This window comes from Pinus tabuliformis, chromosome 6, assembly GCF_031772625.1.
Source record: "Pinus tabuliformis cultivar Carrire ecotype Pingquan chromosome 6, CPIR1, whole genome shotgun sequence".
NCBI classification, from domain to species: domain Eukaryota; kingdom Viridiplantae; phylum Streptophyta; class Pinopsida; order Pinales; family Pinaceae; genus Pinus; species Pinus tabuliformis.
The window spans coordinates 1,571,240,600-1,571,312,688 of NC_142292.1; the positions used below are offsets into that span (position 1 = coordinate 1,571,240,600).

The window sequence follows — 72,089 nt, forward strand, 5'->3', positions numbered from 1 at the left end:
ATCTTTTACCTCTCTGAACACCACATCTCGGCTTTACAAAACCTTCCTTGTTGTTGGGTTCCAAAGCTTATAACCCTTTAAACTATCCTTATACGCAATAAAGATGCACTTTTCATATTTACTATCCAACTTGGTTCATTTCTCCTTTGGAACATGTACATATGCATCACATCCAAATACCCTCAGATGTGAAAGAGAGGGTTTCTTACCAGTCCATACCTCTTGTGGAGTCTTATCCTCCAACACTAATGAAGGTAATCTGTTGACCAGGTAACATGCAGTATCCACCGCCTCTACCCAGAATTCCTGTCCTAACCTGGCACCACTGAGCATGCTTCTTGCTCTTTCCATCAACGTCTTGTTCATTCTTTCTGCAACTCCATTTTGCTGAGGTGTATATGGAGTAGTCTTCTACCGTGCTATACCACACTTCTTACAGAATACTTCAAATTCCTTACTGCAAAACTCTCCACCATTATCTGTCCTCAACACCTTTATCTTCTTCTCTGTCTGGTTTTCTACCAGAGCCTTAAATTCTTTAAACTTGTCAAAGACTTCAGATTTCTTCTTAAGAAAATATATCCATGCATTCCTTGAGAAGTCATCTATAAATTATACATAGTACATAGACTTACCCAGTGATGGAACCTTCGCAGGTCCAAACACATCATTGTGTACAAGTTCTAATATTTGTTTCGCCCTCTTACTACCAGAGGGGAAACTCACCCGATTCTGCTTCCCATAGACACAATTTTCTCAGAAATAAAAATCCAAAGAGCTATTACTCATACCTTCTACCATACCTTTACCATGAAGTATTCGAAAGCCTTTCTCTCCAATATGTCCAAACTTTTGATGCAACAACATAGTCTTCTCTCTAGAGACCACTAGATTTTCTGCTCTACTTTCAGAAACTACAGAACTGTTGCACCCATCAACAACCATGCTACCTTGCAGCTTGTACAGAGTTCCAATCCGAACTCCCTGCATCAATACCAGTGCTCCCTGAATCATCTTGCAGGTATCCTTCTCGAACACTGTTTTTACACCTGTATCATCCATCTTGCTTACAGAAATTAGATTTCTAGCCAATGCAGGAATATGCAGAACACCCGGAAGTGTTCTAACCCTTCCACCTTGCAACTCCAACTTTACCTTTCTGTGACCAATGATTTTAGCCTTCCTGTCATCCCCCAAGAAGACATCATCACCATCATATTTCTCATACTCGCAGAACCACTCTCTATGGGGAGTGAAGTGAAAGGATGCACCTGAGTCAATCAACCATGCCCCATGATCTACATGTGTACTTGAAGAAGCCAAGTACACATCCCCACCTTCATCTAAGGTGGTTTTCACCTCTGCAGAAGGAGCATCATCAGATCCCTTTCCTTTATCAGGAGCTTTAGATTTATAGTTCCTTTTGTAGTGCCCTTCTTTTCCGCATTTCCAGCACACCACCTTTACAGGTTTTCCTAGAGATTTATATCTCCCTCTAGATTTAGATCTCTCACTCGATGACTTATTTTTGTTTCTGTTCTGGGACCGTCCTCGTACAAACAAGGCATCACCATTCTGGCTCTGCATATTTTTCTATCTCATCTCCCCCATCAGCAAGGCTAAGACTATTTCATCAAATTACAAGGCAGTTGCATTGCTACCTATTGCAATAACCAGACTATCCCACAAATTTGGTAGAGAACACAACAAACTGATGCACTTATCTTCATATAAAATTTTAATATCAACAGATGCTAACTGACTTACCACAGTATTAAATGTGTTCAGATGCTTTGTCACCGAGTCTCCATCTTTCATCCTCAGGTTATACAGCTTTTTCCGCAGGAACAGTTTATTCACGAGAGACTTAGATTGGTACAAAGTCCTTAACTTGTCCCACAAAGCCTTTGCCGCAGCTTCCCCTGATACATTCAACAATACTGAATCTGAGACACACAATCGTATTGTGCTCTTTTCCTTCTGATCCAACTTCTTCCATTCTTTATCGGATACTCTCGTTGGTTTAGTACCCGGATCTACTGTGATCCACTTATCTTTATCCACCAATAGATCCTCCATATTGAGTTTCCACAACTCAAAACTCTGACCATTAAATTTCTCGATCTCTATCTTTCCACTGCTCGCCATCTTCTTTCACCACCAGAATCGATCTTGTAGATCTCCCACTGAACAGGTTCTACCACAGGCCCGAGCGAAACCCCTTGGTAACAAAGGCGTCCCCTTGAAGCCAAAACAGCTCTGATACCAAATGTAGGTTTTAACCCCTTACAAAAATTACTAGCTTACGAATTCTAAAACACAAAAGATAAACAATGCGAGAGCATAACACATATACACATAATTTTCCCCTAGATCTGAAAACCGGGACTACCAGCTTGATTTTTCATTATGTTCCTTTCAATGTTACAATACATATTTATACATGCCGAAGCATCCAATACCATGGATCGAAAACCATCGTGTATAATACCATGGACCGAAAACCGTCGCGTCCAAAAACATGTGCAAAAGTCATGCACAAAACCATAGGTGGGTCTGCCCATCCTAACATAGGGTCCAAAACGAAAATTTTCCTGGGCGCTGCCCCGGACCCCATAAAGTGGGGTTTCGGGTACGCCTCAAACCCCCTGTGACCTCCCCCCCTCTCCCTGCTACACAATCGACGCAACGAAAGGGGGCTCAACCCCCCCTCTAACCCCCCAGTTAACTACGTGGGCTAGTCGTGGAAAGAATATAACACAACCCAACACATTAGTCAACTAAATTTTTTCTTTGGAAAATGGATGTGTGAAAACTGCCGAAGAAAAGGTGTGCGGAATATCGAGTCAAAAATTAGTATTGTGCGAAAGAAAGCTGTGTGAAAGAACTATGCAAAGGGAGAGTGCATGTGAAAGTACGGAACATAGCAGTAGAACACTTCAAAATGCGCAAACACAAATCAAGCTTTCATTGTGGAGGAATATGGTTTTCATTGTATGGGATTTAGGTGCTATGTAATGCCTAGAGTATAAGAAAATGTGAACCCCACATGCAACACACTTGTATTTGTGAGCACAATTTACAAATTAAAAAACAAATTTCAGCTAAGGGTAGATGATAAGTGTTCAATTCACAAATACAATCCAAATTTGCATAAATAACCTAACAAAATTTTAACAAGTAAAGTGTCCATAGTTGCATCTGTCAACTATTTTGTTATCCCGGAAATAGATATACGTGAACTGCGAAAGAAATGGTATGTGACATATCAAGTCAAAAACTAATATTGTGCAGAAAAAAAAGTGTGCAAAAAAACTATAAAGAAAGAAAGTGAAAGAAAGAAGTACGGAACATAATTGCAGAACAATTCAGAATGCCCAGATACCACTCAAGTTTTCGTTGTGGTAATAACTACAATGCAACGTCTATAAGAAAATTTAGGTCCCGTAAAAGGAAACATAGCTTTAAACTATTAATTAACAAAAGATACCGGAACTATGCTAAATTGCAGCTATTTTACTTGTGTTATCCTATGGAAAAGGGTTTATTTTTTATGTTTTTTTTCCAAAATAATATTCACCAATTTTTATTTTTCGTAAAATTGATTAACCAGAATTTTATAGTATAAAATTATTCTATCGTAAAATTTGCCAAAACTAAATTATTAGAAATTTGAATATAGTCACAAAAATGTAGCCAAAAATTTTATAATTTATATTTTAGGCTTAATAAAAATTCGCCAAAATTTCTAATTTCAAGTTAAATTTCTATTTTTAAAATTTTCAATATATATTACTCATATATATCTTTTTCACAATTGATCAATAAACATTTATGATATATAAAATGAGATACATGAATGGTCTAGTAATCTGTCTCTGCCTATCTGTCCTTTGGTCACCTAACGATTCTATTTTTTCGCTTCGCCACCCTGCAAGCTCTATATCGAGGATCTTTGCCATCCATGGAATAGCATCTTTTTAAATATTTTGCTCCACGGAATAGCATCTTTTCCAAGAAAACTTATAAAATTTTCATTTTAAATCTCTCTCTTATCAACAAAAGCATAAAACAATCAAAATAATATTTGAAAAAAGTTATAAAACATATCTTAAGAAAATCCTGTTCCTCTCTTCTAGCAAAGAAAACATAAAACGATCAAAATAATATTTGCAAAAAAAGTTATAAAATTGTATTTTAAGAAAATCCCTGGCACAACAGTTGATTGATAAAATTTAAATAAAAATTCACTGAGTGAAATACTGTGATGACCCCGGAAAATGTAAATGTGGAATTTTACTATGGTAAAAGATAGTGCAGCAGTTTGTTGTTTTTATTTTACAAAAAAAACACAAAACTCTAATATATTACTTTATTGAAAATTTTCAATATATTTCTTGGAATGCTGGCAGCCTCTTAGAGGAGGTTTTTAAAGAAAGAAAGTCAGTTATGATAACTGATTGAAACCACCCTCCCAAACAGGAAAAGTCCTGGGAGTGGGGGGGAGGAATTCTGTGCTGTTGGGACAGACAGAAGGATTTTTCCAGGAAAAAGGAAAAAGAGGAAAAATACAAGAAACTGGTTAAGTCTGGTGAGGACCAGATAACCAGGCACAAGGTGCATATATCTTGTTGAGGGCTGTAGGCCTGCAAGATAGCTCGGGGGGAGAATCCAGTCTTATAGATGGATCTCAAGGTTGGGTGGTAAGAGAAAATTTGGAATGCAGGTGAACTTACTGAAGTGCCTATTTACAACACTGGCGAACCAGGTACGAGTTCATTATGCCGAGAAATTAATTAAGTAGTGAATGCTGACTATACAGTGGGATTTACAGTAGTTGAGGAATAAACTTTGTGACCATATCTTTTATTGCTATCATGCTGTTTAAAATAGTTAAACCAGGTGGATAGATCTATTTAAAATGACAGAATATTTATTGATAGACATTTTAAAGAAATAACCGGAGTGACAGGGGTAGCCCCAAGGAAGAAAACACATAATGGGATAAACGGTCTAGATTACCGTAGTATGTAACTAGCTGCTAGTATGCCGGAAACAAGCGACAGAGACATCTTAAGTCCCTGTGCAAGGATCTGCCGGACTGTAAATCTTCCTATTGAACTCCAACAGAAATGAGATAAGCGAATCTTAGAAACACAAGAGACTGTTGAATCTCAGAATTCAGCATATTATTTAGAAAATAAAACATGAATGCAACAGAAATGGTGAAACCATACGATATACCAAATACAAACTGTCGTCGTTAAGAGTAATGTTCAAGCTTATAACTAATGGAGGAATCAAACAAACACCGATAACCGGAAACAGCATCATATGTAATCATGTTAGGGTTTATATAATCTCGGAGGGCATGCAACCGTGATTGTGAACACGACTGCGTGAGAACCCACCGGAGAAACCGTATAACAATAGCAAAATAACTTTCTAAAGTGGATATAACTCAACTCTAAAACTGAAAGATACATCGCGCTACAGCACGTTGGAAAATTAACTAAGGCATGGTTAAACAGAGCTGAAAAACACCATTTAAGCAATATCTATTCTTTATGGCACAGTTAACAGAACTGATAACATTCTAAAGTAAACTTGTTCCATGGCATTGCTAAACAGAACCGATATCATCATTTAAATTAAAAACTGATAACATGAATATTAGTGAACTCGAAAAGAACCCTGACGTCACAGAGACGGGCAAGCCTTAACCATATTCGAAGGGTGCGTTATAAAATTAACGAGCAATGACCATAGCGACCAATAACATAATGTGCAAACACAGAATGCAAAGATTTGAATGTAGTTCTGGTAGTATAAACTTTGAAAAACAAAACATTTTATATCATCGAATCAAAATATGTAGATTTGCCCAGATTGGGGAAAATGTTAACCAGTAAGTTTGGCCTAATGGCCAGCCCAATTACAGTCTGCACAAATTTATATACACGGAGGCATTAAAGCCCAAAATCCCGAAAGGGCAAGATTGCCCAAACCCAAATCAACAACCGAACGAGATTTAACAAAGAAGATCTGTCGTGTCTCATATCTCACCAGAGCAGGTCGAAGATATATACCCTGAGATTGAGAAATGCATACAAGCCGTGAGGATCCCCTCAGGATATACCTCATCAGGACCGTAACGAGAGGAAAACAAATATTAGAAAATAGACTGCAATAATCACAAGTTATTGATACATTGTGGTCGGAGGAGCCTTAGAACCCAAGCACCCAGCAACAAGTGTCGATCTCTTACCTGGAAGGTGCCGAGAGAGCCGAGGCGCCAGTGCTAACAGTCCGCCGTCGGTAAAGGGGCTCGAAACAAGCACCATCTGCATACACATCCACAGCAACGAAAAACCCCAATCAGTATGAGCATTCAGACCGGTGAACAACCATAACCCTGAGCGCAAACATCAGAGATAAAAAGTGGAAGAATTATACCAGCAGGCGGAAAAGCATTACCTGTGCGAGCTCTCGATGGGCAAACCCACGGCCTCGGTGCTGTCAACTGAATTCCAGGGCGACACTGGTGGAATCGAACCGGTGCCTGAGTAATCAGAGAGGAGTCGAGCGGCCTTCATAGAACAAATGAACCCCAGGCTCGTTCCCATGGGCTTAAGTATAAACCCAAAACCCTTGAACTTACCCCAGCCCTCCGATCTGAAGGATAAATCTCCACCGTCGATGCAGCGCGGGAAGCCAGAGCGGGAAGGCCGAGAGGGCGGAACCCAATGTGTCACATGGCCAAGCGGGTGAGCCATGCCACCCGCCGAAACGTGGACGATGGACATAAATGCAACTAATGACTCGACGCCGGCAGAGGCTGCGGGTCGGACCAAAATCACCGTTGCCGATTTAATGCACGTCATGTACAGACAAGTCGATGAGCCATAGGGACGTATGTCAATATCATAAGTCCAAAACCATAATCAACATATTTCTGTGCAGCACATAAATTAACTTGTAGTAAGGTATAGGGGGGGGGGGGGGGGGGTCGTATGTTATTATATAGTTACCGTTCATATCAATTTAAATATTTTTTATTTACGTATATATATGTATGTTGGGTGTGACAAATTGGTATCAGAGCCCAGTTTCAACACTGTGGCCTCAGGAACGACATGTTCCACTGTGTAAAAAAAAAAAAAAATTATCCCAAACATATGTAAAGAGAGATGATAAACCAACTAACTGTTGTTTCTGCCTATTTTAGGGGTGAGATACAGGAACACAACAGCTGATAGCCAACTAAAAAAAAAACAGTGAAATGCAGGGAGCCGGCAGCGCCCCTCGGGAAAACCCAGAGCTATGGGTACAGCTTGGCGAGGAAACACGTAGTACAAATCTCGCAATACTGGAGACTGTTCAGGAGTTGAAGAATGAGATGGCGCGGTTACGAGAGGACAACGCGCGTTTGACGGTGGAACAAGAGAGAATTCTGAAGAGTTTGTCGGATAGGCAGAACCCACCCTTAGCTAATCCCAGTGCAGAACAGCAGAGGATGACAGAAGAACAAAACTATCAAACTGGACCTGAAAATTCAGAGGGTAAGGAGGACCATTCTGATAATGTACTTGAACAGCAAACTTCAAAACGTCAGAGGATGGAGCTGCAGGGAGAATTTCGGAAAATTAAACCCCCACATTTCGATGGGGAACAGGAAGAAGCGGCTGAAGCATGGTTAATTAACATGAACAAATATTTTCAGTTGTACGAGTATGACCATAACCTGAAGGCGCGACTGGCTATTTTCCAGTTGCAAGGTAAAGCAACCCTGTGGTGGGAGGAAATCAAGATTGTCAAGGGGGTAAGTGAATGGACCATCACATGGGAGAAGTTTCAGAAATACTTCAAAGAGAGATATCTGACCGAGTGCTTTTACGATGAAAAAGCGAGAGAATTCCATGATTTACGGCTGGGACAGCAGACTATGGATGAATTTATTAACCGTTTTACTTCTCTGCTTCGTTATGTACCTTATATTAAGGAGGAAAAAGCCAAGGTGCAAAGGTTTGTGAGCAGCTTACCTCTATATATAAGAGAAAGGATCGAGTTTGACAATCCTAGAACAATGGATGAAGCTATCCGCAAAGCTAGAATCTGTTACCAACAGAATAAACAGAAGGGTGATGCTCCAAATAAAAGATGGAATGAAAGAAGGGGTAGTCGGACTGTCGGAAATAGTAAAGGAAGTCGCAGCAATGGTGGTAAGGGAGCTGGCAAAGGATTGAACAGCAGAACTGTAGCAAGAGGTGCACCCCGGGCTAGGCCAACAAGTGAGACCAGAGTAAGTGAACAGCCTGTTAGGCCGGAGGGTGAAGGAATGGCTAGACCTCCAGTTCAATGCTGGGGCTGTGGAGGACCCCACTATGTCAAGAACTACCCACAGCGGAAGGGTACGGACCAGATATCCCATATTCATGAAGCATCGACCGTTGGGGATGTGGCACGTAGTGTACCAAGGATTAACGCAGCCCTGGAAGATCGTCAAGCGGAATACCAGCCGATTATGGTGGAATTTGAAGGTAAGATTTCAAATCTTTCTATAGCTGTTCTCATTGATCCAGGAGCTACTTTAAGTTATATTAGCCCAAAGATAGAAGAACAGTGTAAGTTACAATCTGAAAAATTCATAAATCCATGGCTGGTACAATTAGCTACGGGAGCCAAGAGACGGGTCTTGGCAAAAATAAATAATTTCTCTTTAACCGTAGCAGGACAGCCAATAGTAGTAGATCTGAATGTACTACCGTTGGGTTCATATGACATCCTGATTGGGATGGATTGGCTAGAGAAACACTGGTCATTAGTAAACTGCAAGACAAAAACCATCTACTATAAGGATGACCTTGGGGAGCAGCAAGAACTGCAAGGGATCAAGCACCCCGTGCAGATCCGACCCATTACAGCATCCCAGCTAGCTAAATGCATCAAAAAGAAATGTCAGATTTATGCCATTCAGGTGGGCTACGCAAATCAAAAGGATAAAACAGCTACGCTGGACAACATTCCAGTAGTACAAGAATTCGCAGATGTTTTTCCGGAGGAGATACCGGGGTTGCCACCTAAAAGAGATGTAGACTTTACCATCGAATTGACCCCGGGGGCAGCACCAGTGTCGCGGGCACCTTACCGAATGAGCGTACCAGAATTAACAGAATTAAAAATGCAACTGCAAGAGCTGCTAGACAAAAATTACATACACCCCAGCGTATCACCATGGGGAGCCCCAGTGTTATTTGTCAAAAAGAAAGATGGAACTCTTCGGATGTGTATCGACTATCGTCAGCTGAATAAGCTCACGATAAAAAATAAATATCCTTTGCCTCGGATTGATGAACTTTTCGATCAAGTGAAGGGGGCAACGGTGTTCTCTAAGATCGATTTGCGATCTGGTTATCACCAGATTAGAATCAAAGAGGAAGATATCGCTAAGACAGCTTTCAGAACACGGTATGGACATTACGAGTTTGTGGTGATACCTTTTGGTTTGGCCAATGCACTTGCTACCTTTATGTGTTTGATGAACAGTGTGTTTCACAGGTTCTTGGATAAATTTGTGTTGATATTTATTGATGATATTCTGATCTACTCCCGATCGAGGGAGGAGCATGAGGAACATCTTAGAGTGGTACTACAAACTCTGCGGGAGCATTAGTTATATGCTAAGTTTAGTAAGTGTGATTTCTTCTGGAAAGAGATACAATACTTAGGCCATATAATCACCAAGGAGGGGATTGCAGTGGACCCTGAAAAAATAAGGACTATAATGGAATGGCCCATACCAAAGGATGTGGAAGATATTAGGTCCTTTATGGAGCTAGTTGGTTATTATAGAAGGTTCGTGGAGGGTTTTTCAAGGGTAGCATACCCTATCACCTCCTTACAAAAGAAAGGGAAGGTATTCAAATGGACCCCGGAGTGCCAGCGGAGCTTTGAGCAGCTTAAACATTTACTCACCACCGCACCCATTCTGAGTATAGCTGATCCTAATAAGGATTACGTGGTATGTACTGACGCAAGTAAAGAGGGTGTGGGCGGAGTACTGATGCAGGAAGGAAGAGTAATCGCATATGAATCAAGAAAACTAAAGGAACATGAGCAGAAATACTCTGCCTACGACTTGGAGTTGGCAGCCATTATTCACGCACTCAAGATGTGGCGACATTACCTCTTGGGAAGGAAATTTCTATTGTTAACAGACCATCATAGTCTAACAAAATATTTCAGCCAACCCACCTTAAATACGAGGCAAGTCCGCTGGGCAGATTTTCTAAGTGGTTTCGATTTTGAAATTAAACACTTAAAAGGGAAGGAGAACCGTGTAGCTGATGCGTTGAGTTGAAAGGTGCAGTGCTTGTGCAAAATTTCGGTCAGTAAATGGCAGAATACCTTATTTGAAGGGATAAAAATAGCAGTTGATCAAGATGTTGATTATCAGCAAATTAAACAGCAGGTACAGCAACTTTTTGGTAGGGAAACACAGCAGGGATATGAATTAGATGATGCCGGAATGTTGTACTTTAATAAGAGGTTGTATGTACCTAACAAAGATGGTCTTAGAAATCTGATTCTGGATGAATTTCACATCAGCCACTATACCGGGCACCCAGGATACCAAAAAATGGTCACTGCACTTCGAAAAGAATACTATTGGCCCGGAATGAAAAAGAATGTAGCTGAATACTTGGCACGGTGCCTGGAGTGTCAACAGATTAAGGCAGAGCATTTACATCCAGCAGGGCTGCTACAACCCCTACCCATTCCAGAATGGAAATGGGAAACTATTTCCATGGATTTTATAACTGGGTTACCTCGGACAAAGAAAAACAATGATTCCATTATGGTAGTGGTAGATAAGTTGAGTAAGGCAGCACACTTCATACCTGTGCAGTCCACGTATAAGGCTGTACAAATTGCTCATATTTTCATGCAAAATGTGTTCAAACTACATGGACTCCCGAAGATAATAATATCTGATCGTGATGTTAAGTTCACATCAACTTTTTGGAGAACATTGTTTGCTGAACTGGGAACACAGCTGAACTTCAGCATAGCCTATCATCCCCAGCCCGATGGCCAAACGGAACGAGTGAACCAGGTGGTGGAGGACATGTTGAGAGCATGTGTAATGCTGAAACCAACTCAATGGGAAGAATATCTTCACCTGGTTGAATTCGCATATAATAATGGGTATCACACGTCAACACAGCTGAGTCCCTTTGAGGTCTTGTATGGGCGGAAATGCCGCACACCCTCAAGCTGGGGTGGACCTGAGGATAGATTAAAATTTGGCCCAGAAATGCTCAAGGAAATGGAAGACATGGTGAAAAAGGTGTGTAGCAATTTAAAGGCTGCCCAGGACAGACAAAAAAGTTTTGCAGACCGGAAGAGAAGATTTAAAGAATTTCAGGTCGGAGACCATGTTTTTGTAAGAATTCAAGCCAGAAGGAGTACCTTGCAGTGGAGTGGGTGTGCCAAACTTGCTCCTCGCTATTTTGGACCTTTTCAAATCTTGGAAAGAGTGGGGCCAGTAGCTTACCAACTCGCCCTGCCAAGTCATATTAAGATCCACAATGTTTTCCACGTTTCTGTACTAAAAAAATACGTCTACGATCCTAAACATGTGATCAAATGGCAGGATGTACGGGTAAGAATTAATCTGGTTGTTCTAGCTAAGCTTTGACCTCAGACAGAAAAGTAACTAAAATTGTTGTTGGTTGCAGGTCAAACCACTGAACATCCTCGACCGAAGAGAAGTGCGGCTGCGGAAGCGGGTTATTACCCAAGCTAAAGTGCAGTGGCAGCACTATGAGCCTGATGAGGCCACTTGGGAGGATGAGGAACTCCTTAAAGAAGCTTACCCGAACTTGTTTAGAGGAAACAGACATCGGGACGATGTCCGATCACAGGAGGGGGAGATGTGATGACCCCGGAAAATGTAAATGTGGAATTTTACTATGGTAAAAGATAGTGTGGCAGTTTGTTGTTTTTATTTTACAAAAAAAACACAAAACTCTAATATATTACTTTATTGAAAATTTTAAATATATTTCTTGGAATGCTGGCAGCCTCTTAGAGGAGGTTTTTAAAGAAAGAAAGTCAATTATGATAACTGATTGAAACCACCCTCCCAAATAGGAAAAGTCCTGGGAGTTGGGGGGGAGGAATTCTGTGCTGTTGGGACAGACAGAAGGATTTTTCCAGGAAAAAGGAAAAAGAGGAAAAATACAAGAAACTGGTTAAGTCTGGTGAGGACCAGATAACCAGGCACAAGGTGCATATATCTTGTTGAGGGCTGTAGGGCTGTTGGGTGGTAAGAGCAAATTTGGAATGCAGGTGAACTTACTGAAGTTCCTATTTGCAACACTGGCGAACCAAGTACGAGTTCATTATGCCGAGAAATTAATTAAGTAGTGAATGCTGACTATACATAGGGATTTACAGTAGTTGAGGAACAAACTTTGTGACCATATCTTTTATTTCTATCATGCTGTTTAAAATAGTTAAACCAGGTGGATAGATCTATTTAAAATGACTGAATATTTATTGATAGACATTTTAAAGAAATAACCGGAGTGACAGGGGTAGCCCCAAGGAAGAAAACACATAATGGGATAAACGGTCTAGATTACCGTAGTATGTAACTAGCTGCTAGTATGCCGGAAACAAGCGACAGAGACATTTTAAGTCCCTGTGCAAGGATCTGCCGGACTGTAAATCTTCCTATTGAACTCCAACAGAAATGAGATAAGCGAATCTTAGAAACACAAGAGACTGTTGAATCTCAGAATTCAGCATATTATTTAGAAAATAAAACATGAATGCAACAGAAATGGTGAAACCATACAATATACCAAATACAAACTGTCGTCGTTAAGAGTAATGTTCAAGCTTATAACTAATGGAGGAATCAAACAAACACCGATAACCGGAAATAGCATCAAATGTAATCATGTTAGGGTTTATATAATCTCGGAGGGCATGCAACCGTGACTGTGAACACGGCTGCGTGAGAACCCACCGGAGAAACCGTATAACAACAGCAAAGTAACTTTCTAAAGTGGATATAACTCAACTCTAAAACTGAAAGATACATCGTGCTACAGCACATTGGAAAAATAACTAAGGCATGGTTAAACAGAGCTGAAAAACACCATTTAAGCAATATCTGTTCTTTATGGCACAGTTAACAGAACTGATAACATTCTAAAGTAAACTTGTTCCATGGCATTGCTAAACAGAACCGATATCATCATTTAAATTAAAAACTGTTAACATAAATATTAGTGAACTCGAAAAGAACCCTGCCGTCACAGAGACGGGCAAGCCTTAACCATATTCGAAGGGTGCGTTATAACATTAACGAGCAATGACCATAGCGACCAATAACATAATGTGCAAACACAGAATGCAAAGATTTGAATGTAGTTCTGGTAGTATAAACTTTGAAAAACAAAACATTTTATATAATCGAATCAAAATATGTAGATTTGCCCAGATTGGGGAAAACGTTAACCAGTAAGTTTGGCCTAATGGCCAGCCCAATTACAGTCTGCACAAATTTATATACACAGAGGCATTAAAGCCCAAAATCCCGAAAGGGCAAGATTGCCCGAACCCAAATCAACAGCCGAACGAGATTTAACACAGAAGATCTGTCGTGTCTCATATCTCACCAGAGCAGGTCGAAGATATAAACCCTGAGATTGAGAAATGCATACAAGCCGTGAGGATCCCCTCAGGATATACCTCATCAGGACCGTAACGAGAGGAAAACAAATATTAGAAAATAGACTGCAATAATCACAAGTTATTGATACACTGTGGTCGGAGGAGCCTTAGAACCCAAGCACCCAGCAACAAGTGTCGATCTCTTATCTGGAAGGTGCCGAGAGAGCCGAGACGCCAGTGCTAACAGTCCGCCGTCGGTAAAGGGGCTCGAAACAAGCACCATCTGCGTACACATCCACAGCAACGAAAAACCCCAATCAGTATGTGCATTCAGACCGGTGAACAACCATAACCATGAACGCAAACATCAGAGGTAAAAAGAGGAAGAATTATACCAGCAGGCGGAAAAGCATTACCTGTGCGAGCTCTCGATGGGCAAACCCACGGCCTCGGTGCTATCAACTGAATTCCAAGGCGACACTGGTGGAATCGAACCGGTGCCTGAGTAATCAGAGAGGAGTCGAGCGGCCTTCATGCAACAAATGAACCCCAGGCTCGTTCCCATGGGCTTAAGTATAAACCCAAAACCCTTGAACTTACCCCAGCCCTCCGATCTGAAGGATAAATCTCCACCGTCGATGCAGCGCGGGAAGCCAGAGCGGGAAGGCCGAGAGGGCGGAACCCGATGTGTCACATGGCCAAGCAGGTGAGCCATGCCACCCGCCGAAACGTGGACGATGGACATAAATGCAACTAATGACTCGACGCCGGCAGAAGCTGCGGGTCGGACCAAAATCACCGTTGCCGATTTAATGCACGTCATGTATAGACAAGTCGATGAACCATAGGGACGTATGTCAATATCATAAGTCCAAAACCATAATCAACATATTTCTGTGCAGCGCATAAATTAACTTGTAGTAAGGTATAGGGGGGGGTCGTATGTTATTATATAGTTACCGTTCATATCAATTTAAATATTTTTTATTTACGTATATATATGTATGTTGGGTGTGACAAATACATTATCATGATTTTTTATTTAATTTATTTTCTTGTATTATAGAATTTTTGTTTTTTAATATATTATCATAATTTTTTATTTTAATTATTTTTTTCTTAGTAAATTTAAATTTAAATTTTTTATTTAAAAAGTTTTTTTAAATATTATAAAAAGTACATAACTATTTATAATAGACATTTAGTTTTTTATTATTTTAATAATTTATAATTAATTATTTATCAAATTTCTTGTCACTATTTTATTTATAAAATTTCCATTTCTAAAGTTTGTAAAATTCCTCGCTAAAAAGATTGCATAAATATTTTTTAAATTTCTCCAATAAAAGTATGAATTTATAAATCTATAAATTTTAATTTCTTATTTGACATATATGCTTATCATTAAAGCACACCATATATATACATGAATTTATAAATCTATAAATTTTAATTTCTTATTTGACATATATGCTTATCATTAAAGCACACCATATATATATACATGAATTTTTTGATGATTTAAAATGATAAAATACACCATCAAAAATGTTAAGCATGTAATACTTATTTTTTGGAATTATTTGTTTTAAGACAATTTTTTCTTTGTATTTGAATTTCTTTTCATTTATTGGAGTCAATCTCTTTTAAAAAATTTATCATATTAATTTATATTTTGAAATTATAATATTTTAAAATAGTTGCATCAAAATTTTTAAAATTACATTTATAATATATATTTATTTATATTATTTTAAAAACAAGTTTTATAAATTTTATTTTGAAAATTTGAAATATAATATTTTTATTTAAAATTATTTGATTTCATAAATATATAAAATTATATATATATATATATATATATATTAGAAAAAAACATTTAAAAAAAAAATTATGTTTTCTCCCATATTTTCTCACCTTTCTTTTTCCTATAATTTAAATATATATTACATATAATATATTTTCCTTCAAATATATTTTTAAAATTATAATTTTCATGTTAAATTTTGCTTTATGGATATATAAACTTTTGGAATGTTTCATATTGCTTACGAATTATGGATACAATGAATGTTCCGTAGTTCCTCGATTCAATGGGCAACAGGTGGGCCACAGGGAGGTGGTTCTACCGTAGCTTTTACATCTCATACTCGAGTCAGTGAAACCTTGATGACAAATTTTTAGGGATATTGTTCTCCATAGGGGAGGGACGCCATTACCTGTGCACCCTCCCCTCCACCTGGCCTACGAGCACGTGGACACCACGTGACGTTGTACGACACGCGTCCAGCGTGGACTGCCACATGTTGTGCAGCGTGTCAGGCCATAAAACTGCGTTTGCCGACCTTCCGCCCGCTCATTTCCGCCTATTTGCCGCGATGTGTGGTTTGCCTGTGGGTTTTCTGTTCGGGTCCGGTGTTTGTTCGAAGCCCTCCGCCGACGATGGCGCGAGACAGCTCCATTACCTGCGCATGATGTCCACCATGGTTGAGTTGATGTCCACCATTGTTTTCTTGCACGAATCCATGGTTGGAACAGGGTTTCTGTTGTTCTTGTGGTTTTCTACCTGCATTTGTTGTTCAGTCTGGACCACCGGTGGTTTAGGGTTTCCTAGGTGGTTGTTTAATTTGTGTTATTTGTTGTTTGGGGAGGAGCCAGTACCAATTTCAGCCAGTTCGAGGTTGAAGGTGGCATTTACAGGTAATTGCAGGTTTTGGTGGTTTTTGTGTGGTTTTTTTGGTTTTTTTTTTCTCCATTTGCTAATTTCCCACTTGTTGCAGGTGTGGCAGGTGTGGCGAGTGCTGGAGAAGGTCCGATGAAGGTGTGGCGAGCTCTGGACTTGGACATGGCTTCTATCCGGTAGGATTTTAATCCTACCAGCCATTTCTGATGTGTTTTTCAACACCTCACCTTGTTTATTGGAATTTTTGTTAAATTTGCAGACAGGTTTTGGGTTTTGTAGGTTAGGGGTTTTGTTTTGAGGGTACCAGCCATTTCTGATGTGTTTTTCAACACCTCACCTTGTGTTTTTCAACACCTCACCTTGTTTATTGGAATTTTTGTTAAATTTGCAGACAGGTTTTGGGTTTTGTTTTGAGGGTTTAGGGTTTTGCAGGTTAGGGTTTTAGGGTTTTGTTTGCAGGGATAAAGTGCACTAGTTTATTAACCATTTCCTTACTGTTCTTTTTGGGTTGAACATTGTGAGATAAGGGCAATTGGTTGCCTTCTTAAAAGTTCTTATTTGTTGCGTAGAAACCAGTGAAACAATGAAACAGGGTTTGACACAGTGAAACCAAGTTCTTATTGCACGTGTTTAGAGACATTATTTTACCTTATTCTGTTATCTGAGAAAGGAAATGTAGGGTGCGCCACTGTGTTGGTTAGTGAGTTTATGTTTTGAGCTATTTTTGTGTATTAACTTCTTTCTGTATTCAATAGAAGATGGATGTGTTTAAGAGTTAAGATATTTTACAGAAGTATGTGCTTGTAGGTAAGCTTACTTAGATCTAGGTTATTCTTTCAAAGTTGAAAAACTGCTTATAGTGGTCTGAAAATTAATATCCTTGAGCTGGTTTATTGAATCTTCCATTTTGTTAAAGATAGAAGATGTTAATTGTTTCCAAATAATTTATTTTTACCTGCAGTGCTGAGTACATTGCCAACTCTGACACTCTGACTAAGTTCACAAACACTGCAGACAATAATATTTACTTGTTTTTTCCATTTCTTCATGTATTGTGACTGCTCGTATTGATTGATAGCCATCTCACAACAATGGACTGAGCATAATGAAGAAATTTATTGTTGGAAAGTGCGCTGGTTTCTTAACCATTTCCTTAATGTTCTTTTTGGGTTGAACATTGTGAGATCAGGGCAATTGGTTTCCTTCTTAAAAGTTCTTATTCGTTGCGTAGACAATATTCTTGTCTGGATGGCATAGCAATGCTGCAGATTCATATAGCAATGAGATGCTTTAAATGTGTGTCTTGGGTTTGGGCAACAATCCTTGCATAGAAATGGCACATTACTAATCTGCAGTGTAAGGGAGGTGCAATTATGTAGGAGTGTAGAGGGTGCATACTTGTGTTAACATGCATATGCGAATCTTAGTATCTTTTATGTGTTTCCACCTTCAGTTAATTCCATTCTGCAGGTTGTTCAGATTTAGCAATTCCGTTTTGTCTTTTGTTATTGTTCAGTTTGGATTTAAGTTTAGTTCAGTTTTGAGGGTGCATGCATGGTCCGTTTTTCAAATAGCATACATCCTTAGGCTGTCCAAGGTGCTTTTATGGGAGTTTTCTATTTCTAGATGAGAGCTTAGTTCTATAGGAGGCACCAGCAGATTTTCCTAATGTGTAGTTATCCATGGAGCTAGGGTGTACTAGGTGTTCTGAGTAGGGTTAGGGTTTGACACAGTGAAACCAAGTTCTTATTGCACGTGTTTAGAGACATTATTTAACCTTATTCTGTTATCTGAGAAAGGAAATATAGGGTGCGCCACTGTGTTGGTTAGTGAGTTTTGGTTTTGAGCTATTGCTGTGTATTAACTTCTTTCTGTATTCAATAGAAGATGGATGTGTTTGAGAGTTAAGATATTTTACAGAAGTATGTGCTTGTAGGTAAGCTTACTTAGATCTAGGTTATTCTTTCAAAGTTGAAAAACTGCTTACAGTGGCCTGCTTTCTATGATCCTTGTTGACTGCAATGAATAATTAGATCTGAAGCATATTGCTACTGTGACTTAATAAATACCATAAGACAATAATAATAAGCCTAAGACCATTTCACATTGACCATAAGAGGCTAATAAAGTCATATGTTTTTCTGTTGGTGACTTTCCAAGTGTTTTTCTAAGGTATGGTATATGTTTTCTGATATCTGAAATATGCTTTTCGAGATCTGGTGTACTTGTTTCAGTAGGAAGAAATCAATTTGCTAAGGTTTAATATCCATAAGAAATCACTTTGAAGCTAATGGTGAAGTATTAAGTAATTTATTTTGTGAAATATTGTTCATCTTTGCAGTGGAAAAAGAATCCCCAAGACATAATATGAATTGACATAACAATTTCAAAAGGGGAATAAGTATCTAAGTTATCATTGTAGCATCTTTTGTGGACTGATATCATCTCCCTTAAATATTTCAGAGATTGGTGTATTTTTTGAGCCATTGGTTTCAGGGCTAACTATTATGTTTGCATCCATTGGGTGGCAGACTTCATTGGTTTCTCTTTTTGTCTTTCTTATTTGAGCATTGCATGTTTGCATCTCATCTCATTGGAAAACATTACATTGACATTCTGATTTGTATTTTTCATATAACACAACATGTCCTAGCTACTCTTCGGGAATATTAACTCTTGCATAATATATCCTTCCTATACTTATCATCGTTCCTTACAAAATTGTTGCATTATTAAAGTAGAGAAGGAATCTTATAGAAGTCAGATCTAAAATTAACATAAAGGTGACTTTTGTGCATGGCTTTTAGTTTCTAAATTAGCTACTTTCAGTGGAGGGTTGCTAACATTTACTTTTCCTTCCACACCATTGTCTTGGAGATAGGCTTGTGGATGTGAATGAACTTAGTAAGCATGTTGATTAATGATTTTGAGATTGTGTGGATGTGGATGATTGCTTCAGCTTTCCTCATCATTTGAAAAAATTGATAGATCCCAGGCAGTTCAGTAGGTATTTGTCCTCTTTAATCTAACTTTTGTCGGGGCGGAGGTAAAATATAGTAAGGGACCTAGCAGGATATGAGACATGGAACCTAAATGGATGGTTTCTTCTTGTTGATGGTTACTTCCTCATTATCTAAAAGAACTGCTAGATCCAAAGCATTTCAGGCATCGTCCTACTCTCAGGCATCATCACCCCTAGCTTCCTTTTCAATTTCCCTTGATGTTGTTTCAATGGACCATGCCACTATACAGGTGTATGAAGGATCACATCGAAATATCCTCCCTCTCATTCTCTTAGCTCTAGATGTTGTAGGTAAGCTTACTTAGATCTAGGTTATTCTTTCAAAGTTGAAAAACTGCTTACAGTGGCCTGCTTTCTATGATCCTTGTTGACTGCAATGAATAATTAGATCTGAAGCATATTGCTACTGTGACTTAATAAATACCATAAGACAATAATAATCAGCCTAAGACCATTGCACATTGACCATAAGAGGATAATAAAGTCATATGTTTTTCTGTTGGTGACTTTCCAAGTGTTTTTTTAAGGTCTGGTATATGTTTTCTGATACCTGAAATATGCTTTTCGAGATCTGGTGTACTTGTTTCAGTAGGAAGAAATCAATTTTCTAAGGTTTAATATCCATAAGAAATCACTTATCAGTCTTGGGAGCATCATTTTGAAGCTAATGGTGAAGTATTAAGTGATTTATTTTGTGAAATATTGTTCATCTTTGCAGTGGAAAAAGAAGCCCCAAGACACAATATGAATTGACATAACAATTTCAAAAGGGGAATAAGTATCTAAGCTATCATTGTAGCATCTTTTGTGGACTGATATCATCTCTCTTAAATATTTGAGAGGTTGGTGTATTTTTTGAGCCATTGGTTTTAGGTCTAACTATTATGTTTGCATCCATTGGGTGGCAGACTTCATTGGTTTCTCTTTTTGTCTTTCTAGGTACTAGAATTTCTTCCACTGTAATAAATAGTCTTTCAATGTTAATAATCAATTTTTTATAAACATTTGTGCTTAGCTCGCAAATAAAACTGCTTTACAACCAACCAAGCTGTTGTTGGCTTTTCAATGTAGTGAATGCATAGAACCATAATGTTGTTAGCGTTTCAAAGCAATAAAACAACCTAGGTTGTAAGCCAGAATGTTTCTGTGACAAGAAAAAGACACAATCCATCCAAAATCCACATCATAATGTGGTTACAACCAAAAACATATGACACCCCTATTCTTTAGGACCCTGAGAATCTTGTAAGATTTCTACATTATAATAGACTATAGATGTTCCTTCTAAAATGGATTTTGGCTACAATGTATCACACATTATGAAATAAAACAACCTAGGTTGTAAGCCAAAATGTTTCTGTGACAAGAAAAAGATACAATCCATCCAAAATCCACATCATAATGTGGTTACAACCAAAAACATATGACACCCCTATTCTTTATGTCCATGAGAATCTTGAGTGCCAAAATTCCCCGAGTTACCTTCTTGAACCAGGTAGGTTGGCCTACCTGTCAAGGGTTGATTAGGAAATGGTTGATTGCTGCCATATGATTGACTCCAATTTGCAGCTTCCAACCATGGAGGTATTGAGTACCCATACCTCACATTTGCACTACTGACCCCTGCATTAAGGGGAGGTGTGTAATGAGCATACATAGAATTGACACCTACTATGGTAGGAATAAGGCAAGTGGGTAAACCCTCAGTTTGATAGTGAGGCACTTGAATGTTTATGAGATCTTGGAATAATGGTGTATTATCTGCAATGGAGTCCAATGAGTTTGAAATAATCCTAGTTTCATCAGCTATTCTTGTATCATTGTCAACCATATTGATCATCCCTTGTCCCTTTTCAAGCATTTATTGTGCCTTTCGTTTTACTTTTCCTGTCTTGCCATTTTCTTTTGTTGGTCCTTAACTTGCCTTGCTTTATCTCTTTCAATCCTTTCATCTGCTCGACATTGTGCTGCAACAATCCTTGCTGCCTTCTTCTCCTTGACTAGATCCTTCTTTTTGTATTTTAATTCTTGCATTTCAAATTTCTTTTTTTCAGACTCAACTAACAGTTTTATATAGTCCTCTGAGGTGAGTAACTATGAGCTTTGGCCTAGACAAAGACTACTTAGTACACCTTGCTTTTTTTTCATTGATACTCTCTCTACTGGTAGCTTTAGGAACCATCCAAGTGTCTTCTCCACCCCTCCCACCTGCATGCCATTGCTTGGTACTTCCCTTTCAGTATCTGTTGGAACTGATTGAACTATATCATTATCTTCATTTCTTCATTTGATGCCTCATTATGTCCTTCATCTTCTTCCATTGATCTATTGTCCACAAAAAAATGAACAATTTCAGTGTTCAATTCTGTTGGTTGTGAGGGCATGTTCATGCTTTCTTCATTGGTTGCTGAGACACTATGTGCATTCATATTGATCATTTCTTCTGCTAGCCATGAAGGTGGGGTTACTTGGCTTGGCAATGTCAATTGGTCATTGTCAACTGCATGTTCAACAATATCATTAACAATATCAGCAACAGGAATTTCATGTTCTTGAGTTGGTGGAACGATCTCCATGTTACTATGAATTTGTTCATTGTTATATTGTGTTTCACATACAGTTTCATCATCTTCCACATATAAGTGTCCTTGAGACAGAGAAATCATATTACCAGCTGCAACAACATCATCTTGGTCATCTACTTCTTGCACTTCAACACCTGTTTGAGCATTCCCTTCTTCCTGACCATCCACATGAAACGCTTGGGTACAACTAGTATCATGCATAAGAGCATCATAGTTCAGTGGCCAGATTCCTATCCTCCTAAATCCAACCTTGATATTTGATGGTGTCAAAGCCATTTTAAAAGCTTTACTTGCAAGCTCTGCTAGCTCAAACCTTTTCACCTCAACCCCTGGATTCTTTGCCATCCATGCAGCGCTCTTCGACCTGAAATAGTTCTTGAAAGTGCCAAACACACTAACATCAAGGGGTTGCAGTCTGTGAGTGGTATGAGCTGGAAATGTCAATAGTTTGATGCCTAAATTGTTTGCTTCCTCAATTGTTTGTATAGCCATGTGGCTCCCATGGCCATCTAATATCAAAAGGTGTTTATTATTAAGCGAGATGCCACCTGGTACCGATGCAGCAAAGTGAAAAAGCCAACTTAGAAACAGTTCTTTAGTCATCCATGCATGGGGATGTGCAGCCATGCATGCACCTGGTTCATAGTTTTGTATATAGTTTTTTAGTTGATTTTTACCTTTGAATAGATAAAATCCTGGGATTGAAGTACCAATTGCATTGACACAACATAAAATAGTTATCCACTCCCTGCTCTTAGGCAAAATCTTTGGCACATTTCGGCTCCCTCTCTTGGCAATTATCTGCATGCCACAATTCCTCCCTGCCTGTAAACCTGTTTCATCACAGTTCCATATATGGCTTGCTCCATAAGAATGTTTATCATAAGCACTCGAAAGTGTGTCATGGAACTTTTGCACAACTGCAGGGCGCAAATTTAATGCTCTGTCTCTGTCAAGGCCCTCAGCAGTACGCAATACAAGTTCTGGATGCCTTTTTTTAAATCCAAACCACCATGATTTACCAGGGAAACCCATCTTTGAATGGGTTTGGCCTCCCTTGACAGATTTGAGCAACTATTGATTTGAGTTGTATCAACTCTAGCCCATGTCCCAGTTGGGCCATCTCTTTACACCACTCAACCACCTCGGCCTCCTTCTCCTCAGTCATAACTGTAAGAGGCCCTCTACGTTTTGTATGGTCAGTCCATTTATCCAATAATGTACTGATGAGGGAGGAATACCATGTTTTTTTGCAGATGCCCGAACTGAGTATCCTTGAAACTCTATGTCGTCAATTGCAACTAACATTTGTTCTTTTGTCCATCCTCTTATAGCACTGATCTTTTTAGTTGAGCTTGCCCCTTGGACTGTTGTTGATGGTGGTTTTGTGGCTGATGGTGTGTTAACGTCAGCTACTGTCACATGGTCATCCTCAACAATGTTCCCTGGTGCATTGTTGGCGTTGACATCAGCTGGCCTGTCATCATCAGATGATGTGCATCGCAGCTACGCACCCCTTGTCACTCTCCTGCCACTTCTCCTTGTACAAGCAGAGTAAGTTCCTTTTTCCATAGATGCAACAACCTGTAAAATTATTGCATGCATTTAGACATTAGAATATTTGTAAATTATGCTTTATTACTTCTGCAAAAATAATTTTCCTTTATTACAGGAAATTATCAACATGTATGTTACAGGAAATCGAATTGCATTACTTATGTTACAGGAAATTGAATTGCATTACTTATGTTACAGGAAATCAAATTGCATTACTTCGCAGTCTCTCAATTGCCTGTCTGTTCATCATTTTAGCAACTTTAATAAGGATTCAAGTAGGATTCTGTGATAGTTGTTTCAAATATCATTTTCCATTTTTTTTTCTGTTTGGCATTGCCAAAAATGTCTCAGTACTGCAACTTCTCCATTGCAGTCCATGGCCACCATTCCAGACATAAATTCTATGTTGGGAACAACTTGCAGCTGTGATCAGCCTTGTGGTCTCTCAATTGCCTGCATGTTCATCAGTTTAGAAACTTTTATATGGATTGAAGTAGGATTCTATGATAGTTGTTTCAAATATCATTTTCCATTTTTTTTCTTTTTGGCATTGCCAAAAATGTCTCAGTACTGCAACTTCTCCATTGCAGTCCATGGCCACCATTCCAGGCATAAATTCTATGTTGGGAACAACTTGCAGCTGTGATCAGCCTTGTGGTCTCTCAATTGCCTGCCTGTTCATCAATTTAGCAACTTTTATATGACCAATCACACAACTATGAAATTCTACATCCAATTTCAAAAGATTCTCTTTCTCAAGCTATTGAAGTTTGGATATGGGAGCACCAGAAGTGATAAATCATATTAATATTGCACATCAATATGAATTCACATTTTCTAGCCTTCAATTTAATGCAAATCCTCTTTTCGCAGGGAACTTATCGAGCATTTCAATATTCTGGAGTTACTCTGAATATTTAGTATTTTTTTCATTCACACTGGATTTTTCCATGTATTCATTTGTTTTCATAATGAGAGTAAATGTTTAACTTTCATAGGGCAGTGTCAAAATTTTGAAAATGTCATTCCAAGTAAATCCATAGTTCATCAATTTAGAAACTTTTATATGGATTCAAGTAGGATTCTATGATAGTTGTTTCAAATATCATTTTCCATTTTTTTTGCTATTTGGCATTGCCAAAAATGTCTCAGTACTGCAAATTCTCGTGGATTTTCAAAATTTTGCTTTTTTTTCCTTAAATAAGTAGTCAAAATTCACCTCCTAGGGCCACCTGCAAAAATTAGTTTTCACATTGATGGATTTATATTTTAATATTTTCTCTAGGTTTTGGATAGCACTCACAACCTCAAATGTCTCATATTCCTTATCTCACCAAGATGGGAGAATATTCCCACAAAAAATGAAGGATGTGAGAATGGAATACCATATCAAGGTGTCCATGAAATACATGAATAACCAAGACCCATGATCACACCACAGAAATTTTGTTACTTTGATTAAGTAAAACATGCCACTTGCATGGAATATTTTTAATCTTCAATTTTGCGTTCATTGGAGAGACCATAGGTTTGATTTGGAAATAGTAGTTGAAGAGGAAATTTGCAAGCAACAATCTCAAGGAAGAATAAAAAGAAGCAATGCCAAAATCTCAGAAGTGATGAAAACCAAGATAACTGTCAAGTAGTTTATCAATGTTTTGTTTTCCTCCTTTGACCATCTCAAAGCATGATTCCTTTGAGCCCATATCTCACTATAAAACACAACAAAGATAATGGTCCATGCCAATACCACAATGATTTTTGATACCATACTCATTCAAATTAGTGAAGTCTCTTTTGACGCTAAACTGTATTGTATTCCAGCATCAAGCAATGACTACCAAAAACATAGGCTTACCTATGTAATGAAGGCACTAAAGAGCCCTGTTGATGTGTCTCTAGTTTATGATAAATTATAATCAAGATTGTTTGCTCTTGTTCTCATCATTGTTGCCACATGGTTATTAAATAAAATTTTGAATTTATTTTTGCTACAGTAGCATGGAACTCTTTTGAACCGCGTCCCTATTATCTTCAAGGAAAACAAGAAAAACCTCCCTCGGAATATTTAGTTACTCTGAACATTTAGTATGGCCAGACAGATCATGTAAGAACTCTGATAAATGAAAACAATGAAAACAAAACTGTAAGAACAATGACTTTCAATGGATGTTTGTGAAACCATCCAGGTATCCTTCAAGCAGTTATGGCCAGACAGATCATGTAAGAAATCTGATAAATGAAAACAATGAAAACAGAACTGTAAGAAGAATGAGTTGTAATTCATATAACTAACTTGGATATATTGGCAACTGTTTTGTGATGTTGTCTTCAAGTTTGTTGAATGGTTTGAAAGCATAAGATTCAACTTCAATAGTGGGTGGACTTCTTTTATAGTTTTGGGCACTTGAATTTAATTGGTGGACATGGATGCACATGGATTGCAATGGCTTCATTTTGAATGTGTGGTCTGGATTTAATTTGATGTGATCTAATGGTTGGGAATTGATTATTTGTTGATCCATGTGCTTTGATCTATTTTAATGAGAAATAGAGTGAGTTGGGTGTCATTTATTGCAGTTATTGGGTCTAGGTGTCATTTATTGCACAAAGTGGGTTTAAATGTTATTGGATTGGGTGTCATTTATTGAACATAGGGTGTTTAGTTGTTGAACAACACAGCAGTTATGACTGACATACATTCCCTTTTGTTATGTGCAGGTAGGCATATTTATTTGGGATGCAAACTGCAGTTCTGATGAGTGGGGGTTGAAGTGACTGCTGCTTTGTACTTCTGGAATAGATCATTTTGGAAGCCTTTATGGTTTTAGCTGTTTTCTAGTTGGGTCAATATGGTTTGCAGTTTTAACTAGTAAAATACTATTTATGGATAGTTGTGGGCCTATTCAATGTATGGAGAAATTTTGGACATAAATTAATACCTATTTATACTTAATGTTATTTATTTTTGTTTAAATATTGGTTTCAAAAGTCTCAATTTATGGTAGTTTGGTGGGACCAGTACTATATCAATTATTGGTCCCTGCACAACATTAGGAATCTATCCCCTAATGTGAAGATTATTACCGCCTTGTAGCCATCCATAGAGACAGACAGATTCCGTATTTGAAAGATTCCATCCCGACATCCATATAGACAACCCGCTAACTCCATCGTGATTATAAAAAATTTAAATATAATATACACGCTTACTTTTGTGGATGATAGCCACTCTTCTTCAATGAAAATTCCTTCCCGTTTTAAATTTATATAAAAAAACTTTTATATATAAATGATGGATCTAATTTTGATGATAAACTGTAGAGATTATTTTCAAAACGCATATTCAAAAAAACATAAATATGATGATTCTGGAAGATAACACCAAACAAATAAATCAATAATTCTAGATAATAATATTTTTTGTTAAATCTATATAAAATAAATCACATTTATTTCTTTTCTTAATCATAGAAAAACAATTATATTTAAAATCATAATCAAACTAGATATTAAATTAATTTATAAAACACAAATAATTATTTCTCAAACTCAAAAAATTAATAATTTCAAAAATTCACATTAGATACAATATCATTTACACACATCATGTCAATTTAATATAACAATAATGTCAACATAATATAACAATTTTACTTCTGTCTCCAATAATGTGAAAGGCCATTTAACTTTTAAAAACAACAATGTGAAAGGTTTTCTAAATTTTTCCGAAATAAAATTCAAAGATAAACCTTAATTCTGAACTCTAAAAAGAAAGTGCCTCGAATATTATGTGGTAGGTTACAAGCAAAAGCTTTTTACATGAGTGTTTTATATTATTTTCATAAGATTTGGAATTTGGAATTTCAAATTTATGTGGTATGTCAAGTGGAAATTTGATGATGGTTTTTGTTTTTAGTATTTTTTGTTTTACATTTTATATAAATTCACTAGTGTGATTATTTGAAAGAAATATTTTAAACACAATAGTATACTAGCTATTTTATAAAGCAAGAATTATTTTAATAAAATATATAATTATGTTGATCAATTAAACAACTTCACTACGATTTCTATATTTCTTTTTTTTTTTTTTATAAAAATATTATTTACAGTTTGTGACCAGAAATAAATACATTTATAATGAGACCACCAAAGAATAATGACCAGAAATAAAAATAATGACGAGAAATAAATGCTGCAAAAGATTGTTTAAATAGCTCATTAAATTTTATGACTAAGATTTCCTGTGAAAAGGAAACAACAAGTGGGAGAATGTTGGGTTGTGTTATATTCTTTCCACGACTGCCTCATGTGTGGGGGGACCATAGTGTGGTCAGGGAGCCCCCCCCCTATACGTTGGGTCAGGTGTTGCCAAGGGGTCATAAGGGCGGCGACTGCCCCCCTGTCGGGGGGTAAGCAGGGGGGCCGTAGACCTCTTACATGCAGTTGGGGGCAATGCCCGGGAAATTTTTTTGGACCTTATATTGGGTGGGTGAACCTACCTATGGTTTTGTGCATGGATTCCACACATGGTTTTGGGCATGATGGTTTTCTGTCCATGGTATTTTATAGATCTGGTCAAGGGAACTACGATTATGTTCTAATCCAGTGTTAATGGATTGAGGTTTATGGATGTTTTGACATCTAATATATGTATTGTAACATTGAAAGGAACATAATGAGAAATCAATCTGGTAGTCTTGGTTTTGGGATCTAGGGGAAAATATCTGTGTATATATGTTTTATTTTTTATGCTCTCACCATTGTTTATTTTATATTTTTTAGAATTTGTACGCAAGTAATTTGTATATAGGGTTAAAACCTACAACATTAAGTTATCGTTTGGATCCTCCTGAGCCATGCATTTGCTGTAGCACAAATTCTTTCCAAGTTGGTTGACATCGGTGCCAACATACATGCCAATACTAACACAACCACCACCAACTATCCAACAATATCCCCCTTTGTCATTGATGGAAACATCATAAGCTCCCCTTCAGGATAGGGATGATCTTATCTGATGCCCTAGTAATCTTCTCCCCCTTTGAAATCAATGGCAAGGTATACTTCTTGAGTTCTCTCCCTGAACCATTCATGTCTTCTCTCCCATGAGTTCCACACGCTGAGTAGTTGGAACCACCTACCAAAATGAAGTCATTTGGAGGGAGGAGTCATAACTCCTATTTGTTGCCTAAGATATTCAAATGGTTCTCTTTCCAGTGGCTTGGTAAAGATATCTATCAATTCATCTTTAGTGACCATATACTCAAGTCTGACAGTTTTGCCTGGAACCTGTTCCCTCAAGAAATGGAACTTGATAGGAATATGCTTAGTCTTTGAATGCATGACTACATTCTTGGAAATTATTATGGCACCTATGTTATCACACAAAATTGGAATGAGATCAGTCAAATCTACCTGTATATCTTTCAAGGTTTACTTCATCCACATAATTTGTGTACAATAGGTAGCAACATCAATATACTGTGCTTAAGTAGTCAATAGAGAATGGAGGATTATTTTTTGTTGACTCATGACACCAAACATTTTCCCAGAAAGAAAGTTTCTCCAAAAGCACTCTTCCTATCATCTAGGCTTCCAACCCAATCTGCATCCATGTAGGCCTTCAACTTGAATTCTTTTCTCTTTGCATACCACAATCCATACTCTATCATTACTTGAAGATATCTAAAAATCCTTTTGACAAAAACAAGATGACTCTAATGCAGGAAAGCCTAAAATTTGGCCACAAGCCCCACTCCTTGCATAATGTATGGCCTTCACGCTGTCAGATATAAAAATCTTCCTATCATTGACATGTATTCAGTGTAATTTACCATCGGTGTTCCATCTTTTTTGCACAATTTGTAGTCTGTAGCTATGGGTGTGCTGACTAGTTTGCAATCTTCCAGTCCAAATTTCTTCAGAGTTTCGTTAAGACATTTGGATTGGGATATAAACACTCCTTGTGGAGACTTAGTAATTTGCAGACCCGGGAAGAAGGAGAATTCTCCGATCATGGACATTTCAAACTCTATTTGCATACATTTTGGAAATTGATGCCCCAATTATTGCATATCGCTCCCAAATATTTTATCGTCCACATACACAACTACTATCAGTAGATGATCAGCTTCAAACTTTACATAAAGGTTACTGTCAATTATGCCTTTCTTAAACCCTTGTTGCAGAAAGTACTTATCTAGCCTCTCATACTAGGCTCTGGGGGTCTATTTTAATCCATACATGGCCTTCTTCAGTTTGCATACGAATCCTTCATTTGTGAGCATAAATTCTTCTGGCTGCTCAATGTAAACTTGTTCTTCTAAATCTCCATCTAGAAATGTGTATTTCACGTCCATATAATATACCTTTATATTATTATGGATGGAAAGAGAAATAAATATCCTAATAGCTTCTAGTCATGCTACAGGTGCAAATGTTTCTTCAAAATCCACCCCTTATATTTGAGCATACCCTTTACAGAACAACCGAGCATTGTTGTTGATTAGTTGACCCTGTTCATTTAGTTTATTCTTAAAAATCCATTTGGTTCCAATAACATTTTTCTCTCTAGGCCTTGGAATGAGCTCCCAAGTGTCATTATTTTAAATTTGATCAAGTCCTTCATTCATAGCTCTCACCCAAAACTTGTCTTCACTTGCTTGATAGAGGTTCTTGGGCTCTATCTGTTATAACAGAGCCAGATCCGCATAACTTGTATTTCCAACAAGTTTCCTCCTAGTTTGGACTCCATGTCTTTGATCTCCAAGAATGTGAATCTCAAGATGTTCCTTATGTACATACATGGAGGGCGTCTTTGGCCTTGAAGTCTTTCATTCTTCCTTACCTTCAATGTCTGAATCTATTTCCTCTGAATCTGCGGACCTCAAATCTTAATTTTCTTCATCATTTGAGTTCATATTTCTTTTAGAGGACTTAGATTGTGAACCTACTTCATCTAATATTACGTTGATGCAATCCTCAGTCTTCTTTGTCCACTTGTTGTAAAACTTATATCCTTTGCTTCGAGTAGAGTACCCGAGTAGTATCCCTTCGTCAACGTGTGAATCAAACTGTCCAGGATTATTTTTGTTCCTTTTAATGAAGAATTTGCTTCCAAACATCTTGAGGTGTTTAACTGATGCAGGTATTCCTTTCCATAATTCATAGGGAGTTTTATCACTATTAGGCTTGAGTTGAGTTCTATTTGACATATACACTACTACCTAGAACGCTTCTACTTCATCCAACATTACTCTGCCCATTTCCTAGATTGTTTTGTTCTTCCTCTTTACTAGTCCATTTTTCTGAGGAGTTCTAGCCACTGATTACTGCCTCCTAATGCCATGCTCTTTGCAGAATTCCTCAAACTCTCTTGAGGTGTACTCTCTCCCTCTATCTGATCATAAGCATTTTATCTCTAAGTCTTTTTCATTTTCTAATTGAGCTCTAAAATTCTTAAAATTCTTGAACACCTCCGATTTTCTTTTAAGTGGACAATCCAAGTGACCCTAGTGAAGTCATCAATGAGAAACGTGAAATACCTCTCTCCTTTTGAGGATTTTTCTCTAGTTAGGTCAAAAATTTCTGCGTGAATGAGCTCCAGATGTATGGATGAGGAGAACTCCTTTGACTTGAAATGAGTCCTAGTGTGTTTTACAAACTGACATGCCTTGTATATTATGTTATCGAACCTCGAAATTCTTGGTAATCCTGTCATTGTTCCCATCTTTCTTACTTTTATTAAGATGTCAAAATTCATATGCCCAAGCCTCTTGAGCCACAACCGGGTTTCACTAGTTCTCCTTAAATAACAGTTAACCCTGGAATCGTCAAACACATATACACTAATTTGGGTTCTGATTGCTTTTCCCACAAGTTTTCTATTCTTTATGTTTCATATCTCATAGTCTTTAGATAGAATGGTCACATCATAGCAATTATCACACATTTGGTTAGCAATAAGCATATTGTGCTTGAGACATTCTACATACAACACATTATGTGCTTTTGTTTTTTATCAAGACTGATTATACCCTTACCTTTGATTCTTGTTGGAGCATTGTTTCCAAAGGTGAAATTGTTTCCTCTATACTTTTCTTTTAGCGACATAGATTTTATGTTTTCCCCATTCATATGTTTGGAACAACCACTATCCACATACCATTTGTTTTCCTGATTATGAGTTGATAAGACAAGTCCACAGTGCGTGGTATTTTTAGTCTTTCATTTTCAACTCCCATTATCCTTCTGGATAGATAATTGTCCAACATATTTGGACTTAGACAGGTGTTCAAACCTACATCTACAGTCATTGACTTTGTACCAAAAAATATTACATTTGAAGCATTCTACCTCACTTAGCAATGGACAGAAAACATTTCAATTTCTTAGAGAGGATTTTTGAGGTTTAGAAATATGATACATATTATTTCTGGGATTTTCATGGCTTTCAACTTTGATCCTTCTACAATCAATACATTTATGTCCAAAGATATGGCACTTATAGTGGTGACCATAAAACGAATAGGCATGCTTATTTTTGGAAGCATTATGAGAATGTGTAGGAAAATACCTTGGTCATCTCACTGATTGGTTTATTCTCCATTGACGATCTCCTCTTTTCCCTACTACTCTTGTCTTCATTAATTCTTTAATGATGCTTCTTCCCATCTATATATGGTTCTTAGAATCCTGCAGACCTGAAGTTTATGTTCCCCACAGAAGATTCTTGTGTCTTGGAGTATCCCAGATTAGTTTTGATTGCTGATGGCCTTTGACTATTCATGATTTGATATAGTCTCCTTGTCTTTTCGGAAAATTTTTCATTTAAATCCTTCTTGATCATTGTTCTCTCAATATCGTTTCTCAGAGAGGTAACCTCTTCTTCAAGACTCTGACAATTCTCTTCCCATACTTGGATCATATCTTGAAGAACCTCCTCTTTTCGTTTAGCCTCCTCCAGTTTAACTTTAAAAGATAAAATATCATCTTTGCATGTATGCGAGACCATTTCTTTTTTAAAATTGATCAGCTCTTGTTTCAAATTCTTTTTCTCCTCTTCTAGTCTCTCACAGGTTCCTTGTTTTTCTTCCAATAGAAGGACTAGACTATATTTTCTCTTGACAACTTCCTCAAGATTTTCTTTTTGATAGGAAAACTCCTCATTTTCATAGTTATACATACCTTCCTTTGCACGCTAAAATTGTTCCTTCAGTTGCTTATTCTTCTTCCTTGCTTTCTTTAACTCATCAAGGGCACTGATGAGTTCCCCTTCAAGGTCCACTATTCCTTCTTCTTCTTCCTCTTCAAAGTCCATAATACATTGTTTCTTGGAGTTTGTTTTGAAAGCCATAAGAAGATACTTATCTGGCTCATTCTTCGTCGAGTTTTCACTCTCTGACTCTCATGCTGAGCTATCCTCTTTAAAGTAGAACCCCTTTTTCTTATAAAGTTTTTTCTTCCGATTTGTCTGAGACTTGTTTCCAAATTTAAGATCTTCTTCCCTTTCAGCCTTTTCTTTATAAAGGCATTTAGACAAGAATATCCAACTCTCCCATAGTCAAAACACTTAAAGGGAAACTTACCTTTATATTTTCCTGAGTCATGCTTCATTTTTTTGGCTAGTTGAGCCAGCGCTTGATTAGATTCACAGCTGGAGTAGTCTTGATGATCTTTATGCTCCTTTCCCTTTCTAGATGCTTTGAATGTCACTTCCTTCAGTTCATAATTTCTATTACTATTGTCATCTCATAGGCTGTGAGAGTACCATGCAACTAGTCCATATTGAGATCCTTTAAATTATCCATCTCTTCAATATCTGACACTTTGGCATTAAATCTCATGGGTAGAGATCTTAATATCTTCTGAACGATCATCTCTTTTTTGACCTCTTCACCAAGTCCTCTGATCACAATAGTAACTTCATCAACTCTTAGGAAGTATTTTACTATGATTTCATTCTTATTCATTCTCAAGCTTTCAAACCTCATACTGAAACTCTGAATTTTCACTTGCTTGACTTTGCCATCTCCTTCATGACTCTGATTAAGCTTCACCCACACTTCCTTAGTAGACTCACAGTGCATAACTTTTACAAGTTCTAATTGACAAAGGCCAAAGAGAATGGAGTTCTTGGATTTAGCATTGTTCCCATATAATTTTTTACAATCTACATCGGTGTGAGGAATATCAAGGACATTCTATTCTACTAGTACTAAAGTCCAAATATCTACTCCTGAGGACATAAAATATGCTTCCATTCTAACTTTTTAAAAGGTATGGTTTGTCCCATCAAAGAAGGTATTCTACTTGAGTAAGCCTCTTCACTCTCTTTCCTAGACATAATTCCCTATAGATCTATCTTCCAATGATTAGACTATTGCTGAAGGAACTTGGATCTTATGCCAATAGTTGAAATAAGAAATTGCTGAGGGGAGAGGGGGGGGGAGGGGTGAATCAATAATTATGAAACTCTTATTTTTCTTATTATGCTTACAGTTCCTTCTTATATTATTTTACTTGTGAGAGAATTCATTCACAAAAGCAGTGAACCAACAATATTTCAAATACACATGTTCATACAACAATCACATGAGCAACACACACACATTTAACACAGTGTTTTTCACGTGGAAACCCAGAGGGAAAAAACAACCAATTTGTTTTTTGTTTATGATGTAAATTAAGCACCCATTCACATGAGGCACCGACCCCCTTTGGTTAGAAAGAACCATTTTTCCAAGAGGAACCAACATCTTCGGTATGCAGGCGCCAACCTTCTCTTGTCATTGTTCTACTATTTCATACAATTTTCAAACTAAAAACATAGACGTACAATAATACAAGTAGAATACCAACTATGGTTGTTTGCAAATTCGACTTCTGAACTCTGTCTTTTGTGCTCACATGAAGCAAGTCTTTTCTTGCTTCTCGCAACAACACTTCCTTTGTGCTTTGCCTCCTACGTCAAGGGCTCTCTACCAATTGCTCTTTAGCACTACCCTTGGAATTATCCACACAACACTCTCCCTACACTTGTTGTTGTATAACATAGTGTCCTCCTTGGTGCCTCAACCTCTCTGTCTCAACACTTCCTCTCACACTAAAGAACACATGAAATATGCTCAAATCACACCTTCCCCATTGCAAGCAAGATTTTTTTCCATTGAGGCACTCTGCACAAGGAAGCCTTTGTTATATATCCTTTAACTGTCCAACTATAATTAGGCATGGCTCCCCTTGCCACTACTACATCTCATGGTAGTTTCTTATCACAGTACTCAAACAGTGATGGACCTTGTAGTTATTCACCATCTAACTATGTAGAGCTTCATGCTAAGAATTTAATTCTCAGGTGACCTACATAATTCTTCGAGAGTCCCATTCTCATTTATCACTCCACAAATCTTGACAGTTCACAGAGATGACCGCTCTGTTCTCATTTATCACAACCATTCGTGCATGTGAGGAAACCCGTATTCGTCTCTGCCAGAAATGTCATTGTCGATTTCTTATCACAAAGTCTTCTCCAAGTTTAGCCCCTTTCAATGAACAATTCCTCTGAGCCTATATTTAATTTCAAAGTTTCTGACTCACAGATCCTTTAACTCATTGTACTACATTATTGGAGAAACTCTACATTGTAACTTCACAAAGGTGGAACGTTACCATATTTCACTTCTTTGATACCCTTAGCTCCTTGAGCATTTCTCCTCCTAGAACCGAGAGTTGTGACTTGCAGCATATCTTTTAGGTGTTAAGGTGTTTTGTTTCTACTGGGAGCCTATCTTCCTTCTCTAACTGCTCTGCGCCCTTAGTTCTTTCGTTTCTCAGGACCAAGAGCCAACCTAATATCGAAAGCCCCTTTCATCATAACTTTTCCAAAACCATATGTACTGAAGTTAAAGGGTCCTCATTCTCTGATATTCCAACCTCTGATATGATGTCATCACTCCACATGGCGGCTTCACAACGATGACATGTGTCACCTGAATCTGGCACATTAGGGTACCCAATTGATCCAGGTGGATCTTGGTGGCCACCTGCCAAGCCCACCTGGACCCCCACCATTGTTCTTCTCAGCATTTTCAGTTTCCTTAATTGTAGCACAACTTACTATTTTTAGCAGTTTTTCGGGTCCTGAACTTCCGGAGCCGTTTTGAGGCCCTAAACGACGTTTTTTGGGTAATCCGGGGGCAACATGGGTCCATGGCATGGACCAGTGTTTCCCGTTCCAACAATGGTAGTGCTCGGATAGATCTTTCTAACGAGCTATTGTATGCGTCAAACGGAGATCGTATGCCAAAGTTACGACCCCGGGAAGTTGATGTACCAACTTACCCCAAACGGGGCCCATAGTTTGGCGTTTCATCTTCTAGGGTTAGGTTTTAAAATGTTAAGGGTTTTTCCACTGTTTCTCAACAATAAATAGGCCTTCGAGCCTCATTGTAAGACAGTTCAGAGGATGTAGCCACCACATCTCTTCTTAGAGATAAGCTACCATCGCCCTAGCTAGGTTATTTCCATTACTGTTTGTAAGCATATTTCAGTATTCTATATTAATGAAGTAAAGTATTATTCCCGCTGCATATCTATGTTTATGGTTATCTCTGTTTTTATGGTTATCGCATCTCTGTATTTATGGTTATCTCTGTAATCTATTGCGTTCCTGCTTAAATCCGGATCAGTGGTATCAGAGCGGTCTGCTTTTTCTCTGTTTTTCTTTGCATGTCCCCAACGAGATCGGGATATAAGGAGTTAGGGCTTGAACTGGTCGAACCTTTACAAGACCAGCCTCGCAAATCCCGACGGCCTCCCATGGCAGATGAGAAGAAAGACGAGGGGCCAGGAGATCCTATCAAAATCTTGCTCGAAGAAGCCCTCGAGCGACAACGGAACGCGATGATGGACAGCTTCGCCCAGATCCTTCAGCGGCTACCCAGAAGCGACGCTTCAGCTTCTAGCAGCTACTCTTGAAATGCCACGCCCTTTAAGGTACAAGTTAATTTTGAAATCTCCATCTTCGAGGGTAAAATAGACGCAGATGTGGTAGATAAATGGTTAAATCTGCTAGAAGGGTATTTTTCTGTTCATGAATTTTCAAGTCGAGAAAAGATTGTTTTCGCTCTTCTCAAAGCAGCCCCCCACGTCAAATACTGGTGGGAAACCCACTGCAAGCAGAAGGATGAAACTACCGGCTCGCTATTTTCAGCTGCACCCACTTGGGATTCATTCCGTGATGCCATCAAGGAGCAGTACTACCCTGTCGGAAGCTATGAGGATGAATACATAAAATGGACCACGCTGCGGCAGGGAAGGGACCAAGACGTGCCGGAGTTCACCAATCTCTTCCATAACCTTCGCACAAAGTTGGGTATCAAGGATACGGAAAAACATTTGATACTCAAATACCGCGGCTGCTTGCACAAGTACATTCAGGAAGAAATACAATTCTTGAACATCCCCTCACTAGGCACAGCATACCGATATGCCGTCAAGGTCGAGCAAAAGTTTAAACAAAAGAAGCGAGACTTTGGATCTGTGACTCCAAAGCAAGGGAAAGGTGCCCCTAAAACGCAGAACAAAGGGCAAAGCCAAGGCGGGGCAGCCCAAGACAACCCGCCAAAGTTGCAGACAAAGAATGGCACCGCGAAGACGAAAAAGGACACGGGAAAATGGTGTGAGTTCCATAAGAGCTCCACTCATAACACCAGTGAGTGTCGGGCCAAGCAGTCACTGGTGGCCGAGCTAAAGGGTCCAGAATCAGATACCTATTCTGACTCTGAGTCAGAACTCGACAAGGGGAATGAAAAAGGGAAGCAGATCATTGACGCAGATCCCAATGCCACTGTTGCTACCGCCAAGATCCAGAAAAGTGAACCCGAAGATCCAGAGGAGGAGGAGCGTCTCTTCCACTCCCAGATGTGGGTAAAGGGCTCCCCGCTACAGTTCATTGTCGATAGCAGGAGCCAAAAGAACCTCATTTCGGTGGAGTTTGTGAAGCGGTTGGGCTTACCGACCACAGCACACCCACAACCATACACCATCGGGTGGCTTCACTAAGGACGGAATCTTCGCGTGAGCCAACAATGTTGCCTTCCGTACAACATCAAGCCCTTCACGGATGAGGTATTGTGTGACATCGCTCCCCTTGAAGTTTGTGATGTATTATTAGGAAAACCATACATGTGGAAGTGACATGTTGTGTATGAATCAAGGCCCCGGGCTGTTATTGTTACATTGGGGAATAAGTTGTACATGATACCAGAGGTAGCACCACCTACCGCCATCTCCTTGATTACTGCAAAACAATGTAGTAATCTCATTTCCAAGACTGGGAAGTTTGTTTTCCTGATGATACGCCCTCAAGGAAAGAAGAAGCTGGTGGCCACGACCTCCAGACAGGACCCCTCCGCACGGCAATTACATATGGATAAGGTCGTGAAGGAGTACGAGGACATCTTCACCTCCCCTTCAGGGGTTCCTCTGCACTGTCAGGTCTAGCACTCCATCGATCTAACCCCAGGTGCGCCGCTACCCAATGGACCAATTTATCGGCGTTCGGTTCTAGAGAACGATGAAATCAAGAGGCAGATTCAGGAGTTGCTGCAGAAAGGTCACATCCGTCCAAGCTCATCGCCTTGTGGGAGCCCAATCGTGTTGGTACAGAAGAAGGATGGGACTTGGAGACTCTGTATTGACTATCGGGCGTTGCACAAGATCACTGTTCGTAATAGGTACCCGATCCCACGGATTGATGACCTCTTGGACCAACTAAAGGGGGCAAAGTACTTCAGCAAGATCGATCTGAAGTCAGGATATCACCAGGTACCGATCGAACCCTCTGATGTGTGGAAGACTGCCTTCAAAGCCAAGGAGGGCCTCTTCGAATGGTTGGTCATGCCTTTTGGATTGACGAATGCTCCTGCAACCTTCATGAGGCTAATGGATGACATCTTGCAGCCATTCACCAACTCATTTGTAGTGGTATACTTGGATGACATTCTGATCTTCAGCCAGAGTTGGGAAGAGCACCTCCACCACATTCGACAGGTTCTTCAAACACTGCGACAACACAAGCTGTGTGCCAATTTGGATAAATGCACTTTTGGCATGACCTAGGTTCAGTATCTGGGATACATTATTGATGAACAGGGGGTGCATGTGGATCCGGCCAAGATCCAAGTCATTCGGGATTGGCCAGCCCCGACCACTCTGACAGAGCTCCGCAGCTTTCTAGGCCTTGCCAACTTCTATCGCAGGTTCGTGTTGGGGTTTTCTCATATCGCTTGGCCCTTGAGTCAAGTCACCAAGGGAGGAGCGAAATTGAAATTCTTTTGGTTTGAATCTCAACAGAAGGCATTCATAGAATTGAAAGATCGCCTTTGCACGGCACCAGTGCTCACGTTACCAGATTTACAACAACCATTTGAGGTCGAGACGGATGCCTCTGACTATGCTATTGGGGCAATCCTTACTCAACACGGGCATCCAGTGGCATATCACAGTGAAACACTTTCAGACACAGTCCGGAAGTATCCAACCTATGATAAAGAGATGTACTCCATTGTGCAGGCCTGCCGACAATGGAAGCATTACATTTTGGGGAAGGAAACAGTCATCCACACAGACCACCGACCCCTGCAGTTCATACAGACCCAAGGGAAATTGCAGAATGATCGCCATCAGAAGTGGTCTACATATCTGCAACAGTTCCATCTGAACATCAAGTACAAGAAGGGCAGCACCAATCATGTTGCAGATTGCCTCAGTCGACCACCAATCATGGCGTTAACCACTGTGCTCAACTCTTGTGGGCACGAGACTTCTGATTGGCCACTTCTCTACAAAAGTGACCGAGAATTTGGCCACACATACCAGACACTCTTGGGGGGTCAGCATGTTCCAGATTTTCACCTCCAAGGTGCACTATTATGCCACCTGGGTCATCTTTGTGTTCCGTCAAGCGAGCATGCTAAGATGATTTGGGAAGCACACTACAGTCGGGCTGCTGGACATTTCGAGGTTGAGAAAATAGTGGCAGTACTACAAAAGTATTTCTATTGGCCAAATCTTCGACAGGATGTCAGGAAGTACATCAGATCATGTACTGCTTGTGCCATTGCCAAACCAACCATCAAGAAGCAAGACCTCTATACCCCGTTGCCTACCCCTAGTCGACCTTGGGAATCCATCTCCATGGATTACATGTCAGGGCTTCCTTCCACCAAGCATGGAAATGATTGTGTTTTTGTGGTCGTCGATAGGTTCTCGAAGATGGCCATTATGGCGACCTGCAAGAAGAATATCATAGTAGAAGCCACTGCTAAACTCTTCTTTGAACGAGTGTGGGTGCACTTTGGGATCCCACAGTCTATCATCTCAGATTGGGGCAGTCGGTTCCTCAGTACATTTTGGTCCAGTCTCTGGTCAATGCTGGACACCAAACTCACTAAGTCCACAACCTTCCATCCTCAAACTGATGGCCAGACCGAGGTTGTCAATCGAATGATTGTACACATTCTGCGCATGTACAACTCAAAGCATCCACGCACATGGGATGAGAGCCTCCCCTATGTTCAGCACAGCTACAACCGAGCTCTTCACAGCTCGACTGGCCACAGCCCTTTTCAGGTGGGCTTGGGATTCCAACCACTATGCCCCATTGATGTGGCCCTGCCACTTGCAGCTACTCACACAGCTTCAGCTCATGTCCAGTCCGAAACAGATAAGGCAACCAGCTTCATTGAGCGCATCCAACATATTCGCCAGCAGGTCCATGACACTTTGGAGAAATCAAATGCCAAGTACAAGCAACGACATGATCAACACCGGGTGCCACACAAGTTTCAGGTGGGCGACAAAGTCTGGTTGCATCTGCAAAAGGAATGCCTTACTGGAGCCTATCGGAAACTGAGACCACTCTGATATGGTCCTTACACCATTACTAAGGTTGTGGGGGACAATTCATTTGAGCTCAGCATTCCCCCATTCCTTGGCCTACACCCAGTGTTCAATGTGGATCGCCTTCGGCCATACTTTCCACCATTGCTAGACACATCCGATATTGCAGAGCAGCTCACACCAACAGAATTAAACCCAGATTGCATGGAACAGGCTGCAACTGATCGGATCATGGACACACAGATCAAGAACACTCGCCAACAGAATATCCAACTATATCGAGTTGTCAAAGCAGGCCAATTCCTTCACCAGGGCAAGTGGTTCACCAGGGACCAAGTTCAGCAAAAGTTTCCTCATCTCATGGAGGAACTCAACGCAATGGGGACCATTGCTTCCTAAGGGGGGAGGAATGATCCAGGTGGATCTTGGTGGCCACCTGCCAAGCCCACCTGGACCCCACCATTGTTCTTCTCAGCATTTTCAGTTTCCTTAATTGTAGCACAACTTACTATTTTTAGCATCTTTTCGGGTCCTGAACTTCCGGAACCGTTTTGAGGCCCTAAACGATGTTTTTTTGGGAATCCGAGGACAATGTGGGGTAGTGCTCGGATAGATCTTTCTAACGAGCTATTGTATGCGTCAAACTGAGATCGTATGCCAAAGTTACGACCCCGGGAAGTTGATGTACCAACTTACCCCAAACGGGGCCCATAGTTTGGCGTTTCATCTTCTAGGGTTAGGTTTTGGAATGTTAAGGGTTTTTCCACTGTTTCTCAACAATAAATAGGCCTTCGAGCCTCATTGTAAGACAGTTCAGAGGATGTAGCCACCACATCTCTTCTCAGAGATAAGCTACCATCGCCCTAGCTGGGTTATTTCCATTACTGTTTGTAAGCATATTTCAGTATTCTACATTAATGAAGTAAAGTATTATTCCCGCTGCATATCTATGTTTATGGTTATCTCTGTTTTTATGGTTATCGCATCTCTATATTTATGGTTATCTCTGTAATCTATTGCGTTCCTGCTTAAATCCGAATCACCAATAACGTTGAATTAACCTACCACGTGCCCTGCCATACTACCACGTCATGTTGACATTAAATGCCACTTGAGCTTCACGAATCCAATATTATGTCTCCATGTGTCCTGCGAGAGGAGAGAGAAGAGGGCCCATAAAACCTTGGTTTTCCAAGAAAAATCTTTGTGAAGCTTCTTCGACATTCCTCAGAACTTTTATTACTATTAGGACTGCTCGGAATCATAAATTCTTAGAGTACCTAAATTAATAAGTTCTGATATTCCAATGCCCCATTCCTTCGATATTATGATATTTCTATGCCTCGGTGCTTCCTATAACCCAAGATTCCAAAACTCTGATGTGCCACCTACTCTAATTCTCCAATGTTCCGATATCCAACATGATGATGTCCTGATGTGCTGATCTCCAGGGTTCTAATATCTGATATGCCTAGTATGCTGATCACGACATCTCGAAATCCGATATGCTGACCTCTGGGGTTTCAATATTCCTTCCTTCCTTAGGCTTCAAATCCCTGGACTTCGGAAGATCATATCTTTTGATCCATGAAACCATTTTTGGACTTTCGAATATTCTTGGAAAACTATTTTAGAGAACTTTTCATTGAATAGGGTCTGATGTAGGCTTTGAGTCCATTTACTACTTGTGGGATGAATGCAAACTTTTTTCTCCTTCACTCTTCTACTTTGTGCTTGGATAACTGAAATCTCAACCACCATAGTGATCATTTTATAGCTTCTTCAATAAACCCGCTATTGTGATGATTCTCTACATGAAGCCTACAACTATCATAGGGATCCTCCTGAGCCATGCATTTTTTGTAGCATGCATTCTTGCTAGGTTGGTTGACATCAGTGCTAACATACATGCTAATACTAACACAACCACCACCAATTGTCCAACATGAAGATCATGTTCTATCTAACTGGAGTCACACTTTTGAACTTCATGTACCATGTTAGTGCATGGTCCCTAAATATTACTTCCATCTATGTAATCTTTGTGGCCTTATCTTAGACCTTCTTAGCTTTCCAAACAACCTCACACACAAACAAATGTTGTTATGGGTCCTCAGTCCCAACACCGTGAAACATGGGCATCCATAAATCTACGCCTGCCATGGTAGCCTATGTGATACTCCCTGATGAAGTACACTCTCCTGCACTTTTTGTACTGGAGAAAACTTCATGTTTGACTAATCACCATTATGAGTTTGGACACCTTGTGCCATCCCTTCTACCACTAGACCAATCCCACTACTACTACTATTTACTCCACCCCGACTTCAACCAAATTCAACATTAATTGTAACAGTTCATTAAGTGCTCACCTCTTGGTCCGTAGATGCACGTGGGGTCATGGGCTCAACACAAGGCATGGTTTGATTCTACGATTTTGGTTTTGAATCTTCTGCATTGTGTGGAATTAGTTTTTCTCTCTCTCCTTCCTCTATTTGCGTCTTTTTGAACTCCATCCCCTTATAGCTCTAGTCACTAGCACTATTATGTGTCTTATAATGGTCTCTTTTAGCCACTCCATTTGGGCTCCTCCTTCTGAAAGGCATCGACACTAACCGACTTCCTCCTGCATTACTATGTCAGTACCTCCTCCCACTCGTCAAAGTGCCATCCTCATAAATCTCTTGCTCCATCCTTTCCATTTTCCCTTTCTATGCGCAGTCCTAGTCCCATTATTAACCTCCCCCGTATTTCTTTTTCTTGTCTCCTTCTCTACCCATCATATCATCTCCCAAGTCTCCCCCACTTCCCTTTCCATGCAGGTGGCTTAGTTTCTCATGGCGTCAGACTCCAGAGGCAAGACATCGTGGTCATACAACATAATATTTATTAACAATGATATCGACCTTATAAATATTCCTCTTAGTTCCTTTAGATATTTTCGTTTCATTGTAGTACAGGACATTATCGCTTCTATTACAAACTCAACAATAAATCCTTCAAAAGCACTTTTGAACCAGAAATCAATAGCTCAAGATGTCTTATTACTCACTGTTTTAAGTTGATATACTTCCTCGACATCCACTTCCTTCACCTATCATTTTGATATGTCAGATTGTTTTCCTTCAACCACTGAACCCACTTCGTCAAGATATTAGGAAACTCTTCGAAGAAAACTTAATGGAAGAGGTCAACACATACTTCTATAACCATTTCTTTGCACTCTAGTTCTTTCCTCCTAACTCTTCCATAGAAAACCCGCACAAATTTCATTTAAACCACCATGTAATTTCCTCCCTTGTTGGGTGCTAGAGTTTCCAGATTCCTATAAGACAATCCCATCATACAACCATCCTAATCCCAACAACGGAACCATTTGTTGGCGCATGAGATTTTGACAGACCCGAAATTTGTGACATAGTGGCCAACAAAGACTCACTTATCATTGGCCCTTTTGGTAACACAAGTGAAGTGTGTGAAGTCTCAATCGAGATGCTAACAGGTGACTGTGAGAACCAATTTTTCATAGTCTCACAAGATTTTCTTTTGACTCACAACGAACTACCTCCTGCTAACACATGCTTCACTATCGAACTATTACCTCGCACCACACAGGGTGTTAATCCTTTCATCCCATGAGACAATGCAAGATTCGAAACCAAGCATGCATGACATATTTCAGTAGGTGATAGTTTCAGTCATTAAGGATTAACTCAATGCCAAACCCATATTTATCCGCTTACAAACAGACAACATCTATTATTAAAAGACAAAATCAACACCAAACCCCAACTAATTTATGTCGACAAGTAACATTAGTTCTTACTTTAACCCTTCGACGAGTATTCAACGCATCACACACATTCGTAAATATTCAAAACATAAATTACCAATTATACATACACTATTCCTAGGCCACGACATAGCCAATCAACATCTAGGTTAACAACCGCTACATCGTAAACATTTAGACTATCATAAGTTATACAAGAAACTGATGCATTGAAAAACATATAACATTCAGGTAACTGCACAAAAGAGATTAAACAACACATCCGACCACTGGATTATATTCTATTAACAAAAAGTGCCCTATGCCCAGAAGTACATTCATGAAACAAACAGTCTCACCAACCCTCCAGATTAGCTCCATGCACCAACAAGAAACAAACCATGAACCTAATCCATAATGAACAAACCCATATAAAAGTAAACATTTTCAGTACAATAAGTTTGCCTGGAAATGATGGAATCCAACATATACTCAAGACTCAAAGCAAGAAAACACAAACATCAGACACTCAGACATCGACTCCATAACTTGGTCTATTCTGTGCTCAGTGAAAAATTGACGTCAGCGGCTAGTAACCATTATCAAATGACCAAAATCCAACCCACACTCTGTCCTCGGTGACCCTTCTTATCTTCATCTAGAAACCTCTCGAACCCTCTCTTCCTCTCGCTTGATCACTCTAGCTGTCTTGAAAGCTGTTAATATATTTTCTTAGCCCGCCTAAGCTATCCCATGTGTATCCTCCACCATTCAAAATATCCTTCCCACTAGTTGGATCCACTTTTCCCTTTCTCGTCCTAGAAAATATCTCCATCTTCCTACTTTCCATGATCTCCTTGATTAGCTCCACCTTCTGCAAAATCCTAACCACCAATATTCCTCTCGCGCGGGCTTCATCTAATTCGTGCTCTACCTACCATGCTAGCCCTACGTTGTGATCTATTCAAACATATATGCTCCTTATCCTGACTACATGGTCCCGTAATTACAAAAAAAATGCAAATATTTTCAAGGCTCCAACAAGAACATAGTAGCAAAAAAACTCGGAATTTAGAGATACATAACAAGTTATCATTGTGGTGGAAGATGGATTTCATTGTGCATGATTGAGAAGTTATGTAAAAGCTAGAGTACCACGTCTATAAGAAAACCTCCACACTTCACACAATGAAAACTTCTTCCACTATCATTTTACTTGCCTCTTTGTGTAGCAAGAAGGTTTGCGAGAGAACTATGTGGATAGAGAATACATGTGGAGCATTCTTTCATTATAGAGGAAGATGGATTTCATTATGCCCAATTGATGTGCTATGTAAGAGCTAGAATACCATGTCTATAAGGAAACCTCTAGTACAATGAAAGCTTCTTTCAGAAGGTATGCAAAAGATCTGTGTGGAGGGTGTGCGGAATATCAAGTCAAAAACTAGTATTGTATAGAAGGATGGTGTGCAAGATAACTATGCAGAGGGAGAAATCATGTAAAAGTATGGAACATAATAGCATAACAATTCAGAATGTAGAGATATGAATCAAGGTTTCATCGTGGAGGAAAATAGCTTTCATTATGAGGGATTGAGATGTTATGTAATAGCAAGAGTATCACATCTATAAGAAAACATCCGCACTTGCCACGATGAAAGTTTCTTCCACTATCATTTCACAGGCCTCTCACGATGAAAGTTTTTTCCACTATTGTTTTATCGGCCTCTTTGTGCAACAGGTAGGTGTGTGAGAGAACTGTGTAGATAGAGAATGCATGTGGAGCATTCCTTCATTGTGGAGGAAGATGACTTTCACTATGCGAGATTGATGTGCTATGCAAGAGCTAGAGTACCATGTACATAAAGAAACCTCTACTACAGTGAAAGCTTCTTTCATAAGGTGTGCGAGAGAACAGTGCGAAGAGAGAATGCATGCAGAACATTGTCGCACACTTGTGCTTGTTAGCACAAATCACAAATTAGAAAACAAACTTCATTTAATGTTGACAATAAGTTTTCAATTCACAAATGCTATGAACTTAATGGAATTTTAACAAGTAATGTGTCTATAGTTGCATTGGTCAACTAATTTTTTTCTTTGGAAAATCGATGTGTGGGAACTACCCAAAAAAAAGTGTGCAGAATATCCAGTCAAAAACTGGTATTGTGCGAAAATAAGTTGTGTGAAAGAACTATGCAAAGGGAGACTACATGTGAAAGTAAGAAACATAGCAGTAGAACAATTCAGAATGTGAAAATACAGATCAAGCTTTCATTATGGAGGAATATGGTTTTCATTGTATAGGATTTAGGTGCTATGTAATGCTGAGAGTATAAGAAAATGTGAGCCCCACACACAACACACTTGTATTTGTTAGCACAATTTACAAATTAAAAAACAAATTTCAGCGAAAGCTAGATAATAAATGCTCAATTCACAAATACAATCCAAGTTTGCATAAAGAACCTAATGTAATTTTAACAAGTAATCTGTCCATAGTTGCATTCGTCAACTATTTTGTTGTCCTAGATATACGTGAACCGCGGAAAAAATGGTGTGTGTGTTGGAATATCTAATTCCTACTTGTCTCTAGTTATGATTCTTTCTATGTAAGGAATCAGTTCCTATTCTATAGGAGTTGGCTATATCTACTTGTTCCTAGTTTGGTATGTGGGTGAGAGATTTCCTCAACCAACAGATTGTGTGTCCAAAATAGTCTCCCTATCTTGAGACAACACTTTGTATAAATGTAATCTTGTTTTAATAAATAGTATACAGATATTGTGCATATTGATATTTTAAGTTGGTATCAGAGCCCTGAGGGCCTGGCCCCTCGTGGGCTTAGACGCTTGGGCTGAAGGAAATAACAGAGTATATTTGTATTGATTTTAGTTTTTTGTTTGTCCATCATAAAGGATTCATAGCTCCATTTGAGATGATGACCTGAGGAAGAGGTCCACCACACCACGCCACTAGAGGTAGGGAAAGAGCCTCGCAGACTTCCTTAGTCCTATGGCACGCCCGTAACAACAATCACAAGGCGTTGGAGAAGCTGTTAGAGCAAGATACGAGCCTCGTAAATGCTAAGATTATGATAACAGGACTCCTCTTCATGCAACGACTCTCTACGGGTGTTTCGAAGCGGCCTAGTGCCTTCTTCACCATAATGACAATGTTAATGTTCAAGACCATTGGAAGAACTCACCACTTGCATATGCAGAGAGTGCTAATCAGCAAGCTATGATTGAACTTCTAAAAAAGGCATGGTGCAAAATCTTTGGGAAATCATGGTAGTCGTTTGGAGGCCAAGCAAGTTGCACCACCCCTACCACAGAAATGTGATTGGGAAATCGACCCCAAAAAACTGGACTTCTCAAATTTTACTCCCATTGGAAAAAGTTCTTTTGGAGAAATTCTAAAAGCAAAATGGCGTGGTATGCCAATTGCAGTGAAGAGAATTTTACCTACTCTTTCAGATGATAAAATGGTGGTACAGGACTTCAGAAATGAGGTTGAATTACCAGTGAAGTTGCGACATCCTAATATTGTCTAGTTTCTTAGTGCAGTCACAAAGAAACCACGTCTGATGTTGATAACTGAGTTCCTTTATGGGGGGGACCTGCATCAGTTTCTTAAAGACAAAGGAGCTATGCCTACAGGGACAATTGTTAAGTTTTCTCTCGATATAGCAAGGGGAATGGCTTATCTCCACAATGGACCAAATGTTATTATTCACCGGGAGCTGAAGCCTAGAAGTGTACTGATGGTCAACACAAACCATTTGAAGGTTGGAGATTTTGGTCTAAGCAAACTCTTAAAAGTTAAACATGCACATGATATGTACAGATTGACTGGAGAAACTGGAAGTTATCATTATATGGCTCAGTTTTTTGAACACAGAACTTATGATGCATTCTTCATTCAAGGAGGAGAAAAACTTTGTCCTCGATTTGAAGGAAGAAGCATGATTGTTTGTGCATATTTGGGTAAATGTTTTTTTTCGATGAAGCATTCTTTTGGAATTTAAATTGATATACATATTGAGATTAGCCACCTCAATATAAGGTTATTTTGTTAGAATTGACTATTCTAACAAATGACAAGTTCATGGAGTTCCAATATTTAATTGACAAAGACAAAGATGCCCAAGATGTGATCAGAAGGTGAGGTGCAAGAGCAGGAAGCGATTAAAGGATGATGGACATCGAAATTTGCTTGAGTAGTTTGTCTGAGTTTGTAGAATTGACTCATGATTGTGATGAAGTGTGAGTCACACATTGTAATCATAGCAAATCTACATTTCATATTTTGTTTTTTTGGATAGTTGTGGTCCCTAAAATGTTTTATGTACCTAGTATCTTCTTAAGCTTGGAGTATATTAAAAAGGGCATATGACTGTAAGACCCGGAGAGGCATGCATACCCCTTTGTTATGTGTTCCCTAGTGATATCAAGTTGTGGAATCAACCATTGCGTAGGTACGAGGGTGGCAGGTGTACTTGTATCTAAGCTTGATATCTAATCGGAGAATTGAGTCTTCGATTAATGGGGGAATTGAGAGATGTAACATATCTCATAGTGTAATGGACCAAGTCAAAGAAAGTTCATTAAGAGGTGGATGAGCCATGTATGTGAAGGACTTCCTAGTAGACTTGCATTGCAGTGGTTGGGAACCCATGCATTCCGGTAGATGGTTGTTCATTTATATGGACACCTACAATTGAATGAACAAGGTACAAGGAGTGATTACCAAATTGGACCAGATGTAGACTTTGTAGAGTGATATGGAGACAATTACTCATTAAGGGGGAGTGTTGGAATATCTAATTCCTACTTGTCTCTAGTTGTGATTCTTTCTATGTAAGGAGTCAGTTCCTATTCTATAGGAGCATATGACTGTAAGACCCGGAGAGGCATGCATACCCCTTTGTTATGTGTCCCCTAGTGATATCAAGTTGTGGAATCAACCACTGCATAGGTACGAGGGTGGCAGGTGTACTTGTATCTAAGCTTGATATCTAATCAGGGAATTGAGTCTTCAATTAATGGGGGAATTGAGAGATGTAACATATCTCATAGTGTAATGGACCAAGTCAAAGAAAGTTCATTAAGAGGTGGATGAGCCATGTATGTGAAGGACTTCCTAGTAGACTTGCATTGTGGTGGTTGGGAACCCATGCATTCCGGTAGATGGTTGTTCATTTATATGGACACCTACAATTGAATGAACAAGGTACAAGGAGTGATTACCAAATTGGACCGGATGTAGACTTTGTAGAGTGATATGGAGACAATTACTCATTAAGGGGGAGTGTTGGAATATCTAATTCCTACTTGTCTCTAGTTGTGATTCTTTCTATGTAAGGAGTCAGTTCCTATTCTATAGGAGTTGGTTGTATCTACTTATTCCTAGTTTGATATGTGATTGAAAGATTTCCTCAACCAATAGAGTGTGCGTCTAAAATAGTCTCCCTATCTTGAAACAACACTCTCTATATATGTAATCTTATTTTAATGAATAATATACAGATATTGTGCATATTGACATTTTAAATGTGTGATATATCAAGTCAAAAATTAGTATTGTGCAGAAAGAACAGGGTGTGCAAAAAAAACTATACAAAAAGAAAATGCATAAAGAAATACAGAACATAATAGTTGAGCAATTCAGAGTGCACGACTCAAGTTTTCCTTGTAGTAATAAGGACAACACAACATCTATAAGAAAATTTAGGTCCCGTAAAAAGAAACATGGCTTTAAACTATTAATTAACAAAAGATACACGAACTATGCTAAATTGCAACTATTCTACTTGTTTTATCCTAACATTTCCTTCAACTTGATTTCAATAAATTATTTAGATTTCGTTATGGTTTCATAAGTCCTCTTTTCTCTTTACTATCATCCACAATTGAGATTCTCAATATCTTACTAACTACCTAACGATTCTATTTTTTCGCTTCGCCATCTTTGCAAGCCATGGAATAGTATCTTTTTAAAGATTTTGCTTACTTTATCGTATTATAATTTTTATAATTGAGTTTGCAAGTTTATGTCATAATTTTAATTTATTTTTGTTGAGAAAAGAAATGATCCGTGCTGGTAACTATGTTCTTCAATTAAAATCCCTACATTTTCGTTCCGCCTGAATTATAAAATATATCTTAAGAAAATCCTATTCCTCTCTTCTAGCAAAGAAAACATAAAACGATCAAAATAATATTTGCAAAAAGAGTTATAAAATTGTATTTTAAGAAAATCCCTGGCATATTAATTGATTGATAAAATTTAAATAAAAAATTACCGAGTGAAATAAATTATCATAACTTTTTATTTTAATTTATTTTCTAGTATTGTAGAATTTTTGTTTCTTTTTTTTAATATATTATCATAATTTTTCATTTTAATTATTTTTTTCCTAGTATTATAGAATTTAAATTTAATTTTTTTATTTTTTTAAATATACTTATTAATTTTAGTTTTAGCAAATTACAAAATTTTAAAAAGCTTTTACAAATATTATAAAAAGTGCATAAATATTTATAATAGATATTTGGTTTTTTATTATTTTAATAATTTATAATTAATTATTTATTAAGTTTCTTGCCACTATTTTATTTATAAAATTTTATTTTAAAAGTTTGTAAAATTCCTAGCTAAAAAGATTGCATAAATATTTTTTAAATTTCTCCAATAAAAATATGAATTTATAAATTTATAAATTTTAATTTCTTATTTAATATATATGCTTATCCTTAAAAAGTACACCATAACCATATAGAGATGAATTTTTTGATGATTTAAAATGAGTAATTACACCATCAAAAAGGTTAAACATGTAATACTGGATTTTTTGGAATTATTTGTTTTAAGACAATTTTTTCTATATATTTGAATTTCTTTTCATTTATGGGAGTCAAGCTCTATTATATTAAGTTATATTTTTAAATTATAATATTTTAAAATAGTTACATTAAAATTTTTAAAATTATATTTATATATTTATTTATATTATTTAAATAGATTTTATAATTAACAAGTTTTTATAAATTTTATTTTTAAAATATAATATTTTTATTTAAAATTATTTGATTTCATAAATATATAAAATTAAAATTAAAATAAAAAAATATTATATTTTCTCTCATATTTCCCTACCTTTCTCTTTCCTATAATTTAAGTAATATAAATATATATTACGTAATAATATATTTTCCTTCCCATATATTTTATCAAATTATAATTTTTACTTGGAATGTTTCATATTGGTTACGAATTATGGATACAATGAATGTTCCGTAGTTCCTCGATTCAATGGGCAACAGGTGGGCCACAGGGAAGTAGTTCTACCAGAGCTTTTACATCTCACACTCCAGTCAGCGAAACCCTGATGACAGATTTTTAGGGATATTGTTCTCCGTAATGTGAAGATTTATTACCGCCTTGCACCCATCCACAGAGACAGACAGATTCCGTATGTGAAAGATTCCATCCAGACATCCATAGATTCAACCAGCTAACTCCATTGTGATTATAAAAATTTTAAATATAATATACACGCTTACTTTTGTGGATGATAGCCACTCTTCTTCAGTGAAAATTCTTTCCAGTTTTAAATTTATATAAAAAACTTTTATATATAAATGATGGATTTAAGTCTGATGATAAATCATAGAGGTTGGTTTAAAATGTTTATTCAGGAAAAAAAAAAAACATGAATATAATAACTCCCAAATATAACACCAAACAAATATATCAATAACTCTATATAATTATATTTTTTTGTTAAATCTATATAAACTAAATTACATATATTTTTTTTTCTTAATTATAAAAAACAATTATATTTAAAATCATAATCAAACTAAATATTAAATTAATTTATAAAACACAAATAATTATTTCTCAAATTCAAAAAATTAATAATTTCAAATTTTAAAATAAATATAATTTCAATTTATGAAAACAATTTAAATCCAAAATACTATAATATAATACATATTTCAAAAAATTAATAATTTCAAAAAATCACATTAGATACAATATCATTTACACGCTTAATGTCAATTTAATATAACAATAATGCCAACTTAATATAACAATAACAATAATGTCAAATAACAATTTTACTGTTAAATACAATATCATTTACACAAATAATGTCAATTTAATATAACAATTTTACTTCTGTCTACAATAATGTGAAAGGCCTTCTAAATTTTCCGAAATAAAATTCAAAGATAAACCTTTATTCTGAACTCTAAAAAGAAAGTGCCTTATATATTATGTGGTAGGGTTACAAGCAAAAGCTTTTTACATAAGTGTTTTATATTATTTTCATAAAATTTGGAATTTCAAATTTATGTGGTATGTCAAAAGGAAATTTGATGATGGTTTTTGTTTTTAGTGTTTTATATTTTATATAAATTCATGAGCGTGATTATTTGAAATTATTAGCTACTTTATAAAGCAAGAATTATTTTAATAAAATATATAAATATGTTGATCAATTAAAAAATGTCACTAGAATTTTTATATTTCTTTTTTTATTTATAAAATTATTATTTACAATTTATCCACCAAAAAATGACGAGAAATAAATACATTTCTAATGAAACCACCAAAGAATTATGATCAGAAATAAAAATAATGACGAGAAATAAATGCTGCAAAAGATTGTGTAAATAGCTCATTAAAATTTATGACCATCAATTTGAATTCTTACCAGTCAAATTTACGATTTCAAATTTTACCTTTCAAAAAACTTCCCTTGCCTTCAAATAATTGAAAAACACGTTTGGCGTGTAACGTCAAATTCCAAGCCTGATCCTCATAATGGTTATGCCATTTATTTTAATTTATAATTAGATAGAAATTAATATATTTTAATAAACAGATTACCGGCACTGGGCAGTTAAACCATGGAGACATAAACAGTACCACAGTATCAGGGGAACGCAAAGATTCCATTTTTATCTGCATAAACTGTACTATACACACGGTTGGAATTTCAAAATAGAGTCACTCCTCAAATTTATCTGTTTTTAATTCTTTTTAGTTTTTTAATTATAGGAAGTAAAAATTTTCACAGTTTTATAAAATTTTGAACTATATTTAACCAGCAAATCACCCATGAAAAATAAATTGCCCATCAAAAACACAAAAAATACATTTTTTTATTCGTAAAAACAAGTTTCTTGTCTTTAAAAGCACAGACAGACGAGTGTGAAGGACTTTTTACAACTATGGAAAACAAACTATATGCCGGGAACCAAAAAGACAAAAAAATCATTTTCCGACGAAGGAGGTTCATCATGCCGGGAACCAGAAAGACAAAAAATCATTTTCCGACAAAGGAGGTTCATCTTAATTTGCTACTTTAAAAACAAAGAACTGACAACCTCTAATGTTAAAATATTCAAAAGCTGGTTTCAGAAATTGAGACATGGCCGTATCTTTTCTTCCAAGATCAAGGTACCTTCAGCTACATCTTGTGCTTTTCTTGACAGAGAATCCGCTTCCGTATTCTGCTGTCTGTAAATATGCTTGAAAAGTGGCCGTTCGTCAAACGAATTTGCCATATCTTTTAGCTCTGTACCAATAGACTCCAGCCTAATCCTATCAACCTTAATATTACCAAGGTTGCAAGACCCATTCATATAGTTGGTAACCGAGAGGCAGTCACCGAATGTCTGAATTTGATTAGCATTTCTTATCCGAGCATGAGCTAAAAGTATCTTTAAAGCCATGAACTCAGCATAGTGGCTGGACCCTTCTCCTAGCCCTGCTTTAAATTTGACACTGTGACCTTCTGATAGGTACAAAACTCCACCAGCGCGGCTGGCCTTGCATGGATCCATCGAAAAAGCCCCATGGGTGGGTAACTCTTCAAACTCTCTTTGTTTCTTCTGTTTTGCTGGCTGCGTAGGACTTGAGGTAAACGATAGTGACCTGCAGACCATTGTACATATTTTGGGCAAATTTTGAGATTTTGTTGCATGGGCTGCCATGACTTTGCTAGTTAATCCTCTGCCTAACATAATCACTGAAACAGACGACCTGCGTCGAGTTGTCTGTTGGTGTTGCAAATTTGGTAGGTAGGTAGATACGCATTATTAACCACTCGTAAACTTCCTCTGTAGTGTGTATTACTGATCTTATCGCCAATTTGTAATCTAACTGGGAATGCAAACCGATGCATTGCCACATGGCAAACCATGCCAGCGTTCATCATGGGTTTGCTGTTTAGTTTTCGAAGGTTGGTATTTCTGGATAATTTAATCGGATTACGCCGTAAGGTCTCTCTCCTTATAGAACCAAATGTGAACAGATGTCCTCACTTGACCCGTTGTATATTCGGATAAGGCCAGGTCTATGGAGGTGGAGGAATTGACAGGACAGTCATTTTTTTGCAAGGAGGAGGAATTGACATGATAGTCATTTTTTTTTGGGATTTGGTTAAATTTTTTCAATAAATTTTGCTAGAATAATGTTTAAATCATGTTTTTGAAAGTGACAATGGATTCAGCATTATAAAAAACTTTTAGACACCCACAATCTTAAAATTTAATAATTTTAAATTGGATTTACAAAAATCCCTACTAAAATCTATTAAAATATTACTAAATTTTTCATGATTTTCAAAGCAAAAATAATCTAGTTAATCTATGGCTTGAGTAATGATGATAAACAACCCTTCAACCATCTATTTTTAAAAATTATTCTTTTATTTAGATAAAAAATATTTAACCACAATTAACTAAATTAATGTAAATCTGTCAAAGGAGTGCTCAGTTGGAATTTGAAATCGAGAGAGCTTGCTATGCTGAGAATGAAAGAGCTTCAAATTGGTCAAGTACAGCCAGTTAAGAAAAGTTGCCACGTAAAACTGACAGAGCCTGTTGCGAAGAGAAACCAGTGGAATCCATACTCCTAATCTTAAATACAAATTGGTGTTGTCTATTGAGACTAGACTTTCAAAAATCTTGATTTTGGAATATTTTTATTAAATTGTTGAAAAAAAATTGAATATTAATTATTTAGGTTAATTAATATGTTAAAAATTAATATATTAATTATTTATTTATTTAAAATATTTAGGAATTGAAATAAATGATGGTTAGATTTGAAAATTTAAATAAAATTTATCAAAAATTTTCTTTACGAGTATATTTTTGTTTAGTTGTCTCCGAAATTAATCTATCACGTTTATATAAAATGATTCAAAAATAATAAAAGACAAAATGCATCAAATTTATTAGTATTGTAGTGTAAAAAAAATTGTAAGTAAAATATAATAACATGAATAAAAAAGAGCAAACTGAAGTTCAATATAAATAATGAGATATGGATATTAAGAGTAGCTTACAATGTACGCATATAAAAAAATTTATGTCTCAATCACTCTTCTTATGAGATCCAAATTTATTTAGCTATAAATGTGTGTAAATTATACTTTATATTAGACCATAAAAACGAACCCTTTTAATTGAATTCCCCACTAATGATCTTCTATTTTGCAGTAAAGTGTAATATATATCCAAAACCATTATAAAAATGAAAAAAAAATTATTTTAAATTTTTAAATTTTTACAGTATAGAAATTACACATGGTTATAAAAATTACAAAAAAAAAAATTTAAATTTTTACAAATTTTTCAATATAGAAATTACCCTTCTCTGCAATAGGTTAATAAAAAACTTCCATTTTTAATAAGAAACATAAGCATACTGTTTATTTAATGAGAAACTTCCAATTTTGATCAAAAACTTACATTATTAATAAAAAATTAAGTGATACTTTTTTAATATAAAAACTACTATGTTTTAATTTTTTTTAATATAAATTTTTGGCAAACCAAATTTTTCCGTATCCTATTAAGATCCACGTAATCGAATCATACAGGTGAATTTACGAACAGCCCAATTTGTAATCGGAAGTGTTTGGATTGTTTTTTTAATGATATTTGGAATTGTTTCGATATTTTTTAAAAGATGGAAATGTTTTTTTTATTATTTTTTTTAATAATGATATTTAGAATTTTTTATTTTTTTTTTAAAGATGAAAATGGGTTTAGTATTATTAATTTTTTTTGGGGTTTTTTGCAAAATCTTGAATTTGATAATTATAATTCCGAATATATATTTTTTTGGTATTATATCACAATCATTTTGTAATTTCTATTTTTTTTGGGGTGAAAAAGTTACTTTAAATTAAAAACTTCACTTTAGATTAAGTATCAACATTATTTATATAATTTTTAACTATGCTGTATTTTGAAATTTTAATTAGAATTTAATTACATAATGGAGTTGTTTTTAGTGTGATTTTTTGGAAGATTTTCTGTTGGGTTTTGCTGTGTAATTTTTCAAAAATTGAGCAAGAAATTATTGAAATCATAAGTTTGATACGTAACTCTTGCACAATCTAAGTTTGATACGTAACTCTTGCACAATCTAAGTGGCCTAGGGGTTTTCCGGGATGCTAAATCTATGTTCTTTCAATGTTCTTTCACAAGTTTGATACGTAACTCTTGCACAATTGTAATGACCCCGGTAACTTGTAATTCTAGATAATTACTGTGGTTAAAACAATATGAGTGGTAACTTGTTATTATTAAAAGACATTGTTAATTTTGAAAGTGAATATAATAGACTATTTTGCACATGTGTATTGATGAAATGCTGGCAGCCTCCAAAAGGAGGATTTTCTATTAAAAGAAAATAAAATCAGTTATGAAACTGAAAAACAACTGCTTCTCACCCAAGGAAAAGTCCTGGGAGGAAAACCTCTGGGCTGTGGATGAACAGGCAGAGGAAAGATTCCAGAGAGAGAGAGCAGAGTGGAAAAAGTGGGTTGAGTCTGGTTGTGATCAGATAACCCAGCACAGTGGTGCATGAGTCTTGTTGAGGGCTGCAGGCCTGCAAGACGGCTCGGGGGGAGAATCCAGTGCAGTGGATCTCAAGGTTGGGAGGTTAAGAGCAAAAACATTGCAGGTGACTTCTGAAAGTAAGGACTTCGGTAGCGGGAACAATCAGGTACGCTTCCTCTAGTTTGGTTAAAGAAAATGAACAGGTATTAAAGAGTACAAGTAAATACAGAAATTGTATTAATTCCTTTAAGTCATTATGATATGGTAGCTAGGATAAAACTACAGTTCCTCTCTAAGAAGCTGTGATGGAAGGTGTGACTGTGGTCACATCTGTAAAATGTATTCACTTAAGCTCGCACAGTTACAATGTGCACAGCATGAAGTCAACTGAGAACTGTGGAAAAAGCATGAGGAAACGGTACCAAATAACAGTAGGAAAAATCAGGGTATTAAACTAACAGGAAACCTTAGTAATGCACAGATCTAGAATGTAAAGATCAGAGAAGTCGGAAAAAGCCGAGCTAGTTTTAAACAGTACCCTGACATAGAATATGAGCTTGCATGTAAATGATAATAATACATAAGTCAAAGCTATAGTTACAAATTTATCTGCGTATAACTGTTCCTTAGTTTAATGCTGTGTGAGCCAAAACAAGGTAATATAAATGAAATGTTTATACAAGAACGTTACAGTATTAACTAGTGCCGTGTGCACAAGAGATATCATATAAAACCAACAACCCAGAAACTATCATTCCAACCAACAGCTGTATAGCGAAATATTAAAAGGAAACAGTGTTGTAAAGAGAAGCGTCGTATAAGTTTATATACAATGATGCCGTCAAACCCTAACATCAGGCTTGGAACGGTTCCATTCACGGGTAACAAGCTACAGTATCTGAGTGTACTGTACAGGAACTAAGTATAGCATCGAACAAAAAATATCAAGTAAGCATACAGTCGAAATAAAGCCATTTAACCTGCTATTTGGAATTACGGCAAAGATTGTGCGCGGAAGGGGTAAACCCTACATTCATAACACGAATGCAGAATTAACCCTTGTCGCTATAAATATGCATATAAAGAATGTGAACCGAACTGTAGACAATAAATATCAGTGAACCCTTCCGGAACTAAAACAGAGTAACCCTATTGCAGTGGAAATATCATAACTGTATACACTATCGAGTATTAGAAAGGAGCAATAGTGAGACACATCGAATATCAAACATTTATATGCACCAATAACGAAGAATCGATTGACTGTTATAGATATTGATAGCTATATATTCATGAAACAACGTTCGTTAAGGAAACTGTGGAAAAAGTATTACAATAGCCATGAAGAAACCCGAACCGGGACAACAGCGGTAAGCCGCAGATGTTAAATATTACAAATGTATATAAATTTAAACATATCCTCACAAATCTGTCAATAGCTCGAAAGAGCTTCCACACAAACAGGCAATGACAAACGAGTTTGAGACCTTAGCTATTACATATATAAAAGTATAAGTAAGGCGTGAAGCCATGACCCTAGGGTCTCAAACTGGACAGACCGCCATAATGAGGCCGCCAAATTAATCGCATAAGGGTTTGGAACCCTGTTTCGGACCTGAGACATTAGGCAGAACACGAGCCCTGTCTCAGCTGTAATCGACCCTCAACATTGCAATAATTCACTACCAAAGATTCCGTAAGCGAAATAGGCATACCTTAAAGTGCCATTGCAGCCAAACCCTTCGGCACACTGAGGAAACAAGCTGGGGTCAACGTCGGACCGGTACCCAATCTGTAAAGCAAACCATGAATACAGTCAGGTATAAGAAGATCACATGAATATCAACAACCTGAAAAGCTAACCGTAAATGTAACCTGTAAGGGAACGCGGATCGAACCTGAGCCTGGTAGGAGGAGATGAGCCAGGGAGATTGCCGAGTGTTTTGTCGAAGAGCTCAGCTGTTGCTGAGAGAGCAAATGAACCCAACGATGAATCCGCTGAACATATATATGCAATGTCAAACCCTAAAATGAGCTGGGCCGTCCAATGAGGGAGAGCAATCTCCATCGTTGGATTAGGCGGGAGGCCTGGCGCCAAACCCCAGAGCAGGTCAACTCACCACCAGTCACATGGTCAGCACGTGAAGTTGAGCCATCTGGCCACGGAAGTTGTGAGCTGGCTCCATCGTACTGCCATTTGGCGTTAACATTATACCGAAATATTTAAGCAATCAAAGCCAACATAATGTCATACAAAATATCAAGCATCGGTATTGCGGAACTTAATCGAGGGAATGGTTAAGTTTATATATTGTGCCGCTATATGAAATAACCAGTTTTTAAGTTAATTGACAAATGCTTAAGGGGGATACGTTGTGAGAGTGGTGGCGGGTTACACATAAGGTTAGGAGTATAGTAGTTTAGGGTGTGAGTAATGGATAAATTACCATACCATATATATATAAAAAAAAAAATTATTTACTGTTTTTTCTTGAATCATAATGAGATCGTGACAATGTGGTATCAGAGCAGAGGTTTCAAAACTGTGGCCTCTGGAACAGCAAAGATCATCTTAAATGTATATATAGTAACAATGCAACTAATTTCCTTTCTTGTGTACCATCAGGAGAACCATACAGAGACAGCTACCTGCTAACAGTTAATAGTAAGATGGAGGAAATGCCGGGAGCTGGCGGCATCCCTCAAGAAAATGCAGGGCTGTGGGTACAGCTTGGTGCTGAGACACGCAGTACCAATCTGGCGATACTGCAAACTGTTCAGGAGCTGAAAGGTGAGATGGCGCGTCTACGAGAGGACAATGCGCGATTAACAATGGAACAAGAAAGAATACTGAAAAGCTTGTCAGATAAACAAAATCCACCCTTAGCCAGCCCTAGTGCAGAACAGCAAAGGGGCACTGAGGAACGGAATTACGCACCTGAGCTTTCAGAAGAACAGGAAGACCATTCTGATAATGTGCAAGAGCAGCAAACCTCCAAGCGTCAGAAAATGGAATTACAGGGAGAATTTCGAAAAATCAAACCTCCACTTTTCGATGGAGAGCAGGAAGAAGCAGCAGAAGCCTGGTTGATTAATATTAATAAATATTTCCAACTTTATGAATATGATCAAAATCTGAAGGCGCGGCTGGCTATTTTTCAGTTGCAAGGCAAAGCCACCTTGTGGTGGGAAGAGATTAAAATTGTGAAGGGAGTAAGTGAGCAAAGCATAACCTGGGAAAAATTTCAGAAATATTTTAAGGAGAGGTACTTAACTGAGCGCTTTTATGATGAGAAGGCGCGAGAATTCCATGACTTACGGCTAGGACAGCGGTCCATGGACGAATTCATAAATCGCTTCACTTCTCTGCTTCGTTATGTGCCATACATAAAAGAGGAGAAGGCCAAGGTGCAGAGGTTCGTGAGTAGCCTACCAGCTTATATAAGGGAACGGATTGAGTTTGACAATCCCCGAACTATGGATGAGGCAATTCGGAAGGCTAGAATTTGTTACTAGCAGAACAAACAAAAGGGAGAAATTCCAAACAAGAAATGGAATGAAAGAAAAGGTAGCAGAAGTGCTGGAAACAACAAAGGCAGCCGTGGAAATGGTGGTAAAGGAGCTGGAAAGGGGCAGTTTAACAGAAGCACAAACAAGAGTACCTTCCGGGCTAAGCCAAGCGAGAGCAGGATCAGCGAACCACCTGCTAGATCAGAAGTTGAGGGAACCAGACCTCCAGTTCAGTGCTGGGTGTGTGAAGGACCGCACTACGCTAGAAATTGTCCACAGCGAAAAAGAACTGATCAAATATCTCAAGTCCATGAAGCCTCAACTGTTGGGGATGTGGCGCGCAGCGTACCAAGGATCAATGCAGCATTAGAGGACCGGCAGGCGGAATACCAACCTTCCATGGTGGAATTCGAAGGTAAGATTTCAAACCTTTCTGTAGCTGTACTTATTGATCCAGGAGCTACTTTAAGTTATGTTAGTCCAAAAGTAGTGGAACACTGTAAGCTACCACCAGAAAAGTTTAAAAACCCATGGTTGGTCCAGTTAGCTACGGGAGCCAAAAGGCGGGTTTTAGCTAAAGTTAATAACTGTTCTTTCAGTATAGCTGGACAGCCCATAACGGCAGACCTGAATGTACTTCCGTTAGGCTCCTATGACATTCTTATTGGTATGGATTGGCTGGAAAAGCACTGGTCGTTGGTGAATTGCAAAACCAAGACCATATACTACAAAGATGATTTGGGGCAGCAGCAGGAATTGCAGGGAATTAAACATCCTGTTCAGATTCGACCTATCACTGCAACTCAGTTAGCTAAATGTATTAGAAAGAAATGTCAGATCTATGCCATACAAGTTGGCTATGCGAACCAGAAAGATAAGATGTCTGCATTAGACGATATTCCAGTGGTACAGGAATTTACAGATGTATTTCCTGAAGAGGTACCGGGTTTGCCTCCAAGAAGGGACATAGACTTCACTATAGAGTTAATACCGGGGGCAGCACCAGTATCGCGGGCACCGTACCGGATGAGCATACCAGAGTTAACGGAGTTGAAAATGCAGCTCCAAGAGCTGTTGGAGAAACAGTACATTCGACCCAGCGTGTCACCCTGGGGAGCTCCAGTATTGTTCGTGAAGAAGAAGGATGGGACCCTTCACATGTGCATAGATTACCGGCAGCTGAATAAGCTCACGGTCAAAAACAAGTACCCTTTACCCAGAATAGATGAACTCTTTGATCAAGTGAAAGGGGCAAAAGTGTTTTCCAAAATTGATCTGCGATCTGGTTATCATCAGATCAGGATTAAGGATGAGGACATTGCCAAAACTGCTTTCCGGACACGCTATGGGCACTACGAATTTGTAGTGCTACCTTTTGGTTTGACCAATGCACCTGCTACTTTTATGTGCATGATGAATAGCGTGTTTCACAGGTTTTTGGACAAGTTTGTACTGATATTCATTGACGACATATTGATATATTCTCGTTCCCAACAGGAACATGAGGAGCACCTTAGATTGGTGTTATAAACTCTTCGGGAGCATCAGCTATATGCTAAGTTTAGCAAATGCGATTTCTTCAAAGAGGAAATTCAGTATTTGGGCCACGTGATTACTAAAGAGGGAATTGCAGTTGACCCCGAGAAGATAAAATCTATCATGGAATGGCCTATACCCAAAGACGTTGCTGATATCAGATCCTTTATACGTTAGCTGGCTATTACCGGAGGTTTGTGGAAGGCTTTTCTAGGATAGCCTATCCTATCACCTCATTGCAAAAGAAAGGAAAGATATTTAGATGGACAGCAGAGTGTCAACAGAGTTTTGACCGCTTGAAGCACCTCTTCACCACTGCACCCATCCTGAGGATCGCTGATCCTAATAAGGATTACGTGGTGTGCACCGATGCAAGCAAGGAGGGCGTGGGAGGAGTACTATTGCAGGAAGGAAAAGTAATAGCATATGAATCAAGGAAACTAAAAGAGCATGAGCAGAGATACTCTGCTTATGATTTAGAGTTAACTGCTGTGATTCACGCACTAAAGATGTGGCGACATTACCTTCTTGGGAGGAAATTTCTATTGTTAACAGATCATCACAGTTTGACGCATTATTTCAGCCAACCTACCTTGAATGCGAGGCAAGGCCATTGGGCAGATTTTCTAAGTGGGTTTGACTTTGAAATAAAGCATTTAAAGGGCAAAGAAAATCGGGTGGCAGATGCCTTAAGTTGAAAGGTTCATTGCTTATGTGAACTTTCAGCCAGCAGGTGGCGGAGTTCGCTGGTTGAACAAATAAAAACAGCAGCCAGTAACGACTCTGAATATCAGCATTTAAAACAGCAGGTACAGCAATCTGATAATGGAAAGTTACAGCAAGGGTACACATTAGATAATGCTGGATTGCTGTATTTTAATAAGAAAATGTATGTACCTGACTCAAATGACCTTAAGAAGCTGATTCTAGATGAGTTCCACATCAGCCACTACACTGGCCACCCAGGGTATCAAAAGATGGTCACGGCACTCAAGAAAGAGTATTACTGGCCAGGAATGAAGAAGCAGGTAGTGGAATACCTGGCAAGGTGTTTGGAATGCCAGCAAATTAAGGCTGAACATCAACACCCAGCGGGACTGTTGCAGCCTTTACCGATTCCGGAATGGAAATGGGAAACCATTTCCATGGATTTTGTAACCGGGTTACCACGAACAAAGAAGGGCAATGATTCTATTATGGTCGTGGTTGATAAATTGAGTAAAGCAGCGCACTTCATACCTGTGCAGTCCACTTACAAGGCGGTACAAATCGCGCATCTCTTTATGCAAAATGTGTTCCGTTTGCATGGAATGCCAAAGGTGATCATATCAGACCGTGATGTGAAATTCACTTCCACCTTTTGGAGAACATTGTTTGCCGAGTTGGGCACTCGGTTAAATTTTAGCACGGCTTATCACCCACAGACCGATGGTCAAACTGAGCGAGTCAATCAGGTATTGGAAGACATGTTGAGGGCAAATGTGATGCTAAAACCTAGTCAATGGGAAGAGTATTTGCATCTGGTCGAATTTGCCTACAATAATGGGTATCATACCTCAACCCAGCTAAGTCCCTTTGAGGTCCTGTATGGGCGAAAGTGCCGCACACCCTCAAGTTGGGGTGGACTGGAGGATAAGCTGAGTTTGGGTCCGGAAATGTTAAAAGACATGGAAGATATGGTGAAGAGAGTGCGAGCAAATTTAAAGGCTGCACAAGACAGACAGAAAAGTTTCGTAGACAGGAAAAGAAGATTCACAGAGTACAATGTTGGTGACCATGTGTTTGTAAGGATTCAAACCAGAAGGAGCACACTGCAGTGGAGTGGGTGCGCCAAGCTGGCTCCTCGATACTTTGGACCGTTTCAGATTTTAGCTAGAGTGGGGCCTGTGGCCTACCAACTTGCTTTGCCCAGTCATATTAAGATTCACAATGTGTTCCATGTTTCTGTCCTAAAGAAATATGTGTATGACCCTAAACATGTTATTCAATGGCAAGATGTGCGGGTAAGAATTGATCCGGTTGTTTCGATTATGCAGTTATATTCAATAGGAAATTGATTATGTACTGGTTGTCTGCAGGTCGAACCGGAAGGCGAGGTCCTGGTCGAACCACAGAGCATTCTCGACCGGAGAGAAGTGCGGCTGCGGAAACGGGTTATTACCCGAAACGGGTTATTACGTGGGAAGACGAGGAACCTTTCAGAAAGGCCTACCCGAATTTATTTAACGAGAATGGACATCGGGACGATGTCCAATCCCAGGGGGGGAAGATGTAATGACCCCGGTAACTTGTAATTCTAGATAATTACTGTGGTGAAAACAATATGAGTGGTAACTTGTTATTATTAAAAGACATTGTTAATTTTGAAAGTGAATATAATATACTATTTTGCACATGTGTATTGATGAAATGCTGGCAGCCTCCAAAAGGAGGATTTTCTATTAAAAGAAAATAAAATCAGTTATGAAACTGAAAAACAACTGCCTCTCACCCAAGGAAAAGTCCTGGGAGGAAAACCTCTAGGCTGTGGATGAACAGGCAGAGGAAAGATTCCAGAGAGAGAGAGCAGAGTGGAAAAAGTGGGTTAAGTCTGGTTGTGATCAGATAACCCAGCACAGTGGTGCATGAGTCTTGTTGAGGGCTGCAGGCCTGCAAGACGGCTCGGGGGGAGAATCCAGTGCAGTGGATCTCAAGGTTGGGAGGTTAAGAGCAAAAACATTGCAGGTGACTTCTAAAAGTAAGGACTTCGGTAGCGGGAACAATCAGGTACGCTTCCTCTAGTTTGGTTAAAGAAAATGAACAGGTATTACAGAGTACAAGTAAATACAGAAATTGTATTAATTCCTTTAAGTCATTATGATATGGTAGCTAGGATAAAACTACAGTTCCTCTCTAAGAAGCTGTGGTGGAAGGTGTGACTGTGGTCACATCTGTAAAATGTATTCACTTAAGCCCGCACAGTTACAACGTGCACAGCATGAAGTCAACTGAGAACTGTGGAAAAAGCATGAGGAAACGGTACCAAATAACAGTAGGAAAAATCAGGGTATTAAACTAACAGGAAACCTTAGTAATGCACAGATCTAGAATGTAAAGATCAGAGAAGCCGGAAAAAGCCGAGCTAGTTTTAAACAGTACCCTGACATAGAATATGAGCTTGCATGTAAATGATAATAATACATAAGTCAAAGCTATAGTTACAAATTTATCTGCGTATAACTGTTCCTTAGTTTAATGCTGTGTGAGCCAAAACAAGGTAATATAAATGAAATGTTTATACAAGAACGTTACAGTATTAACTAGTGCCGTGTGCACAAGAGATATCATATAAAACCAACAACCCAGAAACTATCATTCCAACCAACAGCTGTATAGCGAAATATTAAAAGGAAACAGTGTTGTAAAGAGAAGCGTCGTATAAGTTTATATACAATGATGCTCGTCAAACCCTAACATCAGGCTTGGAAACGGTTCCATTCACGGGTAACAAGCTACAGTATCTGAGTGTACTGTACAGGAACTAAGTATAGCATCGAACTAAAAATATCAAGTAAGCATACAGTCGAAATAAAGCCATTTAACCTGCTATTTGGAATTACGGCAAAGATTGTGCGCGGAAGGGGTAAACCCTACATTCATAACACGAATGCAGAATTAACCCTTGTCGCTATAAATATGCATATAAAGAATGTGAACCGAACTGTAGACAATAAATATCAGTGAACCCTTCCGGAACTAAAACAGAGTAACCCTATTGCAGTGGAAATATCATAACTGTATACACTATCGAGTATTAGAAAGGAGCAATAGTGAGACACATCGAATATCAAACATTTATATGCACCAATAACGAAGAATCGATTGACTGTTACAGATATTGATAGCTATATATTCATGAAACAACGTTCGTTAAGGAAACTGTGGAAAAAGTATTACAATAGCCATGAAGAAACCCGAACCGGGACAACAGCGGTAAGCCGCAGATGTTAAATATTACAAATGTATATAAATTTAAACATATCCTCACAAATCTGTCAATAGCTCGAAAGAGCTTCCACACAAACAGGCAATGACAAACGAGTTTGAGACCTTAGCTATTACATATATAAAAGTATAAGTAAGGCGTGAAAGCCATGACCCTAGGGTCTCATGCTGGACAGACCGCCATAATGAGGCCGCCAGATTAAGCGCATAAGGGTTTGGAACCCTGTATCGGACCTGAGACAATAGGCAGAACACAAGCCCTGTCTCAGCTGTAATCACCCCTCAACATTGCAATAATTCACTACCAAAGATTCCGTAAGCGAAATAGGCATACCTTAAAGTGCCATTGCAGCCAAACCCTTCGGCACACTGAGGAAACAAGCTGGGGTCAACGTCGGACCGGTACCCAATCTGTAAAGCAAACCATGAATACAGTCAGGTATAAGAAGATCACATGAATATCAACAACCTGAAAAGCTAACCGTAAATGTAACCTGTAAGGGAACGCGGATCGAACCTGAGCCTGGTAGGAGGAGATGAGCCAGGGAGATTGCCGAGTGTTCTGTCGAAGAGCTCAGCTGTTGCTGAGAGAGCAAATGAACCCAACGATGAATCCGCTGAACATATATATGCAATGTCAAACCCTAAAATGAGCTGGGCCGTCCGATGAGGGAGAGCAATATCCATCGTTGGATTAGGCGGGAGGCCTGGCGCCAAACCCCAGAGCAGGTCAACTCACCACCAGTCACATGGTCAGCACGTGAAGTTGAGCCATCTGGCCACGGAAGTTGTGAGCTGGCTCCATCGTACTGCCATTTGGCGTTAACATTATACCGAAATATTAAAGCAATCAAAGCCAACATAATGTCATACAAAATATCAAGCATCGGTATTGCGGAACTTAATCGAGGGAATGGTTAAGTTTATATGTTGTGCCGCTATATGAAATAACCAGTTTTTAAGTTAATTGACAAATGCTTAAGGGGGATACGTTGTGAGAGTGGTGGCGGGTTACACATAAGGTTAGGAGTATAGTAGTTTAGGGTGTGAGTAATGGATAAATTACCATACCATATATATATAAAAAAAAAATTATTTACTGTTTTTTCTTGAATCATAATGAGATCGTGACAATGTGGTATCAGAGCAGAGGTTTCAAAACTGTGGCCTCTGGAACAGCAAAGATCATCTTAAATGTATATATAGTAACAATGCAACTAATTGCCTTTCTTGTGTACCATCAGGAGAACCATACAGAGACAGCTACCTGCTAACAGTTAATAGTAAGATGGAGGAAATGCCGGGAGCTGGCGGCATCCCTCAAGAAAATGCAGGGCTGTGGGTACAGCTTGGTGCTGAGACACGCAGTACCAATCTGGCGATACTGCAAACTGTTCAGGAGCTGAAAGGTGAGATGGCGCGTCTACGAGAGGACAACGCGCGATTAACAATGGAACAAGAAAGAATACTGAAAAGCTTGTCAGATAAACAAAATCCACCCTTAGCCAGCCCTAGTGCAGAACAGCAAAGGGGCACTGAGGAACGGAATTACGCACCTGAGCTTTCAGAAGAACAGGAAGACCATTCTGATAATGTGCAAGAGCAGCAAACCTCCAAGCGTCAGAAAATGGAATTACAGGGAGAATTTCGAAAAATCAAACCTCCACTTTTCGATGGAGAGCAGGAAGAAGCAGCAGAAGCTTGGTTGATTAATATTAATAAATATTTCCAACTTTATGAATATGATCAAAATCTGAAGGCGCGGCTGGCTATTTTTCAGTTGCAAGGCAAAGCCACCTTGTGGTGGGAAGAGATTAAAATTGTGAAGGGAGTAAGTGAGCAAAGCATAACCTGGGAAAAATTTCAGAAATATTTTAAGGAGAGGTACTTAACTGAGCGCTTTTATGATGAGAAGGCGCGAGAATTCCATGACTTACGGCTAGGACAGCAGTCCATGGACGAATTCATAAATCGCTTCACTTCTCTGCTTCGTTATGTGCCATACATAAAAGAGGAGAAGGCCAAGGTGCAGAGGTTCGTGAGTAGCCTACCAGCTTATATAAGGGAACAGATTGAGTTTGACAATCCCCGAACTATGGATGAGGCAATTCGGAAGGCTAGAATTTGTTACCAGCAGAACAAACAAAAGGGAGAAATTCCAAACAAGAAATGGAATGAAAGAAAAGGTAGCAGAAGTGCTGGAAACAACAAAGGCAGCCGTGGAAATGGTGGTAAAGGAGCTGGAAAGGGGCAGTTTAACAGAAGCACAAACAAGAGTACCTTCCGGGCTAAGCCAAGCGAGAGCAGGATCAGCGAACCACCTGCTAGATCGGAAGTTGAGGGAACCAGACCTCCAGTTCAGTGCTGGGTGTGTGAAGGACCGCACTACGCTAGAAATTGTCCACAGCGAAAAAGAACTGATCAAATATCTCAAGTCCATGAAGCCTCAACTGTTGGGGATGTGGCGCGCAGCGTACCAAGGATCAATGCAGCATTAGAGGACCGGCAGGCGGAATACCAACCTTCCATGGTGGAATTCGAAGGTATGATTTCAAACCTTTCTGTAGCTGTACTTATTGATCCAGGAGCTACTTTAAGTTATGTTAGTCCAAAAGTAGTGGAACACTGTAAGCTACCACCAGAAAATTTTAAAAACCCATGGTTGGTCCAGTTAGCTACGGGAGCCAAAAGGCGGGTTTTAGCTAAAGTTAATAACTGTTCTTTCAGTATAGCTGGACAGCCCATAACGGCAGACCTGAATGTACTTCCGTTAGGCTCCTATGACATTCTTATTGGTATGGATTGGCTGGAAAAGCACTGGTCGTTGGTGAATTGCAAAACCAAGACCATATACTACAAAGATGATTTGGGGCAGCAGCAGGAATTGCGGGGAATTAAACATCCTGTTCAGATTCGACCTATCACTGCAACTCAGTTAGCTAAATGTATTAGAAAGAAATGTCAGATCTATGCCATACAAGTTGGCTATGCGAACCAGAAAGATAAGATGTCTGCATTAGACGATATTCCAGTGGTACAGGAATTTACAGATGTATTTCCCGAAGAGGTATCGGGTTTGCCTCCAAGAAGGGACATAGACTTCACTATAGAGTTAATACCGGGGGCAGCACCAGTATCGCGGGCACCGTACCGGATGAGCATACCAGAGTTAACGGAGTTGAAAATGCAGCTCCAAGAGCTGTTGGAGAAACAGTACATTCGACCCAGCGTGTCACCCTGGGGAGCTCCAGTATTGTTCGTGAAGAAGAAGGATGGGACCCTTCGCATGTGCATAGATTACCGGCAGCTGAATAAGCTCACGGTCAAAAACAAGTACCCTTTACCCAGAATAGATGAACTCTTTGATCAAGTGAAAGGGGCAAAAGTGTTTTCCAAAATTGATCTGCGATCTGGTTATCATCAGATCAGGATTAAGGATGAGGACATTGCCAAAACTGCTTTCCGGACACGCTATGGGCACTACGAATTTGTAGTGCTACCTTTTGGTTTGACCAATGCACCTGCTACTTTTATGTGCATGATGAATAGCGTGTTTCACAGGTTTTTGGACAAGTTTGTACTGATATTCATTGACGACATATTGATATATTCTCGTTCCCAACAGGAACATGAGGAGCACCTTAGATTGGTGTTACAAACTCTTCGGGAGCATCAGCTATATGCTAAGTTTAGCAAATGCGATTTCTTCAAAGAGGAAATTCAGTATTTGGGCCACGTGATTACTAAAGAGGGAATTGCAGTTGACCCCGAGAAGATAAAATCTATCATGGAATGGCCTATACCCAAAGACGTTGCTGATATCAGATCCTTTATGGGGTTAGCTGGCTATTACCGGAGGTTTGTGGAAGGCTTTTCTAGGATAGCCTATCCTATCACCTCATTGCAAAAGAAAGGAAAGATATTTAGATGGACAGCAGAGTGTCAACAGAGTTTTGACCGCTTGAAGCACCTCCTCACCACTGCACCCATCCTGAGGATCGCTGATCCTAATAAGGATTACGTGGTGTGCACCGATGCAAGCAAGGAGGGCGTGGGAGGAGTACTAATGCAGGAAGGAAAAGTAATAGCATATGAATCAAGGAAACTAAAAGAGCATGAGCAGAGATACTCTGCTTATGATTTAGAGTTAACTGTTGTGATTCACGCACTAAAGATGTGGCGACATTACCTTCTTGGGAGGAAATTTCTGTTGTTAACAGATCATCACAGTTTGACGCATTATTTCAGCCAACCTACCTTGAATGCGAGGCAAGGCCGTTGGGCAGATTTTCTAAGTGGGTTTGACTTTGAAATAAAGCATTTAAAGGGCAAAGAAAATCGGGTGGCAGATGCCTTAAGTCGAAAGGTTCATTGCTTATGTGAACTTTCAGCCAGCAGGTGGCGGAGTTCACTGGTTGAACAAATAAAAACAGCAGCCAATAACGACTCTGAATATCAGCATTTAAAACAGCAGGTACAGCAATATGATAATGGAAAGTTACAGCAAGGGTACACATTAGATAATGCTGGATTGCTGTATTTTAATAAGAAAATGTATGTACCTGACTCAAATGACCTTAAGAAGCTGATTCTAGATGAGTTCCACATCAGCCACTACACTGGCCACCCAGGGTATCAAAAGATGGTCACGACACTCAAGAAAGAGTATTACTGGCCAGGAATGAAGAAGCAGGTAGTGGAATACCTGGCAAGGTGTTTGGAATGCCAGCAAATTAAGGCTGAACATCAACACCCAGCGGGACTGTTGCAGCCTTTACCGATTCCGGAATGGAAATGGGAAACCATTTCCATGGATTTTGTAACCAGGTTACCACGAACAAAGAAGGGCAATGATTCTATTATGGTCGTGGCTGATAAATTGAGTAAAGCAGCGCACTTCATACCTGTGCAGTCCACTTACAAGGCGGTACAAATCGCGCATCTCTTTATGCAAAATGTGTTCCGTTTGCATGGAATGCCAAAGGTGATCATATCAGACCGTGATGTGAAATTCACTTCCACCTTTTGGAGAACATTGTTTGCCGAGTTGGGCACTCGGTTAAATTTTAGCACGGCTTATCACCCACAGACCGATGGTCAAACTGAGCGAGTCAATCAGGTATTGGAAGACATGTTGAGGGCAAATGTGATGCTAAAACCTAGTCAATGGGAAGAGTATTTGCATCTGGTCGAATTTGCCTACAATAATGGGTATCATACCTCAACCCAGCTAAGTCCCTTTGAGGTCCTGTATGGGCGAAAGTGCCGCACACCCTCAAGTTGGGGTGGACTGGAGGATAAGCTGAGTTTGGGTCCGGAAATGTTAAAAGACATGGAAGATATGGTGAAGAGAGTGCGAGCAAATTTAAAGGCTGCACAAGACAGACAGAAAAGTTTCGCAGACAGGAAAAGAAGATTCACAGAGTACAATGTTGGTGACCATGTGTTTGTAAGGATTCAAACCAGAAGGAGCACACTGCAGTGGAGTGGGTGCGCCAAGCTGGCTCCTCGATACTTTGGACCGTTTCAGATTTTAGCTAGAGTGGGGCCTGTGGCCTACCAACTTGCTTTGCCCAGTCATATTAAGATTCACAATGTGTTCCATGTTTCTGTCCTAAAGAAATATGTGTATGACCCTAAACATGTTATTCAATGGCAAGATGTGCGGGTAAGAATTGATCCGGTTGTTTCGATTATGCAGCTATATTCAATAGGAAATTGATTATGTACTGGTTGTCTGCAGGTCGAACCGGAAGGCGAGGTCCTGGTCGAACCACAGAGCATTCTCGACCGGAGAGAAGTGCGGCTGCGGAAACGGGTTATTACCCAAATTAAGGTGCTGTGGCAGCACTATGGCCCTGAGGAGGCTACGTGGGAAGACGAGGAACCTTTCAGAAAGGCCTACCCGAATTTATTTAACGAGAATGGACATCGGGACGATGTCCAATCCCAGGGGGGGAAGATG

General features: G+C 38.6%; 1 protein-coding gene and 1 pseudogene across 1 annotated transcript; one reads left to right on the plus strand and one right to left on the minus strand.

The window, feature by feature from the left end:
• Positions 1-7,282: 7,282 nt before the first annotated feature.
• On the plus strand, positions 7,283-48,249 carry LOC149264784 (serine/threonine-protein kinase VIK-like; annotated as a pseudogene).
• Positions 48,250-53,653: 5,404 nt separating this feature from the next.
• LOC149264785 (uncharacterized) lies at positions 53,654-54,232 on the minus strand. Its single transcript, XM_089400846.1, has one exon. The coding sequence runs from the start codon at positions 54,230-54,232 to the stop codon at positions 53,654-53,656; it is 579 nt and encodes a 192-aa protein (XP_089256972.1).
• Between the last annotated feature and the right edge of the window lie 17,857 nt (positions 54,233-72,089).

Coding starts and splice junctions, on each gene's coding strand:
- LOC149264785 (XM_089400846.1), bottom strand. CDS start 54,232: ATGGCAGCCCATGCAACAAAATCTCAAAATTTGCCCAAAATATGTACA.